At 44.2% G+C, this 72,089-nt stretch overlaps 1 long non-coding RNA gene and 1 pseudogene across 2 annotated transcripts; both read left to right on the top strand.

The window, feature by feature from the left end:
- The first annotated feature begins 84 nt into the window (after window positions 1-84).
- Window positions 85-737, top strand: LOC100459167 (large ribosomal subunit protein uL13-like; annotated as a pseudogene).
- A 24,425-nt stretch (window positions 738-25,162) lies between these two features.
- Window positions 25,163-45,894, top strand: LOC129060798 (uncharacterized). Of its 2 annotated transcripts, none has more exons than XR_008527696.2 (4): window positions 25,163-25,385; window positions 30,234-30,318; window positions 32,482-32,587; window positions 45,822-45,894. It is a non-coding gene; the product is annotated as an uncharacterized LOC129060798 (long non-coding RNA). The 2 variants fall into 2 exon arrangements; XR_010141215.1 differs by lacking the exon at window positions 45,822-45,894 and adding an exon at window positions 34,953-35,070 and having other exon boundaries at window positions 25,169-25,385.
- The last annotated feature ends 26,195 nt before the right edge of the window (window positions 45,895-72,089 follow it).

Genomic DNA, 72,089 nt, shown 5'->3' with positions numbered 1-72,089 from the left:
TGTTACTAGTACCAGTGCCTGTGGTACTTATCTGTTAACGATTAGAAAAATAAAAAGATGTGCTTTCCCAGGCGGCTGCCAAAGATGGCGGAGGTGCAGGTCCCGGTCCGATGGTCGAGGCCATCTTCTGGGCCGCCTGGAGGCCATCATGGCTAAGCAGGTAATGTTGGGCTGGAAGGTGGTGGTCGTACGCTGCGAGGGCATCAACATTTCCGGCAATTTCTACAGAAATAAGTTGAAGTACCTGGCTTTCCTCTGCAAGCGGATGAACACCAACCCTTCGCGAGGCCCCTGCCACTTCCGGACCCCCAGCTGCATCTTCTGGTGGACGGTGCGAGGCATGCTGCCCCACAAGACCAAGCGGGGCCAGGCCGCCCTGGACCGCCTCCAGGTGTTTGACGGCATCCCACCGCCCTACGACAAGAAAAAGCGGATGGTGGTTCCTGCTGCCCTCAAGGTCGTGCGTCTGAAGCCGACAAGAAAGTTTGCCTATCTGGGGCGCCTGGCGCACGAGGTTGGCTGGAAGTACCAGGCAGTGACAGCTACCCTGGAGAAAAGGAAGGAAAAGGCCCTGATCCTCTACTGGAAGAAGAAACAGCTCATGAGGCTACGGAAACAGGCTAAGAACGTGGAGAAGAAAATTGACAAACACACAGAGGTCCTCAAGACCCACGGACTCCTGGTCTGAGCCCAGTAAAGACTGTTAATTCCAAAAAAAAAAAAAAAGAAAAGAAAAAGATGTGGCTGGGCTCAAAGCCTCCAACCCCTGGGCTCAAGTGATCCACCCCAGCCTCTGAAAGTATTGGGATTACAGGTGTGAGCCACCATGCCCAGCCATTATAAAACTTTTAAACTTAGTTTTTAAAATGTTTGAATTTTTAAGTTTTTTTGAGACTAGGTTTAAAAGTTTTGTAAGTGGCATGATCACAGCTTACTGAAGCCTCGACCCCCTGGGCTCAAGAGATCCTCTAACTTCAGCCTCCTGAGTAGCTGGGACCACAGGCATGCACCACCACACACAGCTACTTTTTACATTTTTTTTGTAGAGATGGCTTTCACTAAGTCTCCAGGCTGGTCTCAAACTCATGGACTCAAACAGTCCTCCTGCGTTGGCTCCCCAAAGTGTTGAGATTACAGGCATGAGCCACCATGCCCAGCCTAAAATTCGTTTTAACTAATAAAAAGTTTTTAGTGGGGAAAAAGTAATTTAGCTGAGCATGGTGGTGCGCATGCCTGTGGTCTCAGCTACTTGAAGGCTGAGGTGGACCAGGAGATCAAAGCTGCACCACTATACTCCAGCCTGGGCAACAGAATAAGACTCCATCTCAAAAAAAAAAAAAAAAACAAAAACAGTGATATGCCACTATATATGGACAAGAATGGATACAAATTAAAAAGACTGACAATACCAAGTGTTGACAAAGATGTGGAGCCACTAGAACTCTTATTCATTGCTAGTGGGAATGCAAAAGGGGACAGCCACTTGTACAACAGTTGGAGTACCTTATAGTTAAACATACATTTAGCATATGGCCCAGTAATCCTACTCCTAGGTAATTATCCCAGTGAAATGAAAAGATATGTCCACATAAACACGTATACATGAATGTTCATACAGTGATATTCATAATAGTTAAAAACTAGAAACAATCCACATTTTCATCAACAGGAGGGTATAGTAACAAACTGCGCTCTATTTACAAATAAAATGTTACACAGCAATAAAAAGAAGTGAACTCTGACACATGCAACAACACAAAGGAATCTCAAAAACATGCTGAGTGAAAGAAGCATACCACCAAAAAGCACATGCCATGTGATTCTATTTTTGTGAAGTTCTAGAACTTGACAAACTTATGGTGGAAATATTTGAAATACTCTTTGCTTCTGCAGTGATGGGGAGGAGAAAAAAAAGTCCAGGAGATTGAGGTAAAAAATTCCATGAAGATAGTTGGACATGGTGGCGAGTACCTGTAATCCTAGCACTTTGAGAGGCTGAGGTGGATGGATCATTAGAGCCCAGGAGTTCCAGACCAGCCTGAGCAACAACATAGGCAGACCCTATCCCTATAACAATTAAAATAAAAAAATTTAGCCCTGTGTGGTGGTGCATGCCTGTAGTTCCAGGTATTCAGGAGGCTGAGGTGGGAGGATCCCTTGAGTCCAGGAGTTTGAGGCTACAGTGAGCCATATTGTGCCACTGCACTCCAGCCTGGGTGACAGAGCAAGACCCTGTCTCAAAAAACAAAAAACAAAAGAATAAAAATAAACAAAAAACTATACAGATATTTTATAGGTTTTTTTAAGGGAAGAAGAAATTTTTTTCAAAAGAGAAAAAAAATTATATAAAGAAGTAAACTGTTCCCCACTTCTCTTACCTAGTTCTTAAATAGCTTTGTTTGTTATTCAGTTTCTTCAAGTAGCTCTTGTTTCCATCTCAGCAAATTTTACCTAATTTACTGGCATTTTGATCTCAGAGAGTTGACAATTTGACAAATGAGCTGAAGAATCCATCAGAGAAACACAGTGTGGAATAATATATCTTGGTAGCCTTCCAAATGTGTCTCAGGGGTCAGAAATCCAACTGGTCACTTTTAGAGAAGAGTACTAATAAACTAGATTTATAACTAATAACACGGGACTGGGCGCGGTGGCTCACGCCTGTAATCCCAGCACTTTGGGATGCCGAGGCGGGTGGATCACGAGGTCAGGAGATCGAGACCATCCTGGCTAACACGGTGAAACCCTGTCTTTACTATAAAAATACAAAAAATTAGCCGGGCATGGTGGCAGGTGCCTGTAGTCCCAGATACTTGGGAGTCTGAGGCAGGAGAATGGCGTGAACCCGGGAGGCGGAGCTTGCAGTGAGCCGAGATCAAGCCAGTGCACTCCAGCCTGGGCGACAGAGTGAGACTCTGTCTCAAAAAAAAAAAAAAAAAAAAAAAAAATCACTAATAACCCAGACAAATCTCAAGAAAATCTCAAAAGTTAAAATACAACACATAGGCCATGCGTGGTGGCTCAAGCCTGTAATCTCAGCACTTTGGGAGCAAGACTGTCTCAAAAAAAAAAAAGTCATGCTTCAAGACCAGCATCAGTTTCCAACCAAATCTACTACCAGGGTCAGCATTCATTGATACTATTTCAGATTAGATTAGGGTTCATAATGAAATATGGGACTTGGATAGTCCCCTAAACCTCTCTTTATTTTTTTTCCCCAGGACACATACCACATTTCAATATACCATGTAATTGACTTATTTAATGTGCCTATTGTCTGTCTCCCTGCTCCAGAATTCAGCCCCAGGAGAGCAGAAATCTGGGTCGTTCTATTCACTCCTGTGCACTAAGGGCCCAAAAATGATGGCTGTTGACATAGATGGTGTTCAATAACTAGTTGTTGAATAAATCAATGAACTTCTGCCATCGAATAATTCCTATCTGCCAAATAATAATCCTATAAAATAAGAACAGCCATCAGGGTTTACTACATGCCAGTCCCTGGGCTGAGAACTGCATACATTATCTTATTTAAACTTGCAATTTGGGAGGCTGAGGTGGGTGGATTACTTGAGGTCAGGAGTTCGAGACCAGCCTGGTCAACATGGTAAAAGCCTGTCTCTCCTGGAAAAAAAAAAAAATTAGCCAGGTGTGGTGGCAGGCACCTGTAATCCCAGCTATTTGGGAGGCTGAGGCAGGAGAATTGCTTGAACCTGGAAGGTGGAGGTTGCAGTGAGCCAAGATTGTGCCACTGCACTCCAGCCTGGGCAACAAAGTGAGACTCAAACAATAAAAATAATAATACAATAAAAATAATAATAAAATAAAAATAAAAAATAAGCTTTCAACAGCCCCATAACCTAGCTATCAGACCCACTTTGCAAATAGGAGACTTAGAAAGGCTAAGCAAACTGTTTAAGATTACACAGCTGCTAGGAAGCAAAGCAGGAATTTGAATTTGGACTCTGCAAAACTCCTAAGCCTGCGCTTAAACACTGTCTCACGTGACCACTAGCTAGGAGGGCTACAGGTACAGCATCAGAAAAGAAAAAGAACAGATTTCTCTGCACTTCAATTAGAACTGGTGGCTTCTCAGCATCCAGTAGCTTCATCAGTCCCTAAAGGTTTCTCTTGTTTGTTTGTTTTGAGATGTCTCACTCTGTCACCCAGGCTGGAGGGCAGTGGCATGATCACAGCTCACTGCAGCCTCGACATCCGAGCTCAGGTGATCCTCCCACCTCAGCCTCCTGAGTAGCTGGGACTAGCAAGTGCATGCCACCACACCCAGCTAATTTTTTAGTAGCTCTTATAACACAGAGACGAGGTCTCACTGTGTTGCTCAGGCTGGTCTTGAACTCCTGGACATAAGCGGTCCTCCCACCTTGGCCTCCCAAAATGCTGCAATTACAGGCGTGAGCCACTGCTCCAAGCCTCACACTCACTTCTGGAAGTTGAAGTGCAATCATGAGCTTAGATTTGTGGTTTAGGAGGAAAAGCTTGAGCTTTGAAATCCTACAGTTGTGGGTTCAAATGTTATTTCTCTGCTTGCTACCTGTGTGATCTTCAAAATTTAATTAATCCTTCTGGGCTTAGATTTTTCACTAGTACAATGGAAATACTGATGCCTCCCTCATGAAGGTTGAGAAGTTAAAGAAAATGTTTGCAATAAATATTAAGGCCCCTTCTCCTTCACATGGTCACATAAAAGAAAAACCAAGGTCAGGTGTGGTGGCTCATCCCTGTAATCCCAGCACTTTAGGAGGCCGAGGCAGGCAGATCACTTGAGGCCAGGAATTTGAGACCAGCTTGGTCAACATGGTGAAACCCCATCTCTACTAAAAATACAAAAATTAGCTGAGTATGGTGGTGTGTGCCTGCAATCCCAGCTACTTGGAAGGCTGAGGCAGGAGGATCACTTGAACCCAGGAGGTGGAGGTTTCAGTGAGCTGAGATCATGCCACTGCACTCCAGCCTGGGCAACAGAGCGAGACTCTGTCTCAAAAAAAAAAAAAAAAAAAAAAAAAAAGATATACCGAGCATGTTTTTTCCTGTTAGAAAACAGATGGGAAAAGAGAAAAAAGGAGAGGTATTTAAGATCACCAATGTACCTTTTCTCATCTTGTTTGAGTTTTGTTAGAGGAGGATTGGAAGCAGGGCAAGGAGGAAAAAAAACCGGGGGAGGTTCTCTTCAAGACTCTTCTTCCCTGAGCATGTCCCTCACATCTCCCTAACTGTGAATTTCTGTTGGGAGCAGCAGAGAGGGAGTGAGAGGAGAGGAGAGGGAAGGGGAAGGCTCAGAGACTCCTCCAAATTTGTGGTTGCTACAAAGCAACAAGAATGGTTTTCCTCTTTCTTATTGATCTTGATAGACACAAGAGGCAGATAAATTCTAGGCAGCTTGGTCAACATGGTGAAACCCCATCTTTATTAAAAATACAAAAATTAGCTGAGTGTGGTGGTGTGTGCCTTTTCACACACCCCCTCTCCAGCTCCTCTCTCCACTGAAAATGTTGCCTTTTCCAAAACTACTTACAACCCACCCCACCCGCCATCCTGTGCCTGTAAAGACCCCAGACTCAGTCAGTAGATGGGGAGAAGCAGCTTGACTGGAGAGAGGTGACTTGACTTCAGAGAGACAGCTTGACTTCAGGGAAGAGCTGGCTGGAGATGGCTGGACTTCAGGGAGGATTACCTGCCCGTCCCGCCCCCTCTCCACTGAAAGCCATTTCCATCACTAAATAAAATTTTTCACCTCCACCATTCTTCAAGTGTCCATGCGACCCTATTCTTCCTGGATGCAGACAAGAGTTTGGGACCCCCTGAGTGCGGGTACCAAAAAAAGGCTGTCATACCGGCCTTTTGCCCCCACTGGCAGAGGGCAGCCATCTCACGTGGACGTGGTGAGGCAAGGGGCTCACTGAGCTGATAACACACCACTGTTCACAGATGGTGAAGCTAAGAGAGCATTGTAACATGCCCTCCGGAGCTTTGGGGGTCACAGGCACCTCCTACTGGGCAACACAACAGGGCCTGCACAGAGCCTGCTCCTGCAGGTGCCCAAGGTGGCCACGCCCCTGTTGAAAGTCTGATGAAGGGGTCGAGAAAAATCCTGTATCAACTCAGAGTTATTTATATATTCTGGATGGTAATTCTTTTATCTGTCATAAGCATGCAAATATCTCTCTATAGTTTGTGGCTTGTCTTCTAACATTTTTCTTGGTGTTATTTCTTGTTAAGTTGTATAATTATTTATTGCTTTAAAAGCTTTAAAAAGGCAAGTAAAGCACAATGTTAGAATTAATTCTTTCTTTCTTTCTTTCTTTTTCTTTTTGAGACAGAGTCTTACTCTGTCCCCCAGGCTGGAATGTAGTGGCGCGATCTCAGATCACTGCAACCTCCACCTCCCGGGTTCAAGCGATTCTCCTGCCTCAGCCTCCCGAGTAGTTGGGATTACAGCTGTGTGCCACCACATCCGGCTAATGCTTTTGTATTTTCAGTAGAGACAGGGTTTCACCATGTTGGCCAGGCTGGTCTTGAACTCCTGACCTCAAGTGATCTGTCTGCCTTGGCCTCCCAAAGTGCTGGGATCATTGGCGTAAGCCACTGTGCCCAGCCCCTTTTCTTTCTTTTCTTCTTCTTTTTTTTTTCTTTGAGACAGAGTTTCTGTCTTGTCACCCAGGCTAGCGTGCAGTGGCATGACTTTGGCTCACTGCAACCTCTGTCTCTTGCCGTAGCCTCCTGAGTAGCTGGGACTACTGGCATGCACCACTGCACCTAGCTAATTTTTGTATTTTTGTAGAGATGGGATTTCACTATGTTGCCCAGGCCAGTCTCGAACTCCTAAGCTCATGTGATCTGCTCACCTCAGCCTCCCAAAGTGTTGAATTACAGGCGTGAGCTGCCACACCCAGCCAGCATTTGTTTTCAAAAACTAAGTAAATGGATATTTAACTGGCAAATGAGTTGTTATGCTGTTAATTATTCTTTTATGTATTTTGTGATATTTCATAAAACAAAAATAAAAAACACCAAAGAAAGATCTGATCCTCTTTCCCCTTTTCTCAGGCCCCAGAGCACAGCTACCCACGAAAACTCCCTTCTCTTAAACCTTCTTTAGTGAAGGCTATTGAACACAGGAGAAGAAAGCTGCATCTAAAAATGACTTGGAATTCTGGGGACATTCTTGGCTGAGACACCCAATCACAGGAACAGCCCCAGGCCTGGTTGTGAAAGAGGCTACTTGTCTCTGGGCGCCTCCATTCCTGAACCCCTACCCTGTCCTTTCAACATCTTCTCCCCCAGGCACCTGGCAGTCTCATGGGACTCCCAAAGTCACCTCCCCCAGCACCAGACACACAGGAAACCCACAAAGGGAAGAGACTTACTGGAAGTAGGCTCAACCCCATAAAGATTTACTTTTTTTTTTTAAGGATTTACATTTTGCAAGTATTTAGGGAGTGGGCAAAGAAAGACTAAAGAAACAGCCAAAGCTCCTGCGGGAGGGGTCTTTCTAAATAAAGCCTTCAGAGAATGGCCAGGGGACTCCTCAGGAGGTCCTAACACTTCAGGACCCCATCTTGTTCAACATTGGAGCCCCAGTGGCAAGCCAGTGCTTGGTAGGCACCATATATGTGTTGAATGAATTAAATGACTTGTTTTGTTCTGTGCCAGGCAGTGTGTGAGTCATTGGGAATATGTCAGTAAAGAAAACAGACAAAAATTCCTGTCCTCTGGGAACTGTTTCCCATCTATGTATGGAGGTGGGGGAAGGAGGATGAGGGTGCTGAGGACTATCAACAAAATAAGTACATTTCCATTAAATTGATATTATATAGTAAGTACCTTGGGAAAAAAAGAAAGAAAGGAAGGAAGAAAGAGAGAGAGAGGAAGGAAGGAAGGAAGGCCGGCCAGAATTTGCAAGTGAAGGAGTGGAGGAGTGAGCTTTGAGGCTACATAGGGAACAGGGACAGCAAGGCAATGAATTCCCCTCACCCTTCAACATTTCTTGTCATTTCAAGACCAAATCTCTCCAGTTCTAAGAATACATTATGTGAAACCCGTCTCTACAAGAAGCACAAAAATTAGCTGGGCATGGTGGTGTGTGTCTGTAGTCCCAGCTACTCGGGAGGCTGAGGTGGGAGAATTACCTGAGCCCAGGGAGGTCAAGGCTGCAGTGAGCTGTGATTGTGCCACTGTACTCCAGCCTGGGCAACAGAGTGAGACCCTGCCTCAAAAAAAACAAAAAACATTATGCTGTTTCTCGCTTCAGTAGTTTGCATATACTGTTCCCTTTGCCTGATATTTACTCCTGTCTTTTCCACCTGGCCAATTCCTACGTGTCCTTCAAGATCCATTTCAGATGCCACCCTCTCAGTGCCTGGAGGGAGAGGTAAATTGTTACTACCTTTGTACTCCCATAATACTTTGTTGACTTCTTACTAGAAGCTCTCAGTACTGCTCCTGAGTCACATGTGTTTGTAAAACTCTTACAACAAAGGGTAAGCTATTACTATCATCACAGCTTTTAGACATATGAGAAAACAGGTTGTAACAAGTTAAGTAACTTGTCTCAGGTCATCAGCTGGATTTGGAAGGCTGGACTTTAAGGTCAACAACCCAGGCTCCAAAACAGAGCTCTTCCTATGATTCCAGGAGCCCCACCTGGCATTGGGTGAATTACATTTAAATTAGAATTTTCTGCTGCATTGTGATCAACTTGAGGACAGACACCATTTCTATTTAGTTGGGGGAGGGGTTGTCTGAGGAGTACTGGATAAATATTTGTTTAGTGAATAAAGGGATGAATTAGTCACCAACTGTTCAGGCATTCATGTGGAATTTATTTTTGAGCCTGAGCCTTCCTGTGCTCCCTAAATCTTGCCTCACAACTGACTACTTGCTACACCTGACCTCACCCGAACCAAATAATACTAGGAAAAGGGATGATTGTGGCATTTGGCTGCCTTCTTTCCACTTTGGGCACTTTTAACTAAATTGGTTTGCAGACTGCTGGGGGGGAGGGGTGCAGCGTCAAGAGTGGAGTGACTTGGTGAAGGAGTGGTAGGGCCAGCAGCACCTGGGGCCAGGGGCCACTGCAGGGCAGAGCTGAGGGGCTTAGCCATTCTCTCCTCTGCGTCCTCAGTATCCCTGTGTTCCTCTCCCAAACAGTAGGCAAACCTCAGATGCCTGGTCTCTGAGCAGGGCAAAAAAAGACCAGTTTCCCCAGTCTTTCTGAAAAGGTAGAGAGTATAGTTTTCTATTGGTCTCTAAGCTAATAAATGAGACACTGTATTCATCACTCAAGAACAGGAGAACTGGAAGAGAAGATGTTCTGAGGGTGACCAAGAATGAGGGAAGAGAAGGCCTTGAAGAAGGCAGCTTTCTTTTTTCTTTTCTTTTTTTTCTTTTTTTTTTTTTTAGACAGAGTTTCACTCTGTTGCTCAGGCTGGAGTGCAGTGGCACAATCTCGGCCCAATGCAACCTCTACCTCCCAGGTTCAAGCGATTCTCCTGCCTCAGCCTCCCGAGCTGGGATTACAGGCGTACACCACCACGCCCGGCTAATTTTTTGTATTTTTAGTAGAGGTGGGGTTTCACCATGTCGGCCAGGCTGGACTTGAAATCCTGAACTAAAGTGATCCACCCGCCTCGGCGTCCGAAGATGTTGGGATTACAGGCATTAAGCCACCACATCCAGCTGAAGAAGGCAGCTTTCTTAGGGACGACTTATTCCTGTGCCTTGTAGTGATGACTTATTCCTGTGCCTCGCAGGCAGCCTGAAATACATGTTGAGTGAACCAGCCGGATCTTTGGGAGGGAAATCTTTATGCTTCTGTTGGTTGGAGATAGGTGTTTTCCTTCTATATCAGGGTGAAGAAACATTTATGTTGCCTACTTTAGTTGCTTTTTTTCTTTTTTTTTTTTTTTGAGACGAAGTCTCGCTCTGTCACCCAGGCTGGAGTGTAGTGGTGCAATCTCGGCTCACTGCAGCCTCTGCCTCCCAGGTTCAAGTGATTCTCTTGCCTCAGCCTCCCGGGTAGCTGAGACTACAGGTGCGTGCCACCGCACCCGGCTAATTTTTTGTATTTTTAGTGGAGACAGGGTTTCACCATGTTAGCTAGGATGGTCTCCATCTCCTGACCTCGTGATCCGCACACCTCGGCCTCCCAAAGTGCTGGGATTACAGGCATGAGCCACCGCGCCTGGTCCACCTACTTTAGTTTCTAAAGAGCTTTCCAGGCTGGGCGCAGTGGCTCATGCCTGTAATCCCAGCATTTTGGGAGGCTGAGGCAGACGGATCACTTGAGGTCAAGAGTTTGAGACCAGCCTGGCCAACATGGTAAAACCCCATCTCTATTAAAAATGCAAAAATTAGCTGAGCATGGTGGCACATGCCTGTAGTCCCAGCTACCTGGGAAACTGAGGCAGGAAAATCACTTGAACCCAGGAGGCAGAGGTTGCAGTGAGCCAAGATCACGCCACTGCACTCCGTCCTGGGCACACACCAACTTCCCAAAGTGCTGAGATTACAGGTGTGAGCCACTGCACCCGGCCTGGAAAGCTCTTTAGAAACTAAAGTAGGCAACATAAATGTTTCCTCATCCTGATATGGAAGAAAAACATCATCTCCACATTTTGAGACTCTGTCTCAAGAAAAGAGCTTTCCATATGCAGCATCTCAAGATTAAACTCAGGATTGCTAATTGTTACTCATCCACTACTTTGATTGATTCATCCTACTGTATTGAGAGTTCAGGATGTGCCAGGTACATGCAATGAGCCTCTTATGCCAAGAGGCTTTGGGCCCAAGTCTAGAAGGGGAGATACCACAGGTAAGTGTGGAAGCAGATACAGGAGCTATGACCACTGTCTGTCAGGAAATAGTGGGGGAAGTCTCCAAAGACAGATTCTATTTGAGCAAAGTCTTGGATATTTTAGTTGCTTTTTATGGGGGCAGTTGAGTGAGACAAGAATTGTAGCTCTGTTTTAACTGAATTATCTTATTGTTCAAACATGAAAGCAATGCTGTATGTTTTAAAGGGAGGTAGAAGGACAGAGATAAAAGCCCTGAAGAATTCCATTTCCAAAGAGTCTCCTGGATAGATAAGATCTCAGCTCGGTGGAGAGGTGGGGAGAAGGGAGGGCACGGGACCCCACACCCCAGCCACTCTCTCCAGCCTAGAACACCCAAATCCCAAACTCTAATTACACCTTCACATCGAATTCTTCCTTGTCTTTTCAAAATGTAAAACACTGGCAGAAGTCATGCATCAGCCCCTTTTGCTGCCTCTCTGTAAAATGAAAGTGTCACACTACGTGTTCTCTCCAGAGTTGAATCTAGTGCTCTCATTTTACAGCTCCCAGCCATATCAACCATTTTCATCTCAACGGTATGTTATCTTGAGAGTTGAGGGTTTGTGATCGGAGAATAGGGAATCAGGGTAGGGTGGGGACGAGTGTGGGGGAGGCTGAGAATGAGGGAACACTATGGGGTGGGGTGGGGTGGAGAAGGAAAAGCATCTGAAAGGGGAACTTTTCCCCCACCCTCATTCTTCTCCTCTATGGAGGACACTTCCTTTCCTCCACTAGCATCCAGTGTTTCTTCACTGGAGATGAGGATAAATCCCTGCACCACTAAGGTGTTAGTTTAATGCTTTGACCCCACTAGGAGTCACGGTCTTCATGCATGAAGCCCTCCACAGGGCCAGGCACTCTGCTACCAAATAAAATGCTTGGGGAGAGTTTGGAAGCAAATGACACCATAAAAGAATAAATAAGTAGAGTGAAGACAATTAACTTTTGTTTAGAGTCTCACAGTTTACAAAGAGGTGAATTACTTCATTCCACGCTCAGCACAGCCGTTTGAGTTGGGCAGTGTTATTCTCCACGCTTTATGGACGGGGAAAGCAAGGCCATGTAGTTAAAACACTTTCCCAAGATTACTTGCCTAGTGATTACTAGATATAAACAGCAGAATACAAATAGTAAGGAAGAAGAAGGGAGAGTGGAGAACCCACTCCTTTTGGGGCAGGCAGGTCTACGGAGTCAATGAACCCACTCATTCCAACCTGAAAAATGGGAAATACCACCCCAAATGTAAGATACAATCGTGTGGTGTCTCCTGATCCGCACCTTCCTTCCTCTAAAGATTTGAAAACTAAGTAAGGATAATATATTTTCTGATCAGAACCCCTGTTTTTCTGCTTAAAATCAACTCTGTAAGAAGCAAACCTCTTTGGGGCTTTCAGCACTGGCAGTTTTTGCCAGTGCAGACAATAGCTACTTTAAAAAGGAGCTCCCCCTGCCCCTTGGAGGGAGGGTGGGGTGGCCAGTGACTCAGCAGACACCTGGGGGTGAGGAAAGCACCACAGTGTGGCCCGGGTGTTTGTCTGAGGTTCCAACCCCCTTCCACCCCTGGGGCCGTGCACCCTCAGGGCCCTTCAGCTGTGGCCTCGAGCCCTAGCTCCAAAGGGGCTTCCACCTAGACCTTGGGCTTGGACAGAAGCCTAACTGTAAAAATAGAACGATTCAGAATAGAAAAACAAATATAAACACTACTGCCCACTGTGTCTCTGTGTTAAAAACATGAGCATATTCCAAAGGGTCTCTATTAGAATTTCTTGTTCAAAGAATTTTTGGTGTTGATATCCTCCCACCTATACGGAAGGTGAGTTCAAGGTGACTTCCCAGAGCCTAGCACAGTGCCTGCTGCTCAGCAGGTATTTACTGATGGACTGGCTTTCCCAACCCCAACTACCCACAGCTAAGGCAAAAAAAAAAAAGAAGTGGGGGGAAATGAAGCAAGCCCACAACTCTGCTGGTGAGTGCTTCTCTGGTAGATGCAGATGAGGGTCTCAGAGATTCCTGAAGGCTGCCACAGGACATCAACTCTTCACTTGATGTTTAAGTGAAGCTTCTGAGGCCTAAAGTAAGTGAGCTGCGGAGTCTGAGCAGCTGGAGGGCAGGCTCCTGAGGGCAGTCACCACGTAGCCAACCCAACAATAGCCTGGCTTTGCCATTTCCCTGCAGAAAGTCATTTAGCCTTCTTCCACTCAGTTTCTTCATCTGCAAAGCATGAGGCAAGATGCCCATCTCCATGGCCAGTTAAAGGCTTAGATCAGACAACATGTGTGGAGGTCTCTGGGGAATTGGAAGGAGAATATGACTGCATTCCCAGGACAGAGACTGGTCCTATTCATCATTGTCTACCCAGAATATACAGAGGAACACAAGAAGCACTCAATAAATAAATTATTAAATGATGGTGAGGGGTGATTAACAGATTCTGGGTGGGCCAAAGGCTGGGAGAATATTTCAAGATAAATGGAGTAGACTAGGAGGGGGTGCTTCAATGAACAGAAGGAGGGTGTTAGAAGTATCCCCAACAAACTTGGGGGCATCTTGGGAGTACTGAAGTCCAGAGAATATGGATCATCTGAGTGTCTTGAAGAGTCTTGTTAGCACTTGGAGCATCTTCAAGTACAGTTGCCTAGTGACGAGGGGTTTCAGTGGAACTTCAGGGGAATGCGTCTAAGCTGGATAGATTACACAGAAAAAAAAACCTAAGTTGAAGACATAAAAACATACACACAGGGCTGGGCATGGTGGCTCAAGCCTATAATTCCAGCACTTTGGGGGGCCAAGGTGGGAGGATCTCTTGAGCCCAGGATTTCAAAACCAGCCTGGCAACACAGTGAGACCCCATCTCCACAAAAAAATTAAAAATTAACTGGGCATGGTGGTGTGCACCAGTAGTTTCAGCTGCTTGAGAGGCTGAGGTGGGAGGATCCCTTGAGCCCAGGAGTTTGAGGTTTCAGTGGGCGGTGATCATATCACTGCACTCCAGCCTGGGTGGCATATCAAGACCCTGTCCCAAAGCAAAAACAAGACAGAAACACATACTACACACACACTCACAAATACTGACATGTGACATTCCATACAGCACTTACTGTGAGCTGATGACTGTGTGGAACCTGAGAATGCTGTTTGTTCACAGAGCTTATCGTGGCAGTGACTTTGGCCTGCCTTGTGGGGTACCAGGCCCAGCCCCTCTACTTGTGCCCTTAACCCAGGGCTTGAGAAGATCCTTCCTGAAAGGCCATCCAGTTCTCAGTTTAAGCCCAGCCTTCACCAGAACACAATCATAGGAGTAACCAAGCTTCATTCTGGAAGGCTCTTTCCTTCCCTGCACCTCCTTATTGGTGGAACTGTCACTGATGAGACTGTGTGTGTGCCATTTCCAGAGGAGATGGGACTGAAGATAGATTGAAACCCACTCTCCTGAGGCCTCCAAGCTCTACTCAGACCCTCTGGGGGGCCTTTTTCCCTTTATTCCAGTCCAGGCAGTCATCTACTCAGGTGCAAATAATTATCTCTCTCTCGCTCTCTCTCTCTCAATTAGCAAAATTTGAGCACACCTGGAACCTGATACGAAGGGACCAGTAAAAAGGGAAATATGTTATTTATTTATTTATTTATTTTGAGATGAAGTCTCACTCTGTCTCCCAGGCTGGAGTGCAGTGGCGTGATCTCGGCTCACTGCAACCTCCACCTCCCGGGTTAAAGCCATTCTCCTGCCTCAACCTCCCAAGTAGCTGGGATCACAGACACCTGCAACCACGCCTGGCTAATTTTTTGTATTTTTAGTAGAGACAGAGTTTCACCCTGTTGGCTAGGCTGGTCTCGAACTCCTGTCCTCAGGTGATCCACCCACCTCAGCCTCCCCAAGTGCTGGGATTACAGGCATGAGCCACTGTGCCTGCCCAAAAGATGTTATTTGTAATTGCAATATTTCATCAAACCCAATATGTTATCAGTTTTAAGATGAATAACTATTATGTGTATCACTGAGAGAGAAAAAATGTTGCCAAATTATGACATCCCATTCTGATTTCAGAGATGTTAAAATGGGGGAAAATATGCAATATATTTATGTCCAATATAAGAAATACTGCTATGTCCATTTGAAAAATTAAGCAAGTCATTATCAAAGTATTAGATAGCTAGTATTGAATAAATCCTAATTTAATATTACTGTATGTTATAAATAATCATTTAATCCTTGAAACAATCTTATAAGTACTATTATCTTTGTTTTATTATTTATTTATTTATTTCTGTAGAGTCAGCAATAAGCACTATTAATATTATCATTCCCTTTCCACAGATGAGGAACTGTGGCTCTGAGAGGTTAAGAAATTTGCCAAAGTCAATGAGTAGCAGATCCAAGCTTCAAACCTTGGTTCCCATTTCTAATCTACCCTTCCCCAAAACAAGTCTGTTCTTACCACTAAGAGAGGTATTGGAAGAAAAGAGAAATATTTGAGGTGACGGGTATCCCAATTACTCTAATTTGATCTTCACATATTATATACATGTGCATTATATACATTAAAATATCACATGTACCTCCAGAATATGTGTAACTATTGTATCAGTAAACAGGCCAGGTGCAGTGGCTCACGCCTCTAATCCCAGCACTTTGGGTGGCCAAGGCGGGCGGATCACAAGGTCAGGAGTTTGAGACCAGCCTGGCTAGCATGGTGAAACCCCATCTCTGCTAAGAATACAAAAAATTAGCCAGGCATGGTGGCGCACACCTGTAGTCCCAGCTACTCGGGAGGCTGAGGCAGGAGAATTGCTTGAACCCGAAAGGCTGAGGTTGCAGTGAGCTGAGATCGCGCCACTGCACTCCAGCCTGGGTGACAGAGCAAGATTCTGTCTCAAAAAAAAAAAAAGAAAAGAAAAAAGAAAACTAAATGACAAAAAGATATATGCTGGCCACAGTAAAAGTTTCACAAATAAATGAATAAGTGGATGAATGAAGGAAATCATCAAAATTGACTCCAAGCACAGAAATTTGAATGAATATCTCCCTTCTGTTCCTCATTCATCTTAGGAAAAGGGTCAACATGTCTTCTGTAAGTACAAGGTAATGGAACATTGGTCAAATTCTAAAAGAGGTAAGAAAATGAGAGTAGGGAGTGGGATCTGGTGTATGGGAGGGAAAGAAATGTTACAAAATAATCAGCATGACTATGTTGTAGCTGTTGCTCTGCTATTCACCTGACTATAGTCTAATGATTTATCAGGTATGACATCTGGGCTATGAAGAATGACAGTGTTCTGGGAGAGACTGCCACCTATTGAATGACCATCACCACAACTGGAGAATTTTATCCAGGACATCCAGGATGACACAAGAGGGCAAAACAGCTTCAGAAATGGACCCACGATGAGAAAGCCAACTAACCAACAGGTGACCTTGAACCAAAAGCCGAATTCTTATCCAGGCCGTGCAGATGATAATAGCTCAGAAAGCCTTCTTTGTAAGATGTTGAAGAATCTAGAAAAGGTCTTCCTGGCCTGAATAAAGAGGATGCTGTTGAATTCCATTGCCTGTGCCATGTTGCAGTCCAGGTCATTTCCATACTATACTGCTACAACCAATGCAGAGGTAAACCTAAACCTTTCAGAGGGGAAAAAACCAACAATCCCTGCCCTGTTATGTGCTTTACAAATGCATTCATTTCACCTTTATTCATTCCATAAATATTTACTGAGCAGTTACAATGTACAAGCACTGTCCCACTTAATGGGGGAACAACACCGAACAAAGGCAGCAGTCCCGGTTCCTGCTGTCAAGGAGCTTACGTTGGGGAAGGAGGAGCAAGCGACAGAAAATAAACAAGCACTTAGGTCATTTCAGACAGTAATAAATGCCATGAAAAAAATAAAACTGGAGGCTGGGCACGGTGACTCACACCTGTAACCCTAGCACTTTGGGAGGCCGAGGTGGGTGGATCATGAAGTCAGGAGTTCGAGACCAGCCTGACCAACATAGTGAAACCCCATCTCTACTAAAAATCCAAAAATTAGCCAGGTGTGGTGGCACACACCTGTAATCCCAGCTACTCAGGAAGCTGAGGCAGGAAACTTGCTTGAACCCGAGAGGTGGAGGTTGCAGTGAGCCGAGATGGTGCCACTGCACTCCAGCCTGGGCAACAGAGCAAGACTCTGTCTTAAAAAAAAAAAAGGAAAAAGAAAAAAAGAAAAGAAAACTGGAAAATGAGATAAAAGTGGTCACATAATTTAAACCTACGAATGTTTTCAAGAGATAATATTATTATTCCTGGGCCGGGTACAGTGTCTCATGCCTATAATCCCAGCACTTTGGGAGGCTAAGGTGGGTGGATCATTTGAGGTCAGGAGTTCGAGACCAGCCTAGTCAACATGGTGAAACCCCATCTCTCCTGAAAAATCGAAAAATTAGCTGGGTGCAGTAATGCATGCCAGTGGTCCCAGCTACTTGGGAGGCTGAGGCAGAAGAATCGCTTGAACCCAGGAAGTGGAGGTTGCTGTGAGCCAAGATCTCACCACTATACTCTAGCCAGGGCGATAGAGTGAGACATCATCTCAAATAAATAAATAAATAAATAATAAAATAAATGAAATAAAAATAAAAATATTATTATTCCCATTTTACAGGCTCTGAGAGGTATTTAGCCCAAAGTCAGTTGAAGTGAACTGTGCCCAAGTGAGTGAATAATCCAGATAGCAAGGATTTAATTATCTGCCTTTTGGAACCCAAAACCTGTCTCTCACCACCATATAAGGCTGCCCAGGAAGAGTAAGATGGATAATCATTGCGGGATGTCTTGGTTGGCATGCCATGTCAATGATCATCTCTATTTTGTTGTGAGATTATTTACAACACCCAAATGCCTCTAGCAGGGCATATTGGTGAAAGGATATCTGTGTATGTATTTACGTGGATTTGCAGAATCTGAGGGTCCTTGATCTTTAAGAGTACCCTTAAGAGGGAAAAAACAAAGACCCTTCAGCTCCTGCCACGTGCAGGAGTATTTTTGGCAGTCTTCTACTGTTCTTACAAATTTGAGACATTTAAAAAATTATTTTGTTGGCCAAATCTCATCATGTTAGAGAATATGTGGACTTCCTCGTGCTTTTGCAGTAAACTGTCATTTCTACGAAGATGGGAAGAGGAGCTTTGGAGAATCCTTCGTGCATGGTTCCTGCCAAGTCATCTGCAGGATGGGGAATATTGGATTACCTCTATAGAGGAAGAGGCTACCCTTTGTGTTTGAGGTCGGGAGGATGTTGCCATCTCTGAATGGCTAAGGCAGGGTCTTCACATTGTCAGAGCCCCTCAGACAGCCCTTGGACAGCCTGTTGCTTACTTACTCCCCTAGGAAGCCGGAAGGGACATGTGTTTCCTTACCTCCTACTGCTTTCCTCCTCCAGGGACAGGCACAGGTTCTTAGGCTGCTAGTGAGCAGAGTGGCTGGAACCACTTCAATTCCAATTAAGTCTTGAAAACTTTACAGTAGTTCCCAACTACCAAAGATGACTATGCATCCTACAATTGGGTTTAAATCAGAAAGGGATTGCTCAGTTTGACAAGCCCAGCTGCCAGCTGACTTAAAAAGCTGGCTCTTCTCAAGACTCAGAGTTAACAAGTAGGAAATACGTTGGTAACACACAGGCCTTGAGTGCATCGTTGCGTTATGAACAGCAGAGTGACTGGTACAGACCCAACCAATGCCTCTGAATTCCCACCTCCCATTTATTACTTCTGCCGGCTACGTTCCTTCCGAAAAGCAAGACACTCTTTAATACGCTTTTATTGAATTTGAAAATGGTGACAGGCATTTTGAAGAAATAACCTGTCAGAAAACGTAAAATAACCAAAGCAGACTCTGAAGTGTTTTTTAAAAAGCATGACAGACTGATAATACCAACACCTCACTCTGTTAGCCTTCCCTGGATCATGCAGGGTTATGTTATCTGTTTGTGTCATGCTGTTATCCTTGAGGAAACAGATCCATAAAATATTACTAAGGCGAAGCTGAGTTACAGCCTGACTAAACACGGGGTTCCCTGATAAGATCTTTCCTGTGCAAAGCTCAGTGGATTGTGCTTTTGCACAATTTCCCCTTCTCTGACCATATAAATCTTCAACCCCAGAACTGAGTGTTCCCTCTTGTTTTTACATAACCTATCTAATTTCTCTATCACGGTGTTTTGCATTAGATACAGTAAGCAGTCTTGTAATGTCTATGCACACTTTTTTTGTTTTGCTTTTTTTTTAATCTGGAGGCTCACTCTGTTGCCCAGGCTGGAGTGCAGTTGTGCGATCTCGGCTCACTGCAATCTCTGCCTCCCAGGTTCAGGCAATTCTCTTGCCTCACCCTCCCGAACAGCTGGGATTATAGGCATCTGCCACCATACCCTGCTAATTTTTGTATTTTTAGTAGAGACGGGTTTCACCATGTTGACCAGGCTGGTCTTGAACTCCTGATCTCAAGTGATCCACCTGCCTCAGCTTCCCAAAATGTGAGGATTACAGGTGTGAGCCACCGAGCCTGGCCTGCACACTTTCTTATAAGGTTCTCCAACTGTCCTGACACTCATAATGTTTCCAAATGACTATAGCCTTTCTTCCCCCTCATATTGTTAGCATTGTTCTCTTTCTTGAGATGGAGTGTTGTTCTGTCACCCAGGCTGGGAGTGCAGTGGCGCAGTCTATGCTCACTGCAACCTCTGCCTCCTGGGTTCAAGCAATTCTCCTGCCTCAGCTTCCTGAGTAGCTGGGACTATAGGCGTGCACCACCACGCCTGGCTAATTTTTGTATTTTTAGTAGAGACAGGGTTTCTCCATGTTAGCCAGGCTGGTCTCAAACTCCTGACTTCAGGTGATCTGCCCGCCTCAGCCTCCCAAAGTGCTGGGATTACAGGTGTGAATCACCACATGAGCATTGTTCTTTAAAAGTGGATCTCTTGCCGACATGGTGAAACCCCATCTCTCCTAAAAATACAAAAATTAGCGGGGCGTGGTGGTGCACACCTGTAGTTCCAGCTACTTGGGAGGCTGAGGCAGGAGAATCACTTGAACCCAGGCAGCAGAGGTTGCAATGAGCAGAGATCGCACCACTGCACTCCAGCCTGGCGACAGAGTGAGACTCCATCTCAAAAAAAATAAAATAAAATAAAGTGGATCTCTTAGTAACTTGGCACCTGTTTATTTCAACAGTTTTTGTTTTGTTTTGTTTTGTTTGTTTTTGAGACAGGGTCTCACTCTGTTGCCCAGGCTGGGATGCAGTATCACAATCGGCTTGAGCCTTCCAGACTCAAGTGATCCTCCCACCTCAGCCTCTGGGGTAGCTGGGACGACAGGCACACACCACCATGCCGGTTAATTTTTGTATTTTTTGTAGAGAAGGGGTTTTTCCATGTTGCCCAGTCAGGTCTCGAACTCTTGGACTCAAGCAATCCGGCTGCCTTGGCCTCCCAAAGTGCTGGGATTACAGGCGTGAACCACCTTACCCTGCCCTTAACATTAATATATTGATTATGACAGTGATGATAAGCTGTCCCTGAGACATTTCACTTATTCAGCCAGCATTTTGTGGAGAGCTTTCTTCTTAGTGGCAGGCAGTACTAAGCCAGTAGTAGTTCAAACATGTGCGGTAAGTAGGCCAGGTGACTAGCACTGGGGAAGGCACCATTTGAGGAAGGCCTTGGAGGCATGCCAGGTCTGGAGGAAGGCAAGCACTGTTTTGCATTTCAAGCAGAGGGAAGCATTTGAGGAAGGTATTGGAGGCATGTCAATTTAGAAGAAACGCAAGCAATGTAATTTGGTGTTGCAGGAGTGAAGGTACATTGGTGGAATGGTGGGAAGTGAGCTGGGAGACCTGGGACATAGTTCATCAATAGGACAGCAGAATGCCACTGTGCCTTTTATTTTATCTATTAATTTTTGAGACAGGGTCTTGCTGTGTTGCCCAGGCTGGAGTGCAGTGGGGCAAACATGACTCACTGCAGCCTTGACCTCCCAGGCTCAAGTGATCCTCCCACCTCAGCCTCTGAAGTAGCTGGGACTAGAGGCACACACCACTAGGCTGGCTAATTTTTATTTTTTTTATTTTTACTTTTTTTTTTTTTTGAGGCAGGGTCTCCTCTGTCACCCAGGCTGGAGTGCAGTGGTGCAATCTTGGCTCACTGCAGCCTCCACCTCCCAGGTTCAAGTGATTCTCCTGCCTCAGCCTCCCAAGCAGCAGGGACTACGGGTGCCTGCCACCATGCCCGGCTAATTTTTGTATTTTTTGGTAGAGGCAGGGTTTCACCATGTTGGGCAGGTTGGTCTCAAACTCCTGGCCTCAAGTCATCTGCTCGCCTCGCCCTCCCAAAGTGCTGGGATTACAGGCATGAGCCACTGCACCTGGCCAAATTTTTAAAATTTTTTGTAGAGACAGGGTGTCACCATGTTGCCCAGGCTGGTCTCAAACTCCTGTGCTCAAACAGTCCTCCCACCTTGGCCTTCCAAAGTGTTGGGATTACAGGTGTCAGCCACCAGACCCAAGACCCCGTCCCTTTTATTCCTAATCAAAAGTTCTGTTATGTTGCTCACTTACCCTGGAATTTTAGACCACACACATACACACCTTTTTACTTTGATTAAAAAATAATATGGTCATCAGTAGAAATGGGATTATGGCACATGGGAAGACTGATATTTATATCTGGTACCTTTTCTGCAGACTTCATATATTCATGTATTCATAAGCTATGTATATCTTCATTTACACACTGTGGTTTACAAGATCCTTTTTAAAATCATCTTTCCAGGCAGGCACGGTGGCTCACGCCTATAATCCCAGCACTTTGGGAGGCCGAGGCAGGCGGATCAGCTGAGGTCCAGAGTTCGAGACCAGCCTAGCCAACATGGTGAAACCTTGTTTCTACTAAAAATACAAAAATTAGCGGGTGTGGTGGTGCACACCTGTAATCACAGCTACTGAGGAGGCTGAGGCAGGAGAATCGCTTGAACCTGGGAGGTGGAGCTTGTGATAAGCCAAGATTGTGCCACTGCACTCCAGCCTTGGAGACAGTGAGACTCCGTCTCAAAAAAAAAAAAAAAATCGTCTTTGCGTCTTAAGTAGTAAAATATCTACAGCATAGGAATATGTATGTATATACCTGAGTTGATGCTTATATTCAATATAAGCAGTTACATGGATTTGGGGAAATTCTGATAAATTTGAAAAATTAAATGTGCAATGAAATTGGCATTTAATTAGCTGTTAATTAGAGACACCAAAATATAATAGTTTGCAAAAATTGTTCATTGTTCAAATTCCCAGTATGAAAAGCTAAGTTTATGTGCCAGCACCTTGCACAGCGGTGGTTTTTAAATAATTCTCCTTGAACTGATGCCCTTGGCTCTCCATCTGTCAATATATTACCATCTGAATTTCTTTTGTTTTGTTTTCTTTTTTTTTTTTTTTTAAGACAGAGTCTTGCTCTGCCACCCAGGCTAGAGTGCAATGGCTAGATCTTGGCTCACTGTAACCTCCACCTCCTGGATTCAAGCGATTCTCCTGCCTCAGCCTCCCAAGTAGCTGGGATTACAGACACGTGGCACCGTGCCCCGCTAATTTTTGTATTTTTTAGTAGAGACGGGGTTTCACCATGTTGGCCAGACTGGTCTCGAACTCCTGACCTTGTGATCTGCCTACTTCGGCTTCCCAAAGTGCTGGGATTACAGGTGTGAGCCACCGCGCCCAACCTACCATCTGAATTTCTATAGGGAAGGCATATTTTAAAAATTTTGTCTTTGCTCTTGCCTTTCACTGTGATTTTAAAACTGTATTTCTACTGAAGTGATGTTAGTTTCAGCTCAGGCAAATAGTTGTCCCCAGCCTGTTAAAAATGGAAACACTTCTGCTAGTTTCCTTCTTATCATAAATTATGAGGTGACACAGACAGGGGTGAAATCAGATCAGTGTGACCCAAGAGAGCCAGGGAAAGAATCAAATAGTTTTAAAATGGAATAGAAAATAAGTTGGGAATCTTGATTTCAAGGCTGTAGGAGTAAGGAATGCAGCACAAAAATTCAATGAAAATAATTTAGATCATATAGTTTTGGTTGGAAGTAGGCAGAAAACTAGATATAAATGAGTGATTCTTATAGGCACAGCTAAAGGTTATAATGTTTTATAGTACAGAAAAAAGGTAGCCAGGGAGCTAAAAGAGGATGCTTTCTATGCAGATTTGGAGAGAGAGCACATTACTTTATCATCAATCATAGTATGTCTGTCTCCTAATGACTAGTATTTTGGTGGAAATTCACAGGCAAGCAAAGCTGACAAAGAGTTTGGGATCGTGAATTATAAACAAAGATAGCAGGTGCCAAATCCAAATATGTATAGTGCCAGTACATGAAAAAAAATCAAAATATAATTTGAAGAATTCCAAGTTCCAAAAGAAAGGGCTATATAATATATATATGTATATTATATATATATATACACACATATATGTTTATATTTATTTTAGAGATGGGATCTTGCTATGTTGCCCAGGCTGACATTGAACTTCTGAATTCTAGGGATCCTCCCGCCTCAGCCTCCCAAGTAGCTGGGGCTACAGTTACCTGCCACCATGCCTGTCCAGAAAGATACATTTTCTAAGAAGAAAACAGAAAATTACAACAGGCACAGGAAAATAGAAAATAAAAAAAATCTGTAATTGAAAAAGCAGAGAAATTTGGGGGAGAAGCTAATCATTAAAATAAAAAGAGTAATTTTTATATACACATATTCAAACTTAAAGAACGATTTTCAGGGCCTGGCTTGGTGGCTCACACCTGTAATCCCAGCACTGTGGGAGGCCAACGAGGACAGATCACCCGAGGTCAGGAGTTCGAGACCAGCCTGGCCAACACGGCAAAATCACGTCTCTACTAAAAATACAAAATTAGCTGGGTGCACTGGCAGGCGCTTGCAATCCCAGCTACTCAGGAGGCGGAGGCAGGGGAATCGCTTGAGCCTGGGAGGCAGAGGTTGCAGTGAGCTGAGATCGCGCCACTGCACTCCAGCCTGGTCAACTCTGTCTCAAGAAAAAAAAAAAAGAATGATTTTCAGAAATCAAATCTAAGTTCTGTCAAGTGTTTTCAGGTTTGTTGGAAAGGATACACAGGTATAAGACAACCTTATTCACCAAGAATGGGTTACAGTCTCTGTTTTTCATTCTTTCCAGCCAAGTCCCTATGCCCACTACCCTCACAATAAGTGTGATCCTTGGAAGGGATTCCGCAATCTTGTGGACATTTGTTTTTTGTTGTTGTTGTTGTTGTTTTTGAGACTGAGTCTCACTGTTGCCAAGGCTGGATAAAAGTGGTGAGATCTTGGTTCACTGCAACCTCTGCCTCCCGGGTTCAAGCGATTCTAATGCCTCAGCTGGGATTACAGGCATGTGCCACCACACTCAGCTAATTTTTGTATTTTTAGTAGAGGTGGGGTTTCACCATGTTGGCTAGGCTGGTCTCCAACTCCTGACCTCAAGTGATCTGCCCACTTCGGCCTCCCAAAGTGCTGGGATTACAGGCATGAGCCACCGCGCCTGGCCAAGATTTGTTGTTTAATGTTGACTTTTGGTCAGGCATAGTCGCTCAGGTCTGTAATACCAGCACTTTGGGACGGTGAGGTGGTAGGACTGCTTGAGGCAGGGAATTAGAGACCACCCTGGGCAATATAGTGAGACTTCATCTCCACAAATATTTTTAAAAACTAGCTAGGCCTGGTGGTGCACACCTTTGGCCCCAGCTGCTCAGGAGGCTGTGATGGGAGGATCACTTGAGCCTGGGTGGTTGAGGCTGCAATGGGCCATGATCAGCCCGGGCAACAAAAGTGAGACCCTGTCTCAAAACAAACAAAAAGCAACTTGATTTTTAATGCCAGATTATTTCTTTTTCTCTCCAGTGTTCTGCTGTATTTCCTCCCTACCCTTGACTGAAGCTTCCCTTGAATCACGATATTCTTGTCATTGAGACTCTCTCCCAGCCTGCAACCGTGGTGGAAGAAAAAAGGGAAGAGAATCCGAAGGCATTTGAGACATCTCCTTGTCGGTCTCTCCAACGAACCGTGGCTAGAGACTCTGTATTGTCTGACTCTGAATCCTGGGCGGAGGACAGAGCCCAGAACAGAGTCCTGGGAAGCACAGGGGCTGGCTGAAGGGAGAGGCGGATGCGCGGGGCCGCAGGGCGGCGCCTGGGAGCCGTGCAGCACCCTGGGCCGATGTGCGGAGTGCTGGAGGGCGGCGCTGCGGAGCACGCCTCTGTGGAAGGCACGCCTCTGTGGCTGGAACCAAAAGGGAGGTGGATGGCGTTCAACTTTGACAGAAGCCGAGGACTGGAAAGAGAAGGCCTGATAGAACCACAACCCTGATGCTGTCTACCTGGGCACAGTTAATAATCAGGGCAGGTTAATAGGTAGCCACCCGGACACTGATAGGTTTCCTGCCGAATGTTGAAAGACCGCGAAGAAGCCTCCCTGGGGACAGTGACCTAACTCTCCTTTGAAGGTAAATTTCCATTCTCTTGGGAAAACACAGCCTTGCAATCCAGGGACATTTTTGGAAGGCAGCGTGGTGATCCTTTGCTGTTACAGATTAGGTTTGCCCCATGAGAATATCACCCCCACCACCACATCTCAAAGCAGCTTATCAAAGAATTTCCTCCAACGCTTCCAGCTCTTTCTCTGAAAGCAGTTCTGGTAAATTCAGTTTTCATTTTCTCATTAGGTTTGCAGTGCTATTTTAGTGTCCCACTCACTAACCGAGCTCTGACAAAGAGGAACGAAAAGGTGTGAACTCAGGGCTGCCTCCTAGGATGACTGGGACTGTGCGCCACACAGGACACGCAGCCCTGGTGGGCTCCCAGCCCCGCGGGACCGCAGCTGCTCAGCAGCCTGTGCACCCCCGGGGCTGTGGGCACCTGAAGAAGAGAGCCTAGGCTCCAGATGGAAGCTTGCTGGTCAAAAAAGTCAAGTGGTGGTCAAAAAGGCGCGGTGGCTCATGCTGTAATATCAGAACTTTGGGAGGCCGAGGTTGGCAGATCGCTTGAGGTCAGGAGACCAGCCTGGCCAACATGGCGAAACCCCGTCTCTACTAAAAATACAAAAATTAGCCAGGCGCGGTGGCGCCGCCTGTAGTCCCTGCTACTCAGGAGGCTGGGGCAGGAGAATCACTCGAACCTGGGAGGTGGAGGTTGCAGTGAGCCGAGATCGTGCCATTGCACTCCAGCCTGGGCGACAGAGTGAGGCTCTGTCTCAAAAATAAAAATAAAAATAAAAATAAAAATAAAGGGTGATACTCTTTCCGGAGCTGGGATCACCCAAATTTGCAGATTAAAAATCTGAAAACTTGAAAATATAAAATAGTGACCCATACTCTCTCATTTTCCTAAGACTTTCCGATCTCCAGTGGAAGGCCGGGGAAAGGAGGGCTACAGAGGAGGAAAACCACTTCTTACCTGTGTGGAGCAAATGTGCCTTTCCAGTGCTCCTGAAAATAGGGTCAGGTGCTCACTGACGTTTACTACTGCATGTATAGGCAAATCCAGTGAACAGTTTTCTCAAACAATTCTTGTCTTGGGAATTGCTTCCTTGAGAGAAAACCCACTGGTGGATAGAAAATCAGAAGATTCAGGCTCAGGCTTCACTTTTGTCATTGGTTTTGATGTGGTCAAATCATTCTTCTTTCTGGGTTTGTTTCCCTGTGATTAAATACATTTGCTAACATTCTAAAAATCATTTACTATGTATCTGAAATAGTGCTGGGTAAGCCATTACATGTATTATCACAGTGCAACAATACATTAAAATAGGTAATATTCCCATTTTACAGAATGTCAACTAGAATTTGCCCAAGATCACACAGCAGATACTTTTAAATGTGCATAGTGTCCACTACAATATGCCACTGCCTCTTAACATGGGGCTAATAACATATAACTGGTTAGGTACAGGGCCACCTTAGACACTGCACAATTCTGTGGCTTGGAGATGTGCAGTGTCAACTTGGTTAGTTGTACACAGGGCCTTGATTAGGTCCACCCACAGTGTCCTATACATATTTGTTATTACACTGATTATGTTATATTGTAATGTAATATTTTATATTTATATATATATGTTATCCACATATCCTGCTTCCTTTGCTTGGGGTATAAATGATGTCATTCCACATGGTGTCCCATCTTCCTTGATGGGCTTCTTCACCCTTGACAGACGCCACTCCCCTGCTATGAACCTGAGTGCCAGGAATGCACATTTATATCCGAAGGGGTAGCCCTGGGTACACTTACCTCACTTACAGAAGCCGGAACTGAGGCTGGAAGAGTCTACACCCCTCGTGCTGGATGCCTCCAGAGTCCTGCAGCTGACACCATGGTTACTGAAACCAGAGCTCTGATGCGGCTACTGAAATTTGGCACAATGGAATGATGCTCAGACTAAGCTTCCTGCTCCATCGTGCACCACCACTCGTGCACCATAAAGCAACATTTCCTCGAGATGGGAGGGTGGGCTGCTACTTCCCTCAGTGTCTCACTCAGCTGTGTTAGCCAGGGATCCCAGTGTGGTGGCATTTCCAACGCAGCTGGGGAATGGGCAGGGGAGGGCACAAGTTCCATCAACTGCTGTAGATCCAGAACACCCATCCCTCTTCTAACTCCAAGCCCTGGGTGCAGAGGCCACTGTACTAGTCTCATCTCCAACTTCTGCCAGGCTCATTTCCCCCATCCAATGAAGTGTAACAAATTTAAAGTACAAAGGTGAGGCGTCGCTCTCTTGGTGCTATTCTTCCCCAGCTGAAATGTCTCCTTGTTGTTTTCACCTCCCCACTCCCCTGCACTGTGAGCTGGCTGAGGGCTCCTCTTCACATTGGTCACGATTTTGCCACAATGCATGGCCCACAGTAAGCACTGGAACATCCACAAATGAACATCATTTCCCTTCTTGATTCTCTGTGTTTTATTTATTTATTTTGAGACAGAGTCTCACTCTGTCATCCAGGCTGGAGTGCAGTGGCACCATCTCAGCTCACTGCAGCCTCTGCCTCCTGTGTTCAAGCGATTCTCCTACCTCGGCCTCCTGAGAAGCTGGGATTACTGATGCCCGCCACCATGCCCAGATAATTTTTGTATTTTTAGTAGAGACAGGGTTTCACCATGTTGCCCAGGCTGGTCTCGAGCTCCTGACCTCAGGTAATCTGCCTGCCTCTGCCTCCCTAAGTGCTGGGATTACAGGCATGAGCCACCACACCCAGCTATTTATTTATTTATTTATTTATTTATTGAGACAGAGTCTGGCTCTGTTGCCCAGGCTGGAGTGCAGTGGCGCAATTATGGCTCCCTGCAGCCTCGACCTTCTAGGCTCAAGTGATCCTCCTGCTACCTCAGTCTCCCAGGTAGCTAGGACTGTAGCCACATGCCACCACACCCAGCTAATTTTTAAATTTTTTTTAGAGACAGGGGCCTCACTTTATTGCCTAGTCTGGTCTCAAACTCCTAGACTCAAGTGATCACGCTGTCTTGGCTTCCCAAAATATTGTGATGTACAAGCATGAGCTACTGTGCCCAGCCTCTTTTTCTCTGTTTTCAAAAGTCCATAATTTCCTTCTTGATCTAACACCTTTTGGCCGTGTTTCTAGAAAAGAGAAGCTGTAGATCACAGGTGCCATTAGGATTGGGGTGGCCAGCCTGTGGTTCCAGGTGCCAGGATCGCAGGTGCATTCTGGGCAGATTTTGGAATCAGTAAGTAGAAAAGCAAATTGCTAGGCTAGGCATCATGGCTCAAACCTGTAATCCCAGCACTTCAGGAGGCCAAGGCAGGCAGACTGCTTGAGCCCAGGAGTTTGGGACCAGCCTGGGCAACATGGTGAAACTCTGTCTCTCCTCTTCTTCCTCCCCCTACTCTCCCTCTTTTCCCTTTTCTCCCTCTTCCTCCTCCCTCTCACCCTCTCTCTCCTTCTCCTTCTGCTACTGCAGAGCAGACAGAGGGGCCTGTTAATTTGTACTCTGCCCCAGCCTTCTGTGGGTTAATATAGTCACCTTTACACCCTGGTTCAATCCAGGATAGTTTCAATTTATGTTATTCTGTCAAGACGGTGTTTTGGTTTTGTTTAAAGGTTCTGAGAAAGCACGTAAATACCCAAAAACTGAAGAAATGGGTAATAGATGAAAAGCAGATTGTATGGCAATGTGGTAGCATTGCACTAAGCACCTGTCTAGGCCAGCCCCCTTCCCTGATCCTTTTACCCAGGCTTCCTGAAGGTGCTATGGACACCCAGCTGGAGACATGATATATGCTCAAAAGGAGCTGGTCTAGGCTCTGGCTGGGCAGGCCACAGTTATACCTCTGGAAGTTTAGTAACTATGAGGCTATGTATTGTCACAAGTCAAAGATGTTGAGTCAATACTAAAAGACAGAGCATGAGCGTGCAGAGAAAGAAACAACTCCTGTGGGCTGGAGGGGACAGAGAAGGCCTCTCCAGGACAGGGGACTTGATGAGGACTTGAAGGGATTTGAATAGTTGATGTGAGTTATGTGAGAGAAAATGTAGGGATGAGAATCAACCAGTGAATAGATATTGACTGAGGGCTCGTTTTGGGGAGGGTACACATTTCAGGGAGGGTACCCAGAATGTTCTGAAGACAGTGAGCTGACAGGTTGTCAGGTATGGAGGGCTCATGGGAGAAATGGTTGGAAAGGTAGATTAAGGCCAGTTTGTGAGAGCCTTGAATGCCATGCAAAAATGTTTGGAAGTTACCCTGTGAACTAGAGGTTTCCACAAGTTGGCCAGGCACGGTGGCTCACACCTGTAATACTCGCACTTTGGGAGGCCAAGGTGGGTGGATCACCTGAGGTCAGGAGCTCAAGACCAGCCTGGTCAACATGGTGAAACCCCATCTCTACTAAAAATACAAAAATTAACCGGGCGTGGTGGCGGGTGCCTGTAATTCCAGCTACTCAGGAGGCATGACAATTGCTTGAACCCGGGAGGCAGAGGTTACAGTGAGCTAAGATAGCACCATTGAACTCCAGCCTGGGTAACAAGAGCAAAACTCCATATCAAAAAAAAAAAAAAAATTTCCACAAGTGTGCTGCCACTGGGATGTGCCCCAATAGGTTATCAGTGAGAGGTGGTAGTGAGATCAGGGAGGTGGGGGTGCCTGGCCATCGCAGGCCAGGGGCCTCTCCTCAGCAGGCCCCTTTGTTCATCCCAGTGTCCATAGAAATATGTTCATAGTCTATGTTTGCTTTGACTTGGAAACGTTGGCTATCACTGCTGTGTAGACAATGACTTGCTGAAAATGTTTGTACACTTCTGTGATATTTTGAGTTGCAATTTTATTTTTCTTCCCAACAGGCTTATAAACTCTTCCAGGACAGGAGCTCTGTCTTACCTCTTCTGTTGTTGCCACTTTGCTGTGTGGAGAGTCAATGCTCAAGAGGTATTTGTACTTGATTATTTAACTAATCAGATATTATGGCTTTGAAAAAACAAAACCTCACAAATCATATAATAGGGATGACTGGGCCAGGTGCTGTGGCTCACGTCTGTAATCCCAGCACTTTGGGAGGCCAAAGCAAGCAGATCGCTTGAGCCCAGGAGTTCAAGACCAGCCTGGGCAACATAGGGAGACCTCGCCTCTACCAAAAATACAAAAAATAGCCAAGTGTGGTGGCTTGCACCTGTAGTCCCAGCTACAGGACTGATGCAGAGGTGGGAGGATCACTTGAGCCCAGGAGACGGAGGTTGCAGTGAGCCGAGATTACACCACTGCACTCCAGCCTGGGCAACAGAGTAAGACCCTGTCTCAAACAACAACAACAACAGTAACAACAACCACAACAAAAAACAAATAATGATTACTACTCTGCCTGCTTCTAGGAAGGCTTAGAAATAATAAAATTCCAACTAGGAGTGACTCTAGGTAGTGGGCTAGAAAAATATGCTTCGAAGGATTGTGAAACACTTATGCTGGTGGCCATGTTTAGAATTGTCAAGAAAAAAAGAGATCAGACCTGGGCTCTTGGTCTTGAAGAATCAAGGCTGAATCATTTGTTAAATACCTCTTCATCATAATCCTAGTAAGACTGTATTTGGCAGTCATCAAGATAACATAATTTTCTTCTCTGTTAATCTTTCTTTTTTTTTTTTTCCTTGAGACAGAGTCTTGCTCTGTCGCCCAGGCTGGAGCTCAGTGGTGCAATCTTGGCTCACTGCAACCTCCGCCTCCCAGGTTCAAGTGATTCTTGTGCCTCAGCCTCCCAAATAGCTGGGATTACAGGAGTGCACCACCACACATGGCTAATTTTTGTATTTTTAGTAGAGAGAGGGTTTCACCATGTTAGCCAGGCTGGTCTCGAACTCCTGACCTCAGATGATTCACTTGCCTTGTCTTCCCAAAGTGCTGGGATTACAGGCGTGAGCCACTGCGACGGGCCTGTTAATCTTTATTCTTAGTTGGGGGTGGGATACGAAGTTTTCTTACCAAATGAACCAGTAATTCCATCCCTAGATATCTACTGAAGAGAAGTGAAAACGTAAGTCTACACAAAAACTTGCATATTAACACTTATAGCAGCATTACTTATAACAGCCAAAAAGTTGAAACAACCCAAATGTCCACTGACTGGCAAATGGATAAGTAAAATATGGCATATTCATACAATGGAATATTATTCAGCAATGAAAAGGAATGAAATACTCATATACGCTGCAACTTTAAATCATTGTTAGTGAAACAAGCCATTCACAAAAGGCCACATATTATATGACTCAATTTATATAAAATGTCTAGAATAGTCACATTTATAAACAGCAAGTAGATTAATGGTTGTTTAGGGCTGGGCAATGGGTAGGAGAATGGAAAGTGGATACTAATCGGTACAAAATTTCTTTCTTTCTTTCTTTTTTTTTTTTTTTTGAGACAGTCTCATTCTGTCGCCCAGGCTGGAATACAGTGGTGCTGCCAGGGCTCACTGTAGCCTTGACCTCTTGGGCTCAAGTAATTCTTCCACCTCAGCTTCCCCAGTAGTTGGGACTACATGTGCACACCACCACACCCAGCTAATTGATTTTTTATTTTTTGTAGAAACAGGGTCTTACTATACTTTGTTGCCCAGGCTGGTCTCGAACTCCTGAGTTCAAGCAATCCTCCCACTTCGGCCTCCCAAAGTGCTTGGATGACTGGCATGAGCCACTGTGCCCGGCTCAGAATTTCTTTTTGGGGTGATGAAAATGCTCAAAATTAGATTACGGAGATGGTTGCGCGCCTCTGTGAATATACTCAAAAGCTTTGAAAACAAAAGTTGAGGTGCTACAAACTAGAGGATCTAATCACAGTCACAGAACAGCTGCCCATGCTTAGTGGCAAGAGGCTGTATCCTGAGGACTTTTGTGTTTCCAGATTTCTCCAAAGGAGAATTACGGTTTGGCAGGTGGAATGAGGGTCAGGTAGAAAAGGCTGACGATGCAACTAACCTTAAGGAGGGGGAGGACAAAGGGTGAAGACCAGGTCAGTGTGGAGAAAGGGAGGTTGTAGGATAAGTTAGTGCTTCAGAGGAAAACAGCAATGAACTTTTCTCTCCTCTCTGGGGTTCCTGGTCAGCTTCACATTGGTGGCCCAGAAATCAGTCTCAGCCCCTCCCAGTATGGACCGCTCCTTGACAGCAGCCCTCTCTCCTATAAAGGCAGATGCAAGCTACGTTTGTGTGGTAAGTGAACCCAGTTGTCTGAATTCTGATTTTGCAGCTTTATGAATTGAATTTAGTAGCACCGACTGGTTGCTGAACAGTAGAGGGCACTGTTAGCATATAAAGTCTGGGTTGAGCCACACAGGAAGAAGGAAGTAGTTAGGTTAAAGTCAGCCTTGCATGACATTCTAGCAATTAGATTAGTGTAACATACTTTGGATTTTAGAACACAATTGCCACATTCTTGAAGTCGTAGTTTGGCATACATGCCACCACATTAAATAAAACCGAACTCCAGCAGCACTGTTCATTCCCAGAGGGATGATTTATTTAGATAGTCTGGACATTCTTTGATCCAAGTATTAAATAAATGCCTGCAATACACATGTTATTAGGTACTTTGATACGGCTTAAAACCATAAATTCAAGAATAGTGCTTCAAGCTGCTATTGAGAGCTTTTAAAAATGAAAACGTGTTATCCATATGCACATTCATCACTTGAACTCAGAATGCAGTAGAATTCTATTCAAGGATACAGTATCGTCAGGAAACATCTGATAGAGAAGGAGAGAAACTTTTTGGCTTTTTAATCTAGTTTCCCTGCCAACTCAACTATGTGAAAATATAATCATAGTTAAATTTATTCAGCGCACACTGTGTGCCAGGCACTGTTCTACGTGCCTTACAACCTTGATACAGAAGTGTGGTCTGTGGAGCAGCGGAGTCAGCAGCCCCAGGAGCTTGTTAGAAACGCAGACTCTTGGGGACATCCCAGAATCTGCATTTAAAAGAGATCTGTGTACACGTTAAAATTTCAGAACCACTCCTCTCTCCTATGTATTATCTTATTTAATCCCCATAACAGAGGCACTATTATTATCTCAATGTTTAAGTGGGAAACTGAGGCAAAGAGAAGTTCAGTAACTTGCCCAGTGCAAAGCTGGGAATCTTTACTCAGGCAAAATAGCTTCCATGCCCTGCTATTAAGTTGATGTCATTGCTTTTACTGCTTTTTTTTTTTTTTTTTTTTTGATGGAGTTTCGCTCTTGTCCAGGCTGGAGTGCAAATGGCGTGATCTTGGCTCACCACAACCTCCGCCTCCCAGGTTCAAGTGATTCTCCTGCCTCAGCCTCCCGAGTAGCTGGGATTACAGGCATGTGCCACCATGCCCGGCTAATTTCGTATTTTTAGTAGAGATGGGGTTTCTCCATGTTGGTCAGGCTGGTCTCAAACTCCTGACCTCAGGGGATCCGCCTGTCTCGGCCTCCCAAAGTGCTGAGATTACAGGCGTGAGCCACCGCACCCAGCCTAATGTCACTGCTTTTAAGGCAAAAACTGTAATCACTTTTGCACCAACCCAATATTATTCCTATCACCTCACTTCTTTTATTTTTATGTATTTATTTTTTGAGATGGAGTCTCGCTCTGTCACCAGGCTGTAGTGCAGGGGTGAGATCTTGGCTCACAGCAACCTCCGCCTCCCGGGCTCAAGCTGTTCTCCTGCCGTGGCCTCCTGAGTAGCTGGGACTACAGGCACGTGCCACCTCACCCAGCTAATCTTTTTTGTGTGTTTTTATTAGAGATGGGGTTTCACTGTGTTGGCTAGGATGGTCTCGATCTCCTGACCTCGTGATCTGCCCGCCTTGGCCTCCCAAAGTGCTGGGATTACAGGCGTGAGCCACCGCGCCTGGCCCTCTCCAGCTATTTTTAAAGTTTTTTGTAAGGACAGAGTCTCTCTATGTTGCCCAGCCTGGTCTGGAACTCCTGGCCTCAAGCTTTCCTCCTGCCTTGGCCTCCCAAAGTGTTGGGATTACAGGTTTGGGCCACTGCAGCCAGCTCCCTGGTTTGCATTTAAATGCAGCTGAAATCCTTAAAGTGAAAGTACTGTTTATGGGTAAGTTATACAAAGTAAAATCTAAGCATTTTTTCCTTGGGAGTACTTTCCTTACCACAAGTACCTTTTATCACAATTGTGTTTTTATGTCTGCCTTAAACACACCAGGCAGACTCCTACCCCTGGGCCTCTGCATTTGCCCCACATACCTGTATGCCCAGCTCTCCCACTTCCTTCAAGTCTGTGTTTAAATAATACATTATCTGGAAGCCTTCCTTGACTACTTACTTGAAAATGTAACTGTTTCTAAGAAGATTCAGAAAGGAGATAAGTGCTTCCCAAAACTGAAGCAAAAAAGGTGGTTTCTGTTTTTGCTTTTGTTTGAGACAGGGTCTCCTTCTGTTGCCCAGGCTGGAGTGCAGTGGTGTAATCATGGCTCACTGCAGCCTTGACCTCCTGGGCTTAATCGATTCTCCCATCTCAGCTCCCCCAAGTAGCTGGGACTACAGGCACACACCACACGCCTGGCTAATTTCTGTATTTTTTTGTAGGGATGGGGTTTTGCCATGTTGCCCAGGCTGGTCTCGAACTCCTGGGCTCAAGTAATCCACCTGCCTCAGCTTCCCAAAGTGCTGGGATTACAGGTGTGAGCCACCACACCTGGCCACAAAGAAGGTTTTAAAAGCCAAGAGGCCGTGCAGAAAGAAGTCGATGGTTAAAAGAAGAAAAGATCCACACATTTCCCACCTTTGAGTGACCCAGAACACTGACTTCGAAGGCAGGCCATGTACCTTCAGAAGCGTTCTCCAGAAAGAAGAACAACCATTGTGCCACTATCAGTTTGCCCCTGATTTCCCAGTGGGTCATAAAGAAGATGGAAGGCACCAGCACCTGGTGCTTACTGCGGTTGTCAGGACAGATCCGGCAAGATGTGAAGAAGCTCTAGGACCGTGACATGGCCAAGGTCAACTTGCTTGGGAGAGAAGGCATACTTTAGACTAGACCTGCCATGATGCTTTAGGTGGTGCCAACAAAACTGGGATCATATAAGTGGATTGCAGCTCACTAAATCTAAATATATTGAGGTTTTCCACTATCCAAGAAAAGAAATGACAACCGTGTCCTCCCCAACACAACACACACACATAAACACACACACACTTTATCCTCCTTCTACTTTTGCTCAATTGCATTTTTTACCATCCAATACATATATTTATTTGGTTATTGTTTATTTTTTCCATGAGAATGTAAATTCCCATAAGGATGGGAATTTTTGTTGATTTTGCTCACTGTGCACCCCTCTCCACCCCCAGCTCTTAGAAAATTCCCTGGCACGATACAGATGCGCTATGATATTGCTGAATGAAAAAATGAATTGTTCTTACCTGACTGTAAACTTCTTAAGATGTTAGGCCATGTTTTACTCAATTTGATATCTCAAAAACTTAGCAGTGTAATTGAAAAAAACACCTTTTTTGTTTATTGAAATGGAATTTTCTTATTCAGACCATACATATAAAAGTTTAAATTATATATGTTGTTGCTGTCACTGGTGTCTTCCTTCTGTTGTTCAGAAATGATCAGATCAAAAATTTGGACATTGTACCATAGTTCATAACAGAAACCCACTCTAGCTATAATAAAGGATAATTACATGTTATACATTTCATGTATAAAGCTTTAGAGAATTTCATACTTGGCTGGGAATTTTTATTTGATATATACAGATTGTATTTTACTATTTTTAAAATTTTTTGTAGAGATAGGGTCTTTCCATGTGGCCCAGGCTAGTCTTGAACTCCTGGGCTCAAGTGATCTGCCTGTCTCAGCCTCCCAAAGTGCTGGGATTATGGGCCTGCGCCACCATGCCTGGCCATATACACATTTTAGTAGCTCATAAAGGTATCACTTTTTACTTAATGCTATTGATTTGATTTTTTTTTTTTTCCAGACAGAGTCTTGCTCTGTCACCCAGGCTGCTGAAGTGCAGTGGCGCGATCTTGGGTCACTGCAACCTCCGCCTCCTGGGTTCAAGCAATTCCCCTGTCTCAGCCTCCTGAGTAGCTGGGACTACGGGCGTGTACCACCACACCCAGCTAATTTTTCTACTTTTAGTAGAGACGGGGTTTCACCATATTGGTCAGGCTGGTCTTAAACTCCTGATCTCAGGTGATCCACCAGCCTAGGCCTCCCAAAATGTTGGGATTACAGGCGTAAGCCACTGCACCTGGCCTTTGAGTTGCTTTAAGAAAGCTCTCTATAGGTCAGAGTTGTAAAAGCTACTTTTATTTTTTTTCCGGCGACGGAGTCTTGCTCTGTTGCCTGGGCTGGAGTGCAGTGGCATGATCTCGGCTCACTGCAACCTCCACTTCCCGGGTTCAAGAGATTTTCCTGCCTCATCCTCCCAAGTAGCCGGGATTACAGGTACGCACCACCATGCCTGGCTAATTTTTGTATTCTTAGTAGAGACGGGGTTTCCCCATGTTGGCCAGGCTGGTCTCGAACTCCTGACCTCAAGTGATCCACCTGCCTCGGCCTCCCAAAGTGCTGGGACTACTTTGGGAGGTGTGAGTCACCATGCCCAGTCAAAAGCTATCATTTGATGTAGCAGTTGCTAAGGTAACCTTAATGAGCAATTAAGCATGTGAAATTATGGAACTCATCCATGTGTAAATTTTCAATCCAGTGGTTCAGAAACAGACATATCACTATTTTCATGTTTTAAAATGAAACTTAAATTTTAGTCACATGGAGGGGTCAAAGATGTCAGGTCCCATTTATTACTAGAATGTCTGTTTTCATTTGAGGTCTTGTTGAAAATACTCTTCTTTCGCCAGGGGCGGTGGCTCACACCTGTAATCCCAGCACTTTGGGAGGCCGAGGTGGGTGGATCACCTGAGGTCGGGAGTTCAAAACCAGCCTGACCAACACAGAGAAACCCCGTCTCTACTAAAAATACAAAATTAGCCGGGCGTGGTGGCACTTGCCTGTAATCCCAGCTACTCGGGAGGCTGAGGCAGGAGAATCGCTTGAACCCGGGAGGCAGAGGTTGCGGTGAGCCAAGATCGTGCCATTGCACTCCAGTCTGGGCAACAAGAGCGAAACTCTGTCTCAAAAGAAAAGAAAAGAAAATACTCTTCTTTCTACCTCCTAAGTTTCAAATCAATAAAGGAGAAGACATCAAAGCCTGTCAGACAGGGACAAATCATCCATCCTGTGATTTGCAAAACTGAATTGAAGATAATAGCTTGAATATTATGCCATAATCTGGTCTACTCCAAGTCTAGATCACGGGATGATTTACCTAGGGGAGAATCTGCATACTCACTTACCCAGAATCACTCCTTCGAGTGCATTGATATGCTTTGAGCCTCCCATCATCTTCCGGGGAGAATCAAAGTGGAGAAAAAAAAGGGAGGAATGCTCTATCCCAATTACTTTTTTTTTTTTTTTGGTAGAGATGGGGTCTCGCTATATTGCCCAGGCTGTTTGTTGTTGTTGTTGTTGTTGCTGAGACAGAGTTTACTCTGTCATCCAGGCTGGAGTGCAGTGGCATAATCTTACTCACTGCAACCTCTGCTTCCCAGGTTCAAGCAATTCTTCTACCTCAGCCTACCAAGTAGCTGGGACTACAGGCCCCCTCCACCACACCTGGCTGAGTTTTGTATTTTTAGTAGAGACAGGGTTTCACCGCATTGGCTAGGCTGGTGTCGAACTCCTGACCTCAAGTGATTCACCTGCCTCAGCCTCCCAAAGCGCTGGGATTACAGGCGTAAGCCACTGTGCCCGGCCTCAGGCTGGTTTTGAACTCCTGGCCTTAAGCAATCCTCCCAATTTGGCCTCCCAAAGTGCTGAGATTAGAGGTGTGAGCCACTGTGCCCAGCCCCCTTTACATTTCTAAAATAAAGGTATTAAAATTGAATATATGTTAATGTACCATATAAACAGAAAAATACACAAATCATAAATAAGTTTGATAAATTTTACAAAATAAGCATACCCACATAACCAGCACCCAGATTTAAAAAAGGAGAAGACAATATCTAATATCCCAGAAGTCCCACTCATGCCAATTAATTCACAAGCAATTTAATTGAATGCTAAAACAAAGTTCATTTTTATAAAGGAGTATAACAAAACCCAGCATATAACAATGCAAATTGAGAATATCTAGGAACCAATAAAACATTATTATTCATGGAAAGCAGAATATATAACACATAACCAGTAGATAAATCAATGGAAAGAGACCCAGAAATGGTAATTAAGATGGAATTACCTTTAAAACAGCTATTATTTACATGTTCAAGAACGTAAAGAAAAACGTTAACAAAATGATGACAGAAATTGAAGATATTTTAAAATAGAATTTGTAGACATGAAAATACACTATGTAATAGCAACAATATACTGGATGAAATGAGTAGACACTGCAGAGAAAAAGAATTTTGCATGAACTGAATGCATAACAACTGAAACCATCCAAAATGAGACATGGCAGCCAGGTGCAGTGCTCTCACGCCTGTAATCTCAGCGCTTTGGGAGGCCGAGGTGGTGGATCACTTGAGGCCAGGAGTTCAAGACCAGACTGGCCAACATGGTGAAACCCTATCTCTACTAAAAATACAAAAGTTAGCTGGGCGTGGTGGTGGGCACCTGTAATCCTAGCTACTAAGGAAGGTGAGGCAGGAGAATCACTTGAACCCGAGAAGTGGAGGTTACAGTGAGCTGAGATTGCACCACTGCACTCCAGCCTAGGTGACAGAGCAAGACTCCTTCTCAAAAAAAGAAAAAAAGAGAAAGAAACATGGCAAAAAAAGAGACTGGGAAAAAAAACACCCCAAAAATCAAACTTATTTATTTGTTTATCAGGGATCTATGAGACAATATCAAACTGCCTAACATACATGGAGTTGGAGTTCCAGAAAAATAAGGAGAAAAGGGAAAAAACATTATTTGAAAAACAATTCCTGAAATTTCCTAAATCTAATGAAACCATAAACCAATAGATTAAAAAACCTCAACAGTTGTCTCTGTGGCGCAATTGGTTAGCGCATTCTGCTGTTAAAAAACCTCAACAAACTCCAAGCAGAAGAAATATAAAGAAAATGGCACCAATGTGCATGTTCATCAGGTTTCTGAAAACCAGTGATAAAGACAAAATCCTAAAGCAACCAGAATTGAGGGAAGGGTGGAGCAAGATTATGTATAGAAGAACAAAGATAAGAATGAATGACAGAAAACTTCTCTCTTTTTTTTTTGAGACAGTCTCGCTCTGTCGCCCAGGCTGGAGTGTAGTGGTGCTATGTTGGCTCACTGCAACCTCCGTCTTCCGGGTTCAAGTGATTCTCCTGCCTCAGCCTTCTGAATAACTGGGATTACAGGCATGAGCCACCATGCCCAGCTAATTTTTGTATTTTTAGTAGAGATGGGGTTTCACCATGATAGCCAGGCTGGCCTTGAACTCCGACCTCAGGTGATCCACCACCTCGACCTCCCAAAGTGCTGGGATTACAGGCATGAGCCACCATGTCCAGCCCGACAGAAGACTTCTTGATGAAGCTGGAGCTAAGTTCAGTGGCTTACACCTGTAATCACAGCACTTTGGAAGCCAAGGCAGGACAATCACTTGAGGCCAGCCTGGGCAACATAATGAGACCTCATCTCTTTAAAAAAAAAAAAGAAGGTGGGATAAAAATATTTTTAGATTCAAAATAATCTGATATACTTTATTGATATTAATATTAGAGTAACTCTATAAAAAATGTTATAAAGAAGTTTTCAGGTGAAAAGGAAAATGATACCAAGGTGAAATGAGAATTGACACAAAGGAATAAATATTGGAAAAAGAAAATATTTTGCTGAATATAAATGTTTTTTTCTCATTTTTAGTATTCTTTAAAAGATAATTTTAAAATATAAATTAGTGACAAGGTATTGTGAAGGTCATAACGTATGGAGAAATGAAATGTATAACAATCACGGTAAAAAATGATAGGAACAAGGATGTGGGAGGATACTCATGTACAATTGTTTTTTTGTTTTTTTTTTTTAAGTTGGAGTTTGACTCTGTTGCTCAGGCTGGAGTGCAGTGGCGTGATCTTGGCTCACTGCAACCTCCGCCTCCAGGGTTCAACGTATTCTCCTCCCTCAGCCTCCCAAGTAGCTGGGATTACAGGTGTGCACCACCATGCCTGGCTAATTTTTTTATTTTTGGATGGGGTTTTGCTCTTGTTGCCCAGGCTGAAGTGCAATGGCACAATCTTGGCTCAACGCAACTTCCGCCTCCTGGATTCAAGCGATTCTCTTGCCTCAGCCTCCCGAGTAGCTATGATTACAGGCATGCACCACCATGCCCAGCTAATTTTGTATTTTTAGTAAAGATGGGGTTTATCCATGTTGGTCAGGCTTGTCTTGAACTCCTGACCTCAGGTGATTCACCCACCTTGGCCTCCTAAAGTGCTGGGATTACAGGCGTGAGCTACTGTAACTGGCCTAATTTGTTTTATTTTTAGTAGAGATGGGGTTTCACCATGTTGGCCAGGCTGGTCTCGAACTCATGACCTCAGGTGATCTGCCCATCTGGGCCTCCTAAAGTGCTGGGATTACAGTCATGAGCCACTGCTCCTGGCATTATGATTCTTTTCTTTTCTTTTTTTTGAGGTAGAGTTTCACTCTTGTCACCCAGGCTGGAGTGCAATGGCACAATCTCAGCTCACTGCAACCTCCGCCTCCTGGGTTCAAGCGATTCTCCTGCCTCAGCCTCCCAAGTAGCTGGGATTACAGGCACCTGCCACCGTGCCTGGCTAATTTTTTTGTTGTTGTTGTTTCCCCATATTGGCCAGGCTGGTCTCGAACTCCTGACCTCAGGTGATCCACCCGCTTTGGCCTCCCAAAGAGTTGGGATTACAGGCGTGAGCCACTGCACCCAACCACAATTCTTATACTACATGTGAAGTGGTATAATATTATCTGAAGACAGACTGTTAACAAATTAATAGTGCATATTATAAACCTAGAGCAACTACTAAGAAGTAAAATTTAGAGATACAGCTAATGAGTCAATAGTACAAATAAGATGGAATTACAAAAATTTTCAGCTGGACGTGGTGGCTCACGCCTGTAATCCCAGCACTTTGGGAGGCTGAGGCAGGGAGATCACTTGAAGCCAGGAGTTCAAGACCACCCTGGCCAACATGGCAAAATGCCATCTCTACAAAAAATACAAAAAATTAACTGGGCATGGTGGCGCATGCCTGTAATCCCAGCTACTTAGAAGGCCAAGGCACAAGAATCACTTGAACCTGAGAGGTGGAGGCTGCAGTGAACCGAGATCAGGCCACTGCACTCTAGCCAGGGTGGCAGAGTGAGACTCTGTCTCAGAAAAAAAAAAAAAAAAAATTTGTCAACCCAAAAGAAGTGACAAAAAAGGAATAGATAGAAAGAGTAGCTGGGTGCCATGGCTCACACCTGTAATCCCAGCATTTTAGGAGGCTGAGGTGGGCAGATCACCTGAGCTCAGGAGTTTGAGACCAGTTTGGCCAACATGGTGAAAACCCATCTCTACTGAAAATACAAAAATTATCCAGGCGCGGTGGTAGATGCCTGTAATCCCAGCTACTCTGGAGGCTGAGGCAGGAGAATTGCTTGAATCTGGGAAGCGGAGGTTGCTGTGAGTCGAGATCAGACCACCGAACTCCAGCCTGATGACACAGTGAGACTCCATCTCAAAAAAAAAAAAGTAGAAGACAAACAGCAAATGGTAGGTTTAGGCCAGGTGCAGTGGCTCACACCTGTAATCCCAGCACTTTGGGAGACCAAGGCAGGCAGATCACCTGAGGTCGGGAGTTCGAGACCAGCCTGACCAACATGGAGAAATCCTGTCTCTACTAAAAAAATACAAAATTAGCTGGACATGGTGGCACATGCCTGCAATCCCAGCTGCATGGGAGCTGAGGGAGGAGAATCGCTTGAACCCGGGAGGTGGAGGTTGTGGTGAGCCAAAATCCTGCCATTGCACTCCAGCCTGGGCAACAAGAGCAAAGCTCCATCTCAAAAAAAAAAAAGGTAGATTTAGCATGAACATTTTATAACTACATTAAATGTAATGTTCTAAAAACACAAACTAAAAGGGAGAAATTATATATTAATAAACATTAAGCTAGCACTAACCAAAATAAATCTAGAAGTGGCTCTATTAATATTAGACAAAAGGAGCTTTCTTTTAAAAAATTTTTTTTAAGAGAGAGGGTCTTACTTTGTCACCCAAGCTGGAGTGCAGTGGCATGAGCTCAGCTCACTGCAGCCTCGATCTCCTGGGCTCAAGTGATCCTCCCACCTCAGCCTTCTGAGTAGCTGGGACTACAGGCATGCACCATCATGCCCAGCTAATATTTTGTATTGTTTTGTAGAGATGGGGTTTTGTCATATTGTCCAGGCTTGTCTTGAACTCCTGAGCTCAAGCAATCTGTCCACGTTGGCCTCCCAGGCGTGAGTCACGGCACTAGCGGAAATAAGCTTTCTTTTAAAAAATTTTCTTAATTTTTTAAATCGCTAATTTATTTATTTATTTTTTGAGAGAGAGTCTCATTCTGTCACCCAGACTGGAGTGCAGTGGTATGATTTCAGCTTACTACAACCCCCACCTCCAGGGTTCAAGTGATTTTTGTGCCTCAGCCACCCCAGCAGCTGGGATTACAGACGCATACCACAACGCCCAGCTAGTTTTTGTATTTTCAGTAGAGAGAGGCTTTCACCATGCTGGCCAGGCTGGTCTCAAATTCCTGACCTCAGGTGATCTGCCCACCTTGGCCTCCCAAAGTGCTAGGATTACAGGCATGAGCCACCACGCCAGGCCTGAAATAAGCTTTCAAACAAGAAATATTACAGAAATAAACGGAAGGTTTCATAACGATAAAATTCAATTCCCCAAGAAGATTTTAAAATCTTAAATGTGTATGTACCCAATAACAAAACTTTGAAAAACATAGAGCAAAACTGTTAGAACTTAAAGGAGAAATAGAAAAAGCCACATTTAGAGTTACAAATTTCAATACTCAATTTTCAGTAATCAATAGAAAGTGGGCCAGGAGTGGGGTCTCATGCCTGTAATCTCAGCACTTTGGGAGGCTGAGGCAGGTGGATCGCTTGAGCCCAAGATTTTGAGACCAGCCTGGGCAACATGAAGAAACCTGTCTCTACTAAAAATACAAAAATATTAGCCAGGTGTGGTGGCCCATGCCCATCGTCCCAGCTACCCAGGAGGCTGAGGTGGGGGGAATGGCTGAGCCTGGAAGGTTGAGGCTGCAGTGAGTCCTGATTGTGCCACTGCACTCTAGCCTGGACAACAGAGTGAAATCCTGTCTCAAAAAAGAACAAAAACAGGCTGGGCGAGGTGGCTCACGCCCGTAATCCCAGCACTTTGGGAGGCCCAGGCAGATAGATCATGAGGTCAGGAATTCGAGACCAGCCTGGCCAATATGGTGAAATCCCATCTCTACTAAAAATACAAAAATTAGCCGGGTGTGGCAGCATGCGCCTGTAATCCCAGTTCCTCGGGAGGCTGAGGCAGGAGAATCACTTGAACCCAGGAGGTGGAGGTTGCAGTGAGCCGAGATCTCACCACTGCACTCCAGCCTGGGTGACAAGAGTGAAACTCCATTAAAAAAAAAAAAGAACAAAAACAAAAATAAACAAACAAAAAAGAAAGTGGATGAAAAATCAGAAAGCATATAGAAGATGTCGAAAACTCTGTCAAGGCCGGGCGCAGTGGCTCATGCCTGTAATCTCAGCACTTTGGGAGGCCGAGGCAGGTGGATCATGAGGTCAGGAGTTCGAGACCAGCCTGGCCAACATGGTGAAACCCCATCTCTACTAAAGATACAAAAAATTAGCCGGGCATGGTGGCACGTGCCTGTAATCTCAGCTACTCGGGAGGCTGAGGCAGGAGAATCGCTTGAACCCGGGAGGTGGAGGTTGCAGTGAGCCAAGATCACTCCATTGCATTCCAGCCTGGGTGACAGGGCGAGACTCCTGTCAAAAACAAAGAAAGAAACAAAAACAAAACCTCTGTCAGTCACTCAGTTTGCATTTATAGAATTTTTCACCCAATAATAACATAATACATATTCTTTTCATGTATACATAAGATATTCACCAGGACAGAATATATTTTCAGCCGTAAAACAAGTAACAATAAATTAAAAGAATTGAAATTATAGTATGATTTCAGATCAAAAGGTAATTGTATTTAAAGAGACTAAAAAAATTATCCAGAAAACCCCCAAATACTTGGAAGTTAAGCAACACCTTTTAAAATATTCCAAAAAGAGGCCAGGCACGGTGGCTCACGCCTATAATCCCAGCACTTTGGGAGGCCGAGGTGGTTGGATCACTTGAAGTCAGGAGTTCAAGACCAGCCTGACCAATATGGTGAAACCCTGTCTCTACTGATACAAAAATTAGCCAGGTGTCATGGTGGGCACCTGTAATCCCAGCTGCTCAGGAGGCTAAGGCATGAGAATCACTTGAACCTAGGAGGTGGAGGTTGCAGTGAGCCAAGACTGCACCACTGCACTCCAGCCTGGGTGACAAAGCGAGACTCTGTCTCAAAAGAAAAAAAAAAAAAAAACCCAAGAAGAAATCATTAGGGAAATTGGGAAATACTTTAAGCTGAATGAAAATGAAAATACAACATATCAAAATTTGTGAGATAAAGCTAATGCAGTGATTAGAGGTAAATTTTTTTTTTTTCTTTTTTGAGACTGGAGTCTTGCTCTGTCACCCAGGCTGGAGTGCAGTGGTACAATCTCAGCTCACTGCAAGCTCCGCCTCCTGGGTTCACGCCATTCTCCTGCCTTAGCCTCTCGAGTTGCTGGGACTACAGGTGCCCGCCACCATGCCCGGCTAATTTTTTGTGTTTTTAGTAGAGGCGGGGTTTCACCATGTTAGCCAGGATGGTCTTGATCTCCTGACCTCGTGATCCGCCCGCCTCGGCCTCCCAAAGTGCTGGGATTACAGGCATGAGCCACTGCACCCGGCCGGTAAATTATTACTTTCCTCCTCTACAGATTTTCCTGTTATGGACATTTCACATAAATGAAATCATGTATGTGGTCTTTTGTGACTAGCCTCTCAGCATTTAGCAGAATATTTTCAAGGCTCATTCATACTGTAGCATGTATAAGTGCTTCATTTCTTTTTATGGCTGCTATTGTTTGAATGTGTTCCCCAAAAAGCATGTTTTGGAAACTTAATCTCCAATACAACAGTGTGGGGAGGTGGGGCCTAATGGGAGGTGTTTGGGTCATGAGGGCTCCACCCTCATGAATTGATTAATGATAATTACAAAAGGGCTTATGCCTACAAGTGCAATATCTTGCTCTCTCATGCTCTCTTGCCCTTCTGCCTTTTACCAGGGGATGACACAACACAAAGGCCCTTGCCAGATGTGAGCCCCTTGATATTGGATTTCCCAGTCTTCAGAACTGTGAGAAATGAATTTATTTTCTTTGTAAATTACCCAATCTGTGGTATTCCGTTTAGCAACACAAAGTCAACTAAGACAATGTCTAAACAATATTCCATTGTATGAATATACCCAAAGTTGTTTATCCATGTATTAGTTGATGAACAATTTGGGTTGTTTCCACCCTTTGGTTATTATGAATATTGCTGCTATAAATATTCATGTACAAGTTTGTGTGTGGACACATGTTTTCATTTCTCTAGGAGTGGAATTTCTGGATCACATGGTAACTCTATGTTAAAGTTTTATTTTATTTTATTTATTTATTTATTTTGAGACTAAGTCTCGCTCTGTCGCCCAGGCTGGAGTGCAATGGCACGATCTCAGCTCACTGCAACCTCTGCCTCCCGAGTTCAAGCGATTCTCCTGCCTCAGCCTCCCGAGTAGCTGGGATTACAGGCATGTGCCACCATGTCTGGCTGATTTTTGTATTTTTAGTAGAGACAGGGTTTCACCGTGTTGGCCAGGCTGGTCTCGAACTCCTGACCTCAGGTGATCTGCCCACCTCAGCCTCCCAAAGTGCTGGGATTACAGGCGTGAGCCACTACGCCTGGCCTATGTTAAACTTTTTGAGGAACTACTAGATTATTTTCCAAAGTGGTGTCACCACTTAACATTCTCACCAGCAATATGTGAGGGTTCTGATTCCTCCATATCCTCACCAACACTTGTTATTATTAATCTTTTTGATTATAGCCTTCCTGGTGTATGTGTAATTATATTTCATCGTGGTTTTGATTTGTATTCCCTAATGTCTAATGACATCAAGCATCTTTTAACGTGTTTATTGGCCATTTTGATACCTTCTTTGGAAAAATATCTATTAAGATCTTTTGCATTTGTAAATTATCCAACCCATTTGTAAACTGTGTTGTCTTTTTATTATTGCTATATGAATTACAAAAAAAAAAAGTTCTGCTGGGTGTAGTGGCTCACACCTGTAATCCTAGCACTTTGGGAGGCCGAGGTGGGAAGATCACTTGAAGTCAGGAGTTTGAGAACAGCCTGGCCAACATGGTGAAACCCTGTCTCTACTGAAAATACAAAAAATTAGCCGGGTGTGGTGGCACATGCCAGTAATCCTAGCTACTTGGGAGGCTGAGGCATGAGAATCACATGAACCTTGGAGGCAGAGCTTGCAGTGAGTCGAGATCACACCACTTGCACTCCAGCCTGGGTGACAGAGCGAGACTCTGTCTCAAAAAAAAAAAAATGTTCTACAAGTCCCTTATCAGATATATGATTTGCAAAAATATTCTCCCATTCTCTGAGTCTTCAGTTTCTTGGTAGTGTTTTTTGAGAACAAAAGATTTTCATTTTGATGAAGTCCTATTTATCTATTTTTTCTTTTGTTGCTTATGTTTTTGGTGTCATATCTCAGAAAACATTGCCAAATCCAAGGTCGTGAAGATTTAGCCATATGTTTTCTTGTAAGAGTTTTATAGTTTTAGCTTTTTTACTTTTTATTTTTATTTATTTTTTAAACTTTTATTTTAGGTTGGGGGGTACATGTGAAGGTTTGTTACATAGGTGAATTCATGTCATGGGGGTTTGTTGTACAGATTATTTCATCACCCAGGTATTAAGCCCAGGACCCAATAGTTATCTTTTCTGCTCCTCTGTCTCCTCCCACCCTCCACCCTCAAGTAGACCCCAGCGTCTATTGTTTCCTTCTTTGTGTTTATGAGTTCTCATCATTTAGCTCCCACTTATAAGTGAGAACATGAGTTAATTGCTTTTTAGTTCCTGTGTTAGTTTGCTAAGGATAATAGCCTCCAGCTCCATCCATGTTCTTGCAAAAGTCATGATCTCGTTCTTTTTATTTTTTTTCTTTTTCTTTTTGAGATGGAGTCTCGCTCTGTCGCCCAAGCTGGAGTGCAGCGGTGCAATCTTGGCTCACTGCAACCTGCACCTCCCCAGTTCAAGTGATTCTCCTGCCTCAGCCTCCCGAGTAGCTGGGACTACAGGCATGTGCCACCAGGCTCGGCTAATTTTTTTTTTTTTTTTTTTTTTTGAGATAGAGTCTCACTCTGTCACCCAGGCTGGAGTGCAGTGGTGTGATCTCGGCTCACTGCAACCTCTGCCTCCTGGGTTCAAGTGATTCTCCTGCCTCAGCCTCCTGAGTAGCTGGGACTACAAGCGTGTGGCACCGCACCCGGCTAATTTTTTATTTTTAGTACAGACAGGGTTTCACCATGTTGGCCAGGCTGGTCTTGAACTCCTGACCTCAAGTGATCTGCCCACCTCAGCCTCCCAAAGTGCTGGGATTAAAAGCGTGAGCCACCCACCATGCCCAGCTGATCTCGTTCTTTTTTTTTTTTTTTTTTTTTGAGACGGAGTCTTGCTCTGTCGCCCAGGCTGGAGGGCAATGGCGTGATCTTGGCTCACTGCAACCTCCGCCTCCCAGGTTCAAGCCACTCTCCTGCCTCAGCCTCCCAGGTAACTGGGACTACAGGCATGCGCCACCATGCCCAGCTAATTTTTTTTTTTTTTTTTTTTTTTTTTGTATTTTTAGTAGACATGGTGCTTCACCATGCTGGCCAGGCTGATTTCAAACTCCTGACCTCAAGTGATCCGCCCACCTCGGCCTCCCAAAGTGTTGGGAGTACAGGCGTAAGCCACCTCTCCCAGCCCATCTCGTTCTATTTTATGGCTGCATATTTTTTATTTTTATTTATTTATTTTTGAGACAGAATCTTGCTCTGTTGACCAGGCTGGAGTTCAGTGGTGCAATCTTGGCTCACTGCAAGCTGCACCTCCCAGGTTCATGCCATTCTCCTGCCTCAGCCTCCAGAGTAGCTGTGACTACAGGTGCCCGCCACCATGCCCGGATACTTTTTTGTATTTTTAATAGAGATGGGATTTCACCGTGTTAACCAGGATGGTCTCAATCTCCTGACCTCGTGATCTGCATGCCTCAGCCTCCCAAAGTGCTGGTATTACAGGCGTGAGCCACTGTGCCCGGTTTATTTTTAAAATTTTTATTAGAGACAAGGTCTCGCTTTGTTGACCAGGCTAGTCTTGAACCCCTGGCCTCAAGGGATCCTCCTGCCTCAGCCTTCCAAAGTGCTGGGACTGATTACAGGTGTGAGCCACTGTGCCCAGCCAATTTTATTTTTTACATTTAGGTCTTCGATCCATTTTGAGTTAATTTTTATATACCATGTGACATAGGAGTACAACTTCATACTTTTGCATCTGGGTATCTAGTTGTTCCAACCCCATTTATTAAAAACAATATTCTTTCCCCATTGTATAGTCTTTGCACTGTTGTTAAAAAATCAATTGAGCACAGAATCATGGGTTTATTTCCAGAGTGTCAACAGTATTCCATTGAACTATATCCAGCCGTAGGATAAATGCACCTGGTAGCAATAACAAGCATAACCTTCCAATGAGCCTTTATAGCAGATGCACCTGAATGTATGTTCTGAGCTAGGGAATTCAGGAATAGCCAACCTGGAGATTTGTTCCTTGTCTGTAACATCTGCATCTCCAGCCAGTCCCATGGAACATGGGCCATACAGGGGCTTGAGGCCCTGAGTTATGGGTTAAATGAAAGGTGCCAAGTGGATTGTTAAGGGTAGGGTATTCACTGCAAATGCTGTATAAATTACAAAGTACTTTTTGCAAGTGGTTGTGGTTTTCCTGCCCAGCCCACTGCCACTGGATTCTCTCCCTTGTATGTAATCTCCCTAATAAAACCCCATGTCTCATTTGCTGGCTCTGGGACTCTCTTTGGCCTTTTGAACCTGGTGCCTTCCCAACTGAGGTTAATAGGGGTTCACCACAATATCATCCATATGTCAGTACCACACTGTCTTGATTATTGTTGCTTTGTAGTAGGTTTTAAAATTGAAGTGTGGGCCTTCCAACTTGGTTCTTCTTTTTCAAGATTGTTTCACAATTTATTTTTAATTCAAATCATGTTTTTAACCTTCTCTATACCAGGAAATATGTGAAGGGAACAAGACAAGAATGGTCAGTCAGGAAGGAGATGCTCTTAAAAAAATTAACAATGTGGTGGAGATTCTGATAGGGGAACTATTGATGTTTATAACAACATCACAAGGGGATTTAGCCAAATCTGGGAATTGTAAAACTGTGACTGAAGAGACAAGACTGAGAGCTGCTGGGCACAGTGGCTCACAACTGTAATCCCAACACTCGGGGAGGCTGAGGTGGGCAGATCACCTGAGGTCAAGAGTTTGAGACCAGCCTGGCCAACATGGTGAAACCCCGTCTTTACTAACAATACAAAAATTAGCCAGGTGTGGTGGCACCCACCTGTAATCCCAGCTACTTGGGAGGCAGAGGCAGGACAATCACTTGAATCCAGGAGGCAGAGGTTGCAGTGAGCCGAAATTGTGCCACTCCGTCTCAAAAAACAACAGCAACAACAACAACAACAAACACTGAGAGCTGGGAGAAGGAATAAGAGATAACCAAAAGAAGAGGTGAATATACCACATACCACATTCCAAGTAGGGGGAATAGCTTTCTTGAATCATGGAGTTGAGGTATGGCTATAACAAGGGAGAACAGGGTTCAAAAAAGCTTTAGCAGAGAATGCAAGACGAGAGCGGTAAAAGTTCAGTCTGAAGAAGAAGCAGAGACCTGCTTTTGTTTTGTTTTGTTTTGTTTTGTTTTGTTTTGTTTTGTTTGAGACAAGAGTCTTCCTCTGTCGCCCAGGCTAGAGTGCAGTGGCGCCATCTCAGCTGACTGCAACCTCGCCTCCCAGGGTCAAGTGATTCTCCTGCCTCAGCCTCCTGAGTAGCTGGGATTAGAGGCGCCCGCCACCATGCCTGGCTAATTTTTGTATTTTTAGTAGACACGGGGTTTTACCATGTTGGTCAGGCTGGTCTCGAACTCCTGACCTCGTAATCCACCTGCCTCGGCCTCCCAAAGCCCTGGGATTACAGGCGTGATCCACCGCACCCAGCCAAGAGACCTGCTTTTTATCGCAAGGACGATGAAGAGTCATTTTCAACATTTAAAGAATGATGGGGGAACATAATCATTTTACATTTAGAAGTGTCGCTCTGGCTGTAGAGTGGAAAACGGCTAGAAATGCAGAATGCTGAAGGAAGGGACACAATTAGGGGTCTTTTGAAGGAAAAGATGGTGCAAGTTGAACTGTGATGGTGGCAGGAGCATAGAGAGGAGTGGGAAGACTGTGAGACACTTCCTAGGGAGTGTTTACAGGACTTGATTATTCCCCAGAGGTGAGAGGTAAGGGAGAGAGGAATGGAAGCTGGCTCCTAATTTGTCATGATATGAAACTTTGAGCATGTTGTAGCTTTTGAATAATGTAAACCCCAGATTAACAAAATTAAAAATGGGAAAGTGGAGTCTTTTCTATTTTCCAAAAATCTCCCAGGAAACAAAATTATGCCTGTAACTTGTGTGGCCTTTAGCTATTGTGCATTTTTGTTTGTTTGTTTGTTTTAAACCACTTTGAGTGATCCTTATAAATACATAAATGCCGGTGCGAACAGGGAACATGAAAACCAAGTGAGAGGTTGTGACTGCAGGCATTCCAAGGCAACCCAGATGGTGTTCCTGACAATAGAACAGTTTCTCTCCATCTACTGTTGTCTCCCACCTAGACTAGGAGAGCTTCCCAAGCAGTCTTCCAACTTCCAGTCTTGTCTTTTCCAATTGTCCTCTCCATCACTGCAGTGCAACCACAATAGTTTTTCAAAAAGGCACATCTCAGACTGTCATCCCCTTTATATAAAACTTTCCAGTGGCTTCCTATTGCCATCAGGACAAAGTTCAGACACTCAACATCGTTGTTTCTGCATAATCTGGCGCCCGCCTGCCTGCCTGCTTGATCTCTTGCTACTCTCTACCTTACATGGTGCTCCAGCCACACTGAACTGTCCTCAGTTCCTCTAACAATCCGTGCTCGCTCTCTCACCTCTTGGTTCTCTTTTACTGCATCTTTCTTTGCCTACTATTATGCCTACTTGTGTTTCAGGTCCTGCCTTAGACATCTCTTCCTCTGGAAAGCTTCCCTGACCTTTCAGATTTGGGTTAGCGACCTCCTTTTGTGTAGCATCGTTGCATGCCTTGTGTCAATCAATTTGATGGGGTTCAGCTTTCTTGTGGTCTGGTTTGGTCTAGGGATAGATTTTAGACTTTCAGAAAAAGTGAATGGACTGTGTTTCTGTAACCGAGTATCCCCATTTTTCTACGAGATAATTTAATTATTTTATTATTTTCTCTTCTCTTCATTTTCCCCCTGTTCCCTGTATCCTACGTAGCCCTTTAGAAATGCAAACATAACCTTTCATCTCCCCTCACCAGACATTCCTTACAGGGCAAGTTCATCTAACTGTGCTCTCTAAGAGGGGTCTCTCCTCGAGAGCTGACAATCAATTTGCAAAGTAAAGCATGCCCCCAGGGAACTCTCATCTCCAGGGGGTCACCTCGGAAGTCACACCCACTAGGAGGGGATGCGAAAAGCATGCCTACTTGGCCACTTTTACAACTTGCTTCTGCCAGGAAGGCGCCAATTCAACTGCCCAGTAGATAACTGCCTGGAAGCAGGGGCATCCCACCCTTGCTCATTTCCTTCCCTCCCTTATAAAAATGCCCACTCTCTACTCTAAAGGAGAAGTGGCACATTTAAAGGCAGGAAACTTTGTGCCCTTTTCCCCAAGCTAGCTTGGGAATAAATTCACTTTTTTTGTAACAGACTTCACTCTTGTTAATTGAGTGAAGTATACGGCAAGTAACTAACCTGCTTTTCAGTTACATGTTCTTCAAATAGCCCTGGAGAGATATGGATTCTCTTATGTGTTGGGTGATACAAAGCTGCTATATAGCAACTGGCCAGTATGTGCTCCACAGTGATTCTAGTTTGCCAAGAGATGATTAGTCTGAAGACAGAGTTATGTACTTTTGTGACGGCTGAGGAAATGAACAGGGAATCAGATCTTAGGAGAAGGCTGACCCATGTCCACTGGAGAGAGGAATGGACGGCCAATCTCCAGAGCTCCCATATGAAGTTCTACTCCATATTTTTAGCCTGGGATTTTTTTTTTCATAGCGTGTGACATAGAAGGAAACCTGGACAATTTTTTCTTCTTCTTCCTCCTCTTCTTCTCCTTTTTTTTTTTTTTTTTTTTTGCGACAGAGTCACACTCTGTTGCCCAGGCTGGAGTGCAGTGGCGTGATCTCGACTCACCACAACCTCCACCTCCAGGGCTCAAGCGATTCTTGTGCCTCAATCTCCTGAGTAGCTGGGATTACAGTGGGATTACAGCCACACACCACCATACCGGGCTAATTTTTTTTTTTTTTTTAAATAGAGATGGGGTTTCACCATGTTGGCCAGGCTGGTCTCAAAGTCCTGACCTCAAGTGATCCACCTGCCTCAGCCTCCCAAAGTGCTGGGATTACAGGTGTGAGCCACCACACCTGGCCTAGCCCGGACAATTTTTTTTTTTTTTTTTGAGACAGAGTTTCACTTTTGTTGCCCAGGCTGGAGTGCAATGGCACGATCTCGGCTCACTGCAACCTCCATCTCCCACGTTCAAGTGATTCTTCTGCCTCAGCCTCCTGAGTAGCTGGGATTACAGGCATGCGACACCACACCCAGCTAATTTTGTATTTTTAGTAGAGACAGGGTTTCTCCATGTTGGTCAGGCTGGTCTCGAACTCCCAACCTTAGGTGATCCACCCGCCTCAGCCTCCCAAAGTGTTGGGATTACAGGCATGAGCCACTGTGCCTGACCTTTTTTTTTTTTTTTAGACAGAATTTTGCTCTTGTCACTCAAGCTGTAGTGCAATGGTGCGATCTCGGCTCACTGCAACCTCCACCTCCCAGGTTCAAGCAATTCTCCTTACTCAGCCTCCCCAGTAGATGGGATTACAGGCGCTCGCCACCATGACCGGCTAATTTTTGTATTTTTAGTAGAGACGGGGTTTCGTGTTGGCCAGGCTGGTCTTGAACTCCTGGCCTCAGGTAATCTGCCCACCTCGGCCTTCCAAAGTGCTGGGATTACAGGAATGAGCCACTGCTCCTGGCCCCTGGACAATTTTTGAAGCAGCTATATCGAAACTTCCTTGTTAACAACAAACAGTTTTTAGTAAATCATTCACAAAATAACCCGCACTGAATAGCTCTACTTCCTGCCATTTTCTTTCAACACAAAATTTCTGCAAAATAAACTCCAAGGTAGATAAATGAGGAAAACTGTTACGTAATATCGTTATTTATTTATTTATGCCCTATTAATTTTTTTGTAGAGATGGGGTTTCACCATATTGCCCAGGCTAATCTCAAACTCCTGGACTCAAGTGATCTGCCTGCCTCAGCCTCCTAAAGTGCTGGTATTACAGGCGTGATTCACTGCACCTGGCCTTGAAATGGTTATTTATACACCAGTAAAAAGTCACCCAATTGCTTATCAAAAGCAACAAACATGGAGAAAATTGAAAGGAAGAACAATTGAGATCTAATGCTTCTTTCTGGTAATAATTACCCAGCGGGCTAGTTATCTCGCTGGGCCACTGCCATTTGGAGAAAGTATTTGTAATGAAAGAACACCTGCCCTTCTGATCATTTTAGAAGATAAGCATACATCACTCAAACTCATATCAGCCAACACATAGCTGGTTTAAAAAATAAATGAGGAGAAAGGAAAGGAGGAAGAAAACACATTTCTTCTATAACTTGCTGGAAACCCTTAGGATCTCCTCAAAGAGTTCACCTCTTTGATCCCAAATCTCATAATAATAGTGCTGTTCAGATTCTGTACAAACCTCAAGGAATGGTGCTCCCACTTGAGCACATGCAGTGTAACCTAAACATATTCCCAAATGCAAGGTCAAAAGCCCAGGCCAAGAAAATGCAAACCTCAAAAAATCCAATAAACGGTGTTCTCCATGAGATAGCAAAGGGTATAACAATGCCTGTGATGGAAGAAACATATTTGAGAAAGTCCTGCTGCTTCCTTGCTTCCTTGTAAACACACACACACACACACACACACTCACTTTCTTTCTAAGGGGCAATGTTTTGAAGACAAGTCTGGACTGGGCTGGGCAAAGAGCTGGAAAGTACAATAAGATCCTGGAGGAATAACTCACCATGAGGATAGGACACAGGGCTGGTGGGCTGGCTTCTGAACTTCCACATAGAGGGGAAAACAGATTGTTGGTTCAGGGTCTTAGAGAGGGGCCTCTTGGAACAAATACAGTTGACTGGCAAGCTTGAGTGCAGGGAAAAGATTTTTCAAGTGCATCTGAAAGCCAGTTTGATGAGAATCTTTTTTTTTGTTTTTGAGACAGAGTTTCACTCTGTTGCCCAGGCTGGAGTGCAATGGCGCGATCTTGGTTCACTGCAGCCTCTGCCTCCCAGGTTCCAGTGATTCTCCTGCCTCAGCCTCCCGAGTAGCTGGGATTACAGGCATGCACCACAACACTCGGCTAATTTTTTTGTATGTTTAGTAGAGATGGGGTTTCATCATGTTGGCCAGGCTGGTCTCAAACTCCTGACTTCAAATCATCTACCCTCCTCAGCCTCCTAAAGTGCTGGGATTACAGGTGTGAGCCACTGTGCCTGGACTTTCAATGAGGAGAATCTTTAACAGACTGTGACATGGAGAAGGACTACTGTGGCCTGCAGAGGAGTTGGCATAAATAGCATTAGCCACATTGACAGCAGGACAGGAGTATGAGCCACTTGGCTTGAGTCTGCCTGGGTTTCAGCAGGCAGCTACGCCAAGCCTCCTGCTTAAATATTAATAGCACCAACAATAGCACAGTGATTCCAGAGCCATGAGCTGCTGGGGCAGCTGTTGTGATACAGCACTGTTCAGGGGTACTTACCTGAGTTCCAGCCCCACTGAGAAGACAAGCTACTTCTAGGACATTGTTGGGACATGTTAGAAGGACTTTACAGCATATTTCCATATGTATCAGGGAGAAACAATGTGCTAAAGGATGATTCTCAAAGGCAGAACTTCACAAACTTTTAAACATCTTGGCACATATTAAATAGCACATTTAGATTCTGCTCATAGCCAGAGACAGCCATCTTGGGAGCTCAGGCTGGTCCAAGCTCCATTTGATTATCCCAGGGCTAAGGGATTCAATATTGAGATTAGGGCAACCCATTTGGGCACATCAGTTAGAAAGCTGTGCTTAATGAACTCAGTAAATTCTTTGTGGGGAGACAAATATAAAAAAAAACAAGGACATTTTCAGCAAAGCATAGATTCTAAAATTTGTTTTAAAATTTTTTTTCGGAAACTCTACTTACCTTGGAGGTAATTTTTTTTTTTTAAAAAAGAGATGAGTAAAACATTTTTACAGATCAGTCTTAGCCATGTCCCTATATCTCAAGAACTTTCCAGAGTGGAACCATGGCTAATGGTTAGAAAGTGAGAGGGGGCCTCTCCTCCCTGAAACCTGCCCTTCTACACCATTCTCAATAGTTAGATGGAGAGTCTGTCAAATGGAAAGAACCACGCAGCATGAGAACAATGGGCCCATCAAATATCCTTTAAGGGATGACCTTCACTGTAGCCAGCTTCTCCCAGGCCTCCAAGGTAAGAAAAGAGAGCTGGAAGTACTAACATCTAAGAGAATCCGGTGATTCTGCAAGTCAAGGAGGAGAATCATTCACAAAAGGGTAGAAATAACTGGTTTAGAAGTGGTGCCAAGAAGAACTTGGGTGCTTAACTTCTACTGCTCCCCTTCCTTTCAGAGCCTCTGAGAAGGTTCAACGCCACCTGCTTCCTGACCAGTGTCAAATCCGGGCCATTACAGTCCCTGAACAGACCCTCCTCCATGCTATCGCCACCTTCTGTCTTGTGGCCTGATATTGACATTTTTGCCTAAAATCCAACTGGAGTCCTTGGATTTTCTGACAAGCAAAATTTTAATATAAGTACTAGATAGTATAACATGTCAATAACCAATAGTTTTCAAGCAGGTGAAGTATGCTGTCCTCACCATGGGACTTATGGTCCTGAAGAGGCTTCACCCTTGAGTTGCAAAATCTCCTTAGAGGAAATTCTCCTGAAAGAGGCTTGTAACTGCTCTGGGACATCTGTTTTCACAGGAGGCCAAGGGAGCAGGTGCATGAGCAGCTGAGAGGCGATGTCTTGTTTATAATGTAAACCCTCCATGGTTCACACTCCTCCAGACCCAGATTCTGGCCGAATAGCATAAAGATGAGTCATCAAAGATGGTTAAAGGAAAAACAAAGGGGAAATGCAGCAATATAACAGAGCAAAAAGAAATAAAATCAATACAACCAAAAATATCTAAAATCGGACCCACAGGAGCCTAAAAGGATAACAGATTAGGATGGCTAGAGTCAGTATTTCCCAATTCAACTTTAAGAATTAAAAAATGAGATATGTTGGAAGGCGAGTTTCCAATGTCTAATAAAATTCAGAATACTCATACCTTTTGACCAAGAAGTATACTTCTTAGAATTTATTAATATATACCCATGTAAGAGACACAGAGGTATATTATTAATAAGATGAATGTACGGCCAGGCATGGTGGCTGAGGCAGGAGGATCACTTGAGTCCAGGAGTTTTGAGACCAGCCTAAGTAACATGATGAAACCCCCATCTCTACAAAAAAATACAGAGTTTTTTATTTTTATTTTGTAGAGATGGAGGTCTTACCATGTTGCCCAAGCTGCTCTGGTTTAGAAGTGGTGCCAAGAAGAACTTAGGTGCTAAACTTCTACTGTTCCCCCTCCCTTCAGAGCCTCTGAGAAGGTTCGTTGCCACCTGCTTCCTGACCAGTGTCAAATCTGGGCCATTACAGTCCCTGAGCAGTCCCAGGGACTGTTATGATATCCATTTAGTTTCCTTCAATCAGTTTCTGTTTCTCAGACTTTCTTTGTTTCTTATTAACCTGTCATTTTTATGCCAGGCACGGTGGCTCATGCCTGTAATCCCAGCACTTTGGGAGGCCTAGGCGGACGTGTCACCTGAGGTCATGAGTTCGAGAGCAGCCTGGCCAACATGATAAAACCCCATCTCTACTAAAAATACAAAAATTAGCCAGGTACGGTGGTGCTACTTGGGAGGCTGAGGCAGGAGAATCACTTGAACCAGGAGGCAGAGGTTGCAGTGAGCTGAGATCGCGCCAATGCACTCTAGCCTGGATGACAGAGCAAGATGCCGTCTCAAAAAACAAAAAACAGAAACAAACAAAAAATCTTTGTCATTTTTAAAGAGTACAGGCTACTAACCATTTAATTATCCCCTGGTTTGGGTAAGTCTGATGTTTCTTCAAGATGTATGCTTTTTTATCAAAAGGAATACCATAGAAGTAATGATGTGGTTTTCTCATTACATTACATCAGGGGTGCAGGACTTGTACTTCACTATTGATGAAAACTTTTTTTTTTTTGAGACAGGGTCTTACTCTATTGCCCAGGCTGGAGTACAGTGGTACAATCACGTCTCACTGCAGCCTCAACTTCCCCGGGCTCAGGTGACCCTCCCATGTCAGCCTCCCAAGTAGCTGGGACTACAGGTGCACACCACCACACCTGGATAATTTTTGTGTTTTTTGCAGGGATGAGGTTTTTCCATGTTGCCCAGACTGGCCTCAAACTCCTGGTCTCAAGCGATCTGCCTGTCTTGGCCTCCAAAAGTGCTAGGATTACAGGCATGAGCCACCATGTCCAGCCCTGATGATAATATTTATCACTTGGTTAATGTGTTCACCAAGTTTCTCCACTATCAAATTAATTAATGATTACATTGTGTTCACTGATTAATAGTTAATTAGTACTTTGTAGCAATATGCCTTAATCTTTTTACTATAAGGTAGAACATTCTCCCCATTTATTCATTCATTTTAAAATTTATATCACTGTGTGTTCACATACATTTATTTTCCTCTGAGGTTTAATCTGTAACACTTTTTTTTTTTGAGATGGTGTCTCGCACTGTCGCCCAGGCTGTAGTGCAATGGCACAATCTTGGCTCACCACAACCTCCACCTCCTGGGTTCAAGCAATTCTCCTGCCTCAGCCTCCTAAGTAGTTGGGATTACAGGCACATGCCATCACTCCCAGCTAATTTTTTGTATTTTTAGTAGAGACGGGGTTTCACTATGTTGGCCAGGCTGGTCTCGAACTCCTGACCTTGTGATCTGCCTGCCTCAGCCTCCCAAAGTGCTGGGATTACAGGTGTAAGCCACTGCGCCCGGCCTCAATCTGTAACTATTACTACAAATAATTAAATATTGTCCAAATTGTCCCGGATTTGGCCAGTGGGAGTTTCTTCAAACTGACTCCTATGTCCTTTTGACATGTACCCTTAATCTTTTTGTTTTCCTTTTAGACACAGGGTCTTGCCATGTTGCCCAGGCTGGAATGCAGTGGTTATTCACAGATACCATCCCACTACTAATCAGCAAGGAAATTTTGATCTGGTTTATTTCTAGTCTGAGCCAGGTCACCCCTCCTTATGTAACCTGGTGGTCCTCTGCTCCCAAGAGGTCACCATATTGATGTTAAACTTAGCACAGTCACTTGATTGGCATAGTGCACTATAACTCAGAACTCCTGGACTCAGTGATCCTCCTGCCTTAGTCTCCTGAGTAGTTGGAACTACAGGCACACACCACCATACCTGGCACCCTTCAGTCTTTGAGCTCTTCCTTACTTTCTGGCAAAACAAGATACGCCCAGGTCATCTTGTATTTTCCCTGTCACAGCCGTAGAGACAGCCATTTTTCCAAGGAGTACTGGTTCTTTTTATGTGACAATGGTATTTAGAAACCAAGATCTGGATGGTAAGTGTGTTCACTACTACCAGTGTGTCATTCCATCTAGGAGCCCTTTAGGAGGAGCCTGAGTGACAATCGGTTTTACCGTTACATTTCTTCATTTTGCTCACTGATACCTCCAAGATTGCTCTCTATGCCAAATAGCTTCTATTTGCCCCACCATATCCAGTTTCCAGCCTTCTCTGTGTTGCTCTCTGCCCAGGAGCCTGAATGGTATGGACCATAATGATCAGTTGCTAAGTCCACTGTCATTCTGATTGGATTCAGCCAGTGCAGAGCCTCAGTAAGAAAAAAAGAAGAAAGAGGAGAGGAAAGTCGGGGTATTTATCACCTTGCCTCCTTCCCCACCAGGTGTCTTTGAATTGGCTGTGTCCCTCGACTGGAAGCCCCCATTTTTCTCAGGACCTCTAACTCTACAATGTTCTCTCCTCCCTGTTGCTGGTAACTGCACCCCAAACCCTACTTCAGGTAGTAATCTCCATGATTCTCCTGAATTCAAACCTTTGTAAATAAACCCTCCTCAAATGATCTGAGTTAAAATTGCTATCTGTTTCTATTGGGATGCAGACACCCTCTGGGTAAAAATATGAATACTCCAAAGTTGCTTTCCCTGTTTCCCAAGATATGTGGTGGCCAATGATTCAAAAAAAACAAGGCTTCTTGTGAAGCTGCAACTCTGATGTGAAAGCTTTCCTTTTTCAGGGCAAGGGTAAGGTTGCCAGACAGAAATGGTTTGGGCTTTGAGAGTTATATAGTCTCTGTTGCAGCTTCTCTACTCTGCCATTGTAGTGCAAAAGCAATTACAGAAAACAGGTAAACAAATGGGCTTTCTCCTGACATACAAGGACCACTCCTAAGGTGTTCTAATTCAGTAAAATGTTTGTTGTAGGATTTTGTTAGATTGTTTATACAATCAAGGAGCATATTATTTGTAAGCTTCATTTTACAGTTTGGGAAACTGAAAATTATTGAAGTCAATGGTTTGCCCTATGTCTTATAACTATGCAGTGGAAGTAGCAGTAATATTCGGATACCAAATTATTTGTTCCCATTACCATGAAGAATTTCTTTGAACAAGGTATTGTGAAGGTAATACTATTCTGGAGAACAGTTGATAGAACAGAGATTTTTGAGGCTAAGAAGGTCTAAGGGTTTATTGAAAATCATACCATCTGTTAGTAGGCTTAGTTCTAGACAGGATGTATCATTATATGGTTGTGTATATTATAACAGTATGACCAGGGGAAAAAGTGAGACATTTTGATTGTCTTCCTAACTAGGTTCTTTGCTATCACAGAGCTACTGAATCAAATCATTCTGAAGGCTGCTCTACCTTTAAACTTTCCAGTTCTGTTATAATTAAATAGTTTGAGTTGGGCTTTCTGTCTTGCTACTGAAAGCATTCTAATAGACAGCCAGAGCTTCCTGCTGTTTATTGATCAAGAAGCCAAAAGAAAATATTTAGCAACCAGACGCTATTGAGTATATAATACCATTGATATATGCTTATTTCATCCTGATTTTTCTTTCTGAAATGCTATAAACTTTTCAGCTTAAAAGCTTACAGCAAAAGTGAAAGTGTTTGTTTTGCATATTCAGGAAAACTCATTAAATATTTTCAGTTACTCAGATATTATTTAACTTGTAATATACTTGAGTATATGTGTTGCATGAAAACTATTCATAACTTAGAGTGAAAGCAGGATATATAAAATTATGTTGAAATATCTTTAAATGAATTTTATAGTCTCCCATTAATTTGTCCATCTAGGCAGTCATGAACTATTTATTGAATGTCCACTAAGTGCAAGCTAGAACCAGTGGAATTAGAGCAGGCAAAGTGTGCAATCCAAACACAACAAGAGGCAGTGAAGCTCCAGTATGGTCATTTTATGACCATTTTATCACCTTCTTTTTAAAAAACTAGTATCTATTGGTGAAATGCTAACTTGTTATTTATAAAATGAATTTAGGAAGGGGATGATTGACAGTTGTCACAGCCTATTTTGTGCTGCTATAACAGGGTAATTTATAAAGAACAGTCATCTATTCTTACAGTTCTGGAGGCTGGAAAGTCCAAAATCAAGGCATTTGGTCTGGTGAGAGCATTCTTGCTATAGCCTCACACAGAAGGCAGAGACGCAAGCTAGTGAAATGCTGCATGAAGCCTCTTTTTAAACGACCTTAAATCCATTAAAGATGGAGCAGCTCTTATGGCCTAATCACCTCTTACAGGTCCCACTTCTTAATACTATCACATTGGCAACACCTAAATTTTGGAGGGCACCCATTCAAACAGTAGTAATGGTCCCCCCACCCTCCCCCTCCCCCTCCCCTTCCTCCTCCCCCTCCCCTCCCCCTCCCCTCCCCCTCCCCCCCTCCCCTCCCCTCCCCCTCCCCTCCCCCTCCCCTCCCCCTCCCCTCCCCCTCCCCTTCTCCCCTCCCCCTCCCCCTCCCCTCCCCCTCCCCTCCCCTCCCCCTCCCCTCCCCTCCCCCTCCCCCTCCCCTTCTCCCCTCCCCTCCCCCTCCCCTCCCCTCCCCCTCCCCCTCCCCTTCTCCCCTCCCCTCCCCCTCCCCTCCCCCACCTTCCCCTCCCCTTCTCCCCTCCCCTCCTCTCCCCTTCTCCCCTCTTCTCCCCTTCTCCCCTCCTCTCCCCTTCTCCCCTCCTCTCCCCTTCTCCCCTCCTCTCCCCTTCTCCACTCCTCTCCCCTTCTCCACTCCTCTCCCCTTCTTCCCTACCCTCCCCTCCGCTTCCCTTCCCTGTTCTTTCTTTTTTTCCTTTTTCTGTCCATACATGCTCTTCCACCATGTGGCTGCACCGGAGTCTCCGAGCCTACTGATGCTCAAAAGGCTGCCTGATTTACGAATCATTCATCAAACCATAGCAATGGCTTTTCATTTGTTTGCAAGCAAAGTAATGGCAATTCTATTTTTTTTTTTTTTTTTTTTGAGACGGAGTCTTGCTCTGTCCCCCAGGCTGGAGTGCAGTGGCGAGATCTCAGCTCACTGCAAGCTCCGCCTCCCAGACTCATGCCATTCTCCTGGCTCAGCCACTGGAGTAGCTGGGACTACAGGCGCACGCTGCCACGCCCGACTAAGTTTTTTGTATTTTTAGTAAAGACAGGGTTTTACCGTGTTAGCCAGGATGGTCTTGATCTCCTGACCTCGCGATCCGCCCGCCTCGGCCTCCCAAAGTGCTGGGATTACAGGCTTGAGCCACCGCGCCCGGCCGTAATGGCAATTCTACAGTGAAAATACTCTTGCAATTCCAATAAGAAAAAAGTGGAGGCGGGGGCGGGGAGGGTGGAAGTATTCCAAATGTTTTTAATGCTTTTCCTAGTCTGTTAAGTTTCTTTGTTTTGTTGGAATGCCTAAGTCAATGAATTCAGTATTGATTTATTTCAAAGGCTTGAAGGCTGGAAGCCTTGAGAAAGAATGAAAAGAAGGAAAGATTTTCCTCGACTGTATTAAGCCTTGAGGCATAGAAACTGTAGTCATGAAAAGCACATCAGAGACATCTTTGTTCCTTGTTAAGACCTGTGGAAAATACCTCCATGGCTAGGGTTGAAAGGTATAATATTACTGATTAGTGAGAAGATTTATCATTTAAGCAGGATTTCTTAATCCCACCAAAGTAAACTAGACTGTATCATGAGCATGCTGGAGCTCCACTGCATCTTGCTGTGTTCAGTTTACACACTTTGTCTGCTCCAATTCCACTGGTTCTAGCTTGCACTTAGTGGACATTCAATCAACAGTTCATGACTGACTACCCAGACAAATTAATGGAAGACTGTATCATTCATTTGAGGATCTTTTTAATTTAATTTTTACTCTAACACTTCCCATCAGGCATGTTAAGTATTTTAGTTCTGTTTTTTTTTTTTTTTTCAGTTATAAAAAAATAAGTGGTTTAGTGAAAAGGCATGAGTTCAAAGAGTGTTTTGATGCAGGTGTGGCGGTTCATGCTTGTAATCCCAGAACTTTGGGAGGCCAAGACAGAAGGATTGCTTAAAGCCAGGAGTTTGAAACCAGGCTAGATAACATAGCAAAACTCCTGCTCTATGAAAAAATTTTTTAAAAATTAGCTGGGCATGGTGGCATGCATCTGTAGTCCTAGCTACTCAGCAGGCTGAGGTGGGAGGAGCCCTTGAGCCCAGGAGTTCTAGGTTATAGTGAGCTAGGATCGTCCCACAGCACTCCAGCTTAGGCAACAGAGCAAAACTTAAAAGAAAAAAAAGTGGCCGGGCGTGGTGGCTCACGCCTGTAATCCCAGCACTTTGAGAGGCTGAGGCGGGCGGATCACCAGGTCAAGAGATCCAGACCATCCTGGCCAACATGGTGAAATCCTGTCTCTACTAAAAATACAAAAATAGCTGGGCGTGGTGGCACGCACCTGTAGTGCCAGTTACTTGGGAGGCTGAGGCACAAGAATCACTTGAACCTGGGAGGCGGAGGTTGCTGTGAGCAGAGATTGTGCCACTGCACTCCAGCCTGGCGACAGAGCGAGACTCCGTCTCAAAAAAAAAGAGTGTTTTGATGCTGCTGTCATTTAACACTTTACTTAATATAATACATACCTCGCCAAAATAAAAGTTATGGCAGTAGCTGATAAAAATTGTAACATTTATTGAGTTCTTACTGTATGCCAGGCAACAATCTGTATTCTTTGCTTGAAAATTTAAAATTCAAGCCTGGCCAACATGGTGAAACCCTGTCTCAATTAAAAATACAAAAAAACCAGCCAGGTGTGGTGGCACATGCCTGTAATCCCAGCTACTTGGGAGGCTGAGGCGTGAGAATCGTTTGAACCCAGGAGGCGGAGGTTGCAGTGAGCTGAGATCACACCACTGCACTCTAGCCTGGGTGACGGGGTGAGACTGCCTCGAAAAGAAAAGAAATTTAAAAATTCATACCTACAACAACTTTCTAAGTAGGTAGTATTATTTTCTTTGTTTTATAGATGAGAAAACTATATAGGTTATATTGCCTGTGAAGCTATATAAAATATATGCATTTACATAGAAGGACATTAATAAGGAAAATAAAGACATTAGACCTAGCGTAGTGGCTCATGCCTGTAATCCTAGTACTTTTGGCAGCTGAAGCGAGAGGACTGCTTGAGCTCAGGAGTTCCAGACAAGCCTGGGCAACATGGCAAAACCCTGTCTCTACAAAATACAAAAATTAGCTGGGTGTGGTGGTGCATGCATGTAGTCCCAGCTACTCAGAAGGCTGAGGTAGGAGAATTGCTTGAGATCAGAAGCGGAGGTTGCAGTTAGCCGGGATCATGCCGCTGTACTTCAGCCTGGGCGACCGAGTGAGACCTGATTTAAAAAAAAAAAAAAAAAAGTGTCACACTGAAGGTTTTTCCTCTGTTGTGGAGCAGGCAAATCCCCCGCACCCCACATCAGCTCTCAGTGGATTCCTCCTGAATGGCCAACACATTGTTTAATCAGCTCAGTGGACTAGATCAATATTTAGATTTTAAAGCTCTCATTCCTGACCAAATGTCCACAAACAGAATAGCGAAAATGTTTTATAAAGTTTCTCCTATATGATTTGTATTGATTAGCAAATTTCCATCACTTAATCATTTTTGACAGTAAAAGAAATCTTCAGGAAATGTCTAACAGACATTTTATTTTCAGCAGTGAAGCATGTAGGAAAAATAACGTTTTGTTCATTACTCATCGTGTCGATGGTGCATAAGAGAAGAGTGCTTCACAAACCAGTGTGTGCACTACCAAGGTGCTGGTACAGACACAAATAAAGATAAATCTTCTCAAAGGAAATTAAGTGAAGCCAGTGGGCCATTAGCTAATACTCTTGGAACACTTTATCCTAGTCATATAGAGAAAGGATTGAAACATGGACATTTAAGATCTGGCAAGATACGCAAGGTAATCATCCAAAGTAAAGCTGTTTGTTACATCACTTCTCTATTTTTCTGTAGATTATATATTACATCTATTGAAATATATGAAGAGCTAATCAAAAATTGTACCAGACATAAATTCCTTAATTGAATTATGAATATAGAATTGAAGTGTGGGATGTATATAAACAGGAACATCATGTTGGAGTTAAAAGCAGGACATTAATTATTTTTCAAGCCATAAACATGAAGGGGCTCGAGAAGGAAAGCCACAGAGAGAGACTGAAGCTTCGAATCAACCAGATGAACAAATAATGGCCTCAGTATTTGAACTGCACAACAGATGGAGTACTTTCTCTTTTTCACACATGGCCTTCCCTGACCCCTTCCTCCTCTGAGATATGGTATTTTTCCAGGGCTGAATCTTCCTAAGATGGCACTACCAGCAAAAACAGGGCAGCCCACTGACATTGACAGAGACCTGCAGGGTTTCTAAGGGCTTACTTTTTCTCCCTGACATAAGGTTCTGTTGTTTGTTGTTTCCCTGAGTGACATAGTGACATGCGCTTTTTTTTTTTTTTTTTTTAAGAGGGAGTCTCGCTCTGTCACCCAGGCTGGAGTGTGTTGGCACAATCTCAGCTCACCGCAACCTCCACCTCCCAGGTTCAAGAGATTCTCCTGCCTCAGCCTCCCAAGTAGCTGGGATTACAGGCGCCCATCACCACACCTGGCTAATTTTTGTATTTTTAGTAGATACAGGATTTCCTCATGTTGGCCAGGCTGATCTCGACCTCCTGGCCTCAAGTGATCCGCCCACCTCGGCCTCCCAAAGTGCTGAGATTACAGGTGTGAGCCACCGCACCCAGTGACAAGTGCTTTTAGAGTTCCAGGCCAAAGGGCATATTTTTATCCATGTCTGCATGTATTTCATCCATTTTCAACTGCAAGTGCGGTTTGAACTTTGTTCACATGTCCCTCTCTACTCCAGTGCTGGTGAAATGTTTTCACCAATTTCTAGTGAGAAAAATTAGAGGTATTTGCTTGAGCAGAATTTGTCACTGTTTCTTACGTTCCTGTAAGTGGGCTTAAACTCCACGCTTTAAATATTTAAAGCAAGAAATCAATCTCCATCAGTATTTTCACTGAAGTAATAATAATAAATAAGATATAGTAACCGAAGTAAGTTATTAACCCCTTTGCAAAAGACACACAAAACAGTTCCAAATTAATAAATGTGTTAAATGTCCTTCTCAGTTGGGGCAGCAGTACCCTCTGGTCTTTATTGCGACACATATAGTTTTGCATTTTCATACTGGTTTGTCCTAGAAATTCCCTCAGGGATAAAGAATTGGGTCTTTGTTTAATTATCTGTAACAACTGGTGTAATGCCAAGTAGGTACTAAATTTGTCTTGAAGGTGATCAGTCTGACAATAGGTAATAAGTATGGCTGCTGGAGCTTGAGACAATGTACAAAATAAATCTATGTCTGATGCGCATTTATCAAATGTGGTCACCACCATCGGTGTAATAACCATGCCCAAAACAAGACACATCTGTTCATACAAATTGGCAGTGTGTGCTTCTGGGCCCAAGGCTCATGTAGTAAAGGATGGAGGCTGCCATCTGGGCTCAAGACCCAGAACTTAGGTTCTAATTTACAAAGTGCGCAACTTGAGTGTTCATGTACCATGTGCAAGCCTGAATTCCCTCATATGTTAAATAGGCACGTATGCTAGGCAGAATGATGACCTGCACCCCCTTCCCAAAGCCATGGACATCTTTGGGAAGTGGAGGCAGGTCATCATTCTGTCTAGCACACGGGCCTATTTAACATACAGGATTCCCAAAGCCTGTACATATGTTATTTTGCATGGCAAGATATTTTGCAGTTTTAATTAAGGACTTTGCAGACATGATTAAGAATTAAGGATTTTAAGATGGGGAGCTTATCCTGGATTATCTGAGAGGGTTTAGTGTAATCACAACGGTTCTTTTTTTTTTTTTTGAGATGGAGCCTTGCTCTGTTGCTCAGGCTGGAGTGCAGTGGTGCAATCTAGGCTCACTGCAACCTCCGCCTCCCGGGTTCACGCCATTCTCCTGCCTCAGCCTCCCGAGTAGCTGGGACTACAGGTGCCCGCCACCACACCCAGCTAATTTTTTGTATTTTTAGTAGAGACGGGGTTTCACCATGTTGGCCAGGATGGTCTCGAACTCCTGACCTCGTGATCCACCCGCCTTGGCCTCCCAAAGTGCTGGGATTACAGGCGTGAGCCACCGCGCCCAGCCACAAGCGTTCTTATAATACAGCAAACAGGGAGGCAGGAGACTGACAGGAAATGCAATGATGGAAACTCAGGTCAGAGTGATGCAGGGCCCACAAGCCAAGGGAGGTGAGCATTCTCTAGAAACTAGATTAGGCAAGGAAACAGTCTCTCCTACAGCCTTGAGGGCTATGCCATACCCTGCAGACCCATTTTAGACTTCTGATCTCCAGACCTTCAACAGAATACATTTGCAGTGCTTTCAGTCACTAACTGTGTGGTGATTTGTTACAACAGCAATGGGAAATGAATACAGGTCATTAATACTTCCTTGCAGGTTTATGTACAGATTAAATGAAAACAGCCATTTAAGACTTCATACTGGGTTGGGCGTAGTGGCTCATGCTGTTATCCCAGCACTCTGGGAGGCCAAGGCGAGTGGATCACCTGAGGTCAGGAGTTCGAGACCAGCCTGGCAAACATGGTGAAACCCTGCCTCTACTAAAAATACAAAAAATAACTGGGTGTGGTGGCACACGCCTGCAATCCTAGCAACTTGGGAGGCTGAGGCAGGAGAATCGCTTGAACCTGGGAGGTGGAGGTTGCAGTGAACTGAGATTGGGCCACTGTACCCCAGCCTGGACGACAAAGCAAGACTCAGTCTCAAAAAAAAAAGACTTCATACTGAGCTGGTGCGTGCCTGTAATCCCAGCTATTCAGGAGGCTGGGACAGGAGGATTGCTTGAGCCCAGGTGTTCAAGACCACTATGGGTAATACAGTCCCTGCCTCATGAAAAACAACAACAACAAAACAAAACTTAACACAGTGCCTAACACACAGAAAGTGTGGAATAAATGCCATTATCAGTTAATGAAGCTTTTGGCTCTAGTGACATAAAACATAACAGCAGATTTTCTGTCTCATCTCTAATTTATATGTTGTAGTCTCAAACAGCAGAAAAGCAACTGTTTCTCTTGACTGTTTTATGCTGAGCTGTGTCGAAAACAAAACGAGGGCGGGCACGATGGCTCACGCCTGTAATACCAGCACTTTGGGAGGCCAAGACAGGTGGATCACCTGAGGACAGGAGTTTGAGACCAGCCTGGCCAACATGGTGAAACCCTATCTCTACTAAAAACACAAAAATTAGCCAGGAGTTGTGGTAGGAGCCTGTAATCCCAGCTACTCAGGAGGCTGAGACAGGAGAATCGTTTCAACCCAGGAGGCGGAGGTTGCAGTGAGCCTCCAGCTCCTTTTTTGAGATGGAGTGAGTGAACCTCCATCTCAAAAAAGAAAAAAAAAAAAGAGGGACAGGGTTACATAAACCATCACCCATAACCCCACAGAGCTCTTCCAAAGCTCCACACAAAAATGTAAGGAAAAAAGATAATGTATCTAAGAGCAGAGGGAGGACCTGAAATTCATTGAGCTACACACTTTACACAATGGAATGCCTGCAACAAGCCTGTGAGGTAGGGTTCCCTAAACTCAGAGAGCTTAAGTAACCTGCCCACTATCACACAGCTAGTAAAATGTAAAGTCCACATTCAAATTCCTGTCTGCCTGAATTAAAAGCTCATGATTTTTCTGGAATTCCTTTAGACTTTATAATAGAAAATGAAGCATACCTTCTATCTTGAAACACCTGTTTCTTTTTTTTAAGACATGTTAATATATCTTTAAAAAAATGTTTTTTAAAGAGTCAGGGTCATGCTCTATTGCTCAGTCTGGAGTGTGGTGGCTTGATCATAGCTCACTGCACCCTCAAACTCCTGGTCTCAAGCAACCTTCCCACCTCAGTCTCCCAAGCAGCTGGGGCCGTAGGCCCATGCCACGGCACCAGCTAATTAAAAAAAAAAAAAAATTTATTTTCTTTGCAGAGACAGGGTCTCACTATGTTGCCCAGGCTGATCTCAAACTGCTGGGGCTCAAGTGGTCCTCCTGCCTCAGCCTCCCAAAGCAGTCTTAACGTCCCTTTACTATCATTTTGTGCAGAATCGTGTCCCAAGTTCATCATACAGTGCTATGGTGACTGATTCGCTATTTGCAGGGCAAATAAGAGTAGTAGCAGTAGTAGTAATAATAATTCATTTCTTATTATAAAGCATTTTTACAGTTTTAAAATAATTTTTAAAACATATATCTTGATCTTTTCAGGAGTCTTATGACTCCTGACAGGCAAGTCTCACTATTGTTTACTGTTGATAAGAACTCTGAAGTTTGGCCCAAGCACTGTGGCTCACGCCTATAATCCCAGCACTTTGGGAGGCTGAGATGGGAGGCTCACACAAATCCAGGAATTCGAGACCAGCCAGGACAACATGATGAGACCCCATCTGCTTAAAAAATAAAAAAATTAGCCAGCCATGGTTGTACGCACCTGTAGTCCCAGCTACTCAGGAGAATTAGGCGGTAGGATCACTTTTGAGCCCAGGAGGTCAAGACTGCTGTGAACTGTGTTCATGCCACTGCACTCTAGTGTGGGTGACAGAGCAAAACCCTGTCTGAAGAAACAAACAAACAAACAAGCAAAAAAAAAAATCCTGAGGTTCACAGACTGCTTTGCCCAAGGCTCACATCCAAATGACATGCCAGAAACACATCCTCTGCTTCAAAATTTTATACCACATCCATTACACTGGTCTTGGGGAGTGGTTACTCCTTATGGTATGGAAACTGATTTGCAAACTATTTCCAGCAGAGTGCCTCAGCTGTGGTCAGTTGGCAAGTATGCATTTAGGCAAAAGAACCCACTTGCAGTGGGCTGAGCCCTGGAGTCAAAGCTGGATCTTCTCATGTTGAACATTAGGCTTCTTCCCCAGAGGGAACTGGAGATTGCTTCCAATTGGTTGAGAGTTAAGTTTTTCTGAAAGTCATTATGGGTTTGGTTTTGTTTTTCATTTTTTTCCCATACCTCCCTCTTCACAGAAAAGTCATTGCGTTTTATAGCCTGCTTAAAACTCTTTGTTCTCTGTAATAGCTGTAAAGTCTTCACTTAATTATAGTAGGCTCTTCTATTATTTTTTAGTTGCAATGGTGTAAAAGAAAATAAGCCCTGTTTCCCTTTGAAGTTATTTTGTGCAAACATAGTAGTTTCTCTTCTCTCTCCAAGTTTGGTTGCTTGGATTCATTTGTTTCCAGAAATTTTTCTTTATACAATATAAATGTATGCCCACAGCCTTGAGCTAATTACACTGTAGCCAATTCCCTTCCTTTGTCATTATTTACCAGTCCCCTATCTTTTTTCTAGAACATATATGTAATTAGTTAAATAAGCACACTTAGTACTTTGCTTTTTATGTAAGTTCACGTTTTTCTAAGATGTGGATAAATTGTTTAGAGAACTAATTTTGCGTTCACTTGTTTATGATTATAGGTGTTATTTTTGTGCCCCACCAATGCTTCTTGTATGTTTAAATCTTCGTTTTTGTTGTCGTTGTTGTTTTTAACTATTTGAAATTCACAACTCACTGAATTTTGTGTCTGGTTTTAATTTGAAAAAATAGTCATATTTCCAATTTTTTCTTTCACACCTATTTGTATGCTGAGCATTCATTAATGCAAACCATCTGATTTCTGAGCATTTTTATGGATAGAAATTTTGATTATATTGGTGATTTAAAATTGTAGAACCTGAAACAAATGATTTCTTTACTATACATACACACATTTTAGCTACTCAAAGTGATAATATACCATTAGTGAAGCGTGTTAAAAGTATGCTACTTACTTTATTCATTCCAGACAGACTTTTTTTTCACATTTTACCATCTCTGAAATTGATATGTGTCTTAAAATCAATGTGGCAAGAACACATGATTTAATTAACTGCTTCTTCTTTCTTGGCAGTATGACCTAAAAGAATGCCAAATTTTCAATTTGGTAGCATCTCAGATTTGATTAGCTACAATATGTACCAAGACTACTATTGTACATGTTTTACAAAGTCTCTCATTTAATCCTCTAAAAAATCCCACGACATAGACACAATTATTCTTCACATTTCACAGAAGAAAATAGATGACGGAAGTTGCTGCCATCATGTATCAGCTACACCATCCTCTTGTTGCGTGTTGATAACTACTAGCTCTCATGGGGGTGGAGGAAGCCTTGATTTGTAGCATTTGTTAATTTCCATGGTGTAAATACTCTCACTGTGGCCAGTCTCAAGATACCAAGATGAAGTCACTGAACACAGCATTGGAAAGATATGCATGCAGTTCACTGATGTTA

This window comes from Pongo abelii, chromosome 7 (assembly GCF_028885655.2).
Source record: "Pongo abelii isolate AG06213 chromosome 7, NHGRI_mPonAbe1-v2.0_pri, whole genome shotgun sequence".
Classification (NCBI taxonomy): domain Eukaryota; kingdom Metazoa; phylum Chordata; class Mammalia; order Primates; family Hominidae; genus Pongo; species Pongo abelii.
This window is presented reverse-complemented; position numbering and strand designations above follow the sequence as displayed.